Here is a 72,089-nt window from a genome sequence, read left to right on the forward strand (position 1 = left end):
AGTTTGTTTAATCCCCTATGTTTAAAGTTTTATCTGAAGTTCTAACTTTCCTTGTAGGTTGACAATGTCTCCGAAGAGGTCACGTGTCCCGAGGAGTCTACCAGCATCTCAGTCGGCTGAGAGAGAGGCTCCTGTAGCTTCAGCTTTTGGAGGTAAGTTTTTTACCGCTTTTGTCAATTCAGAAATTAATATTTTGAATATGTATCCTTGTTTGTCCTCCTTCGCGAAGCATTTGCGAAGAGCCGGTATCCTCCTTTGTGGGTGTCGACGCTTAAAAGATATGCTTTGCTTAGTTAAAACACGTCTTAAGGCAAAAGAAGTGATTTTACGCCGTCTCTCTATCCATAGGGCAGGGTATATTGTTGCGTTGTTTAAACGATAATGTACATTGTCCCTCGAGTGCGAAACATTTGAAATTGTCTCACAAATTACAAGACAGTGACTCTATCTCATGAATTCGCGAGATGAGTTTGACTCCTTGTTTTACCTTAAAAATATTCTTTTAACTGCGTTTAATAAATACGCTCTTATTCGTCGCAGTCGATTTCCCACCAACGGTGTTCTCACCCCGTGCGGTGAGTGGTCGAAGTGGCATTTCCTATGCCTCTTTTGATGAGACGTCCATTGTTGACGAGGCTCCTCAATTTAATATAAGTGGGCCCATAGAAATTTTGGGGCTTGTTAAGGAAGGGGATCGTTGCACAATGCGACGTTTAATAACTAATGCACCTCTCATGAAAGATCCAACTACAACTAGCCTTTGAGGAAGCCGGATTTCATGTTTGGTGACTTAGTCGAGGATCCAAGTATTCTTGATTGCGGCCAGAAAGAATGGCTAAATGAATACAATGAAGTTTCTCCCTCCAATTCCTCATCACTACGCTTTAACACACCTGATCGAATATCTTAGAGGTGGCGCGGGAGATGGCCTAGCGTCTGACTGAAGACTAGGAGCGACTCCGGGCTCGAGTGAGAGGAATTATGTTCGCAGGCTTCATTCCGGTGTGCTGGGACAGGTTGAAGTCCCACAGAATGAGCTGCCGTCCAGGGCTAATACTATAAGGAATCGCCTTGCGAGGCTAGGATGGGAATTACCCATCAAAGGCTTCAGATGGTATGGTTGGGTTCATTCCTCAGCCGACAAGTAGTGGACGAGGATGACAAGCTATGTCCTTAATCGATGGGGCACAAAATTGGTCAAGAGGGGATTATACAACGCTATCCGGGCCAGCATGTATGATCTCTCCATGAGTGCAAGTCACTTCTTCGCACTGTTGGAAATTTATAACCCGGATACCAACACATTCTTGACCCGGAATAGAGAGTTGGGGCTAGCTTTGCATGAGATGATGAAGGTCTCGGGGCTGCCGATGGGTGATCTTCCCCACTAACCGCCAATTAAGCCGGATGAGCTCTGCCAAATACGACACATTATGGAAGCTGACGTGTCACTATCAAATGGCTATGACGGGCATAGATATTAAAGCCAAAAAGAAGTCTCCCCAGCTCAGCTTGAAGTAATTTGCAGATTACTTATTCAAGCATCTTGAAGACCATTCGGGCGAAGACATCTGTGAGCTAACTCCTCTAACCCCTTTTGAGATCAACAAGTTGATAGAGAAGATCGATGCTCAGTCTTATACCACTCACACGGCTGAGGGAAAATTTCAATAAGGAACCAAGTTCGAGACATTCTTATGGCATGCGCAAAGGCAGATCCAGCCGACGACTCTCCTATCGGGCTACTTAGTCATTTGGCTTAAGAAGTGTGTGGTGCCACACCAACCATCTGATGCACTACCAATCGAAGTCCTTTTCCCGGTCATCGAGCTTGCAATTGGCCACATGCTCTCTCTTCTCCTGGCCATGGTTGCTGATATCCACAGTGGACTTCGACACTTGGTCATGGAATTTACACAAGAGGGAAGCAAGCCTTCAAGTGAGATCCCTACCGCCAAGATCATGTTTCCTTATACATACCTAATGGCTTGGTTAGATCTCTATTGTCCCGACCTAATGATGGAACCTATCATTGCGGACCTGATCGTCCCCTTGCTGCAAACATTAGAAGATTGTAAGTGGGAGTCTCGTCAGTGGCACGAGGTGAAGAGACAATTTTAGGTTCACAAATGTTAGGAATTCTTCAAGTGCTTCCCTGAATTCTCTGGCCGTTACGACGAGTTGTTGGTCGACGATGAAGAGCCAAGGACGAGTCGAACTGTTCTCGATGTGGACTACTTCCGTTGGTTAGTGAACATCCGACTCGGTTACCTTCTCTTCCATGTGAAGAAAAACTAAAAGATTGAGACTTTTACCTTCCTTGTTGGTTCGCCCGACAGTTTGGTTATGACCAACTGTATATTGGGAATCCGAACAAGAATCTGAAGGTTCATGGAGGTCTCATTGATGGAGCTCGCTCATGGTTCCGGAGTATAGCGGGCTACACTGGTGCTAGATTTAGCCTTCCTACTGTAGAAACTCGATGACAAATGACCTTCCTCTATTGTAAGTGGATCATTACTGCCATCGTATCCACAAGAAAGAAGGATATCATGGAGTTGGAGGCAGAAGTGGCAGCCAAATAGGCTACTGATATGGTTCGGGAGGCTGTGCACTCTAGGAGAGGGAAGGAGCGTGCTGGACCCTCCGGCAAAGGCAAACAGGTTATTAAGGAAGAAGAGGAAATTCTTTCATCGAATGAGGATGAGACTTTGAAGGAGGGTGCAGTCGGAGGTGAAGGCACATTTACCGAGATCCTTCATCTTTTTGTCCTCGTTAAGATAGGTTTGGAGGATGAAGTCCTCTGTGATCGGATCTCGGCAGTTCATCGCCTTGTTCCGGAAGCGCTTGACGAATTCATCGACCGTCTCATTGTCTTTTTGCTTCTCATCGAAGAGTGTCCTGATTAACACCTCAGCATCATCATCAAAGAAGTGAGCGAGGAACAGGTTCTCCAGGTCGTCCTAGCTATTGATGCTTTCAGACTTGAGATGACGGTACCAATCGAAGGTGGGCTCGCGAAGGGTGCCAACAAATGACCGAACCATCAAGGCTTCATTTTTAGAGATCATACCTAAGTGGGACTTAAAGTAGATCAAATGCTGAGTGGGCGAACCCTTCCCGTCGAACGGCGTGAAGTTGATAAGGTTGAACTTCGCCGGATACGGGGTCGAATCCTACTCTCTCGGGTAAGGACACAGAATCCCGATCTTTTTTACCTCTCGATCAGACATCAGAGCGTCGACTTTTCTCTCGAGGTCCTTCATCTTTTCGTCCTCGTATGTATCATGCTTCGAACGATTTGTGAGAGGAACAACGAGGCCACCCCAATGTTGTTATCATTAGCAGGACCACCCCCGATGTTATTGTCTTCAGTGGGGCCACCCCTAGTGTTCTGGTCAACAGGAGGGTTCTCAGAATTAAGACATTCATCCACATCTGAATCGCTACTTGCTTGGTCAGCAAGGTTGTGACGGCTGGATTCACCGAACTGATTGGACAGAGCCCGAATTTGTTGGTCATGCTCTTCCCTCATCCGTAGCATAGCCATTTCCATTTCAATCTTGAATGCCTCTTTCTTCTTGGTTAGAGCATCCTCGAGAATTCAGGCAATTTGCTCGGTGTTGATCATGAATGCCTCGTGGGATTGTCCTGGTCTAGACATCGCTTTGTCAGAAGCGACTGCAGAGTTGGCATCTGATGCTTCATCATCCGAGGATAATCCCCTTTGCATTCTCTGATAATCTCTTTGTCTAATGGTTCCCGATCGCAACCAGGTTAGACGATGCGATATAAGCGGGTCAGAGCTAGAAGGTCGAATCGACTTTCCCATATCAGCCACATTAACTGTGACTGCGGATTGTTTGGGTCCGACCGCTTCTAGCTGGAGTTAAGACATCAGTTAGGCTATTCCCGAGTTAACTTTTCTTCCTGGAGAAAAGTCGGGGCTAGAATCACTTGAAACAATCGGGGACTTTTCCTTATTGACCATACCGATGGTAACTTCCGAGAATTCATCATCTCGAATAGCCGATCGTTTCTTACGAGAGCGCTTTTGTTTGGACTTAGTCGTTCTGTTAGAGATCCTCTCGAATACCGAGATCCTCTGCGGAGCGATCTTAGGGCAGCTACACGCTGATAATACTACACTAATAAGTTCGACACACGGGCAGTGAGATTTTATTTCTCGGGTATTTCTCTTCTGAGACTTGTTCGTACCCCCAGCCCGATAGTAAAACTCGTCGGTCAGATGATCGGAGCAACCTATCGTGTGTTGGCATGACTCCCCTGGTATAACGTTGTCATCGTCAGATGAATACATTTCTTTCAAGGGATTTGCTGTCTTGTTGGTGTTCTCAAGAGTCATGCGTTTAGAGTCACGCATTTGTAAGCGTGAACTCTTAACGGGCTTTTGGACTTTAATTCGCCATCCGAGGTGGTCAATTACGGGAGTTTTCCGTGTGCGACCCCTAGCTTGAGTAATTGCTCGGGATTCAGTTACCCGACCCAAGTGTTCTTTGATCGGGGCTTTGCCTCAACCCACGTACGAAGGACCAAGATGATCCGTGATCTTCATCTTAAATCGGGGCAAATCCACGCTGTCGCGGTGCTCCACCAGAGGTGTGGAACTCGAAGGGATCGACGAAACAGGTGCAAAACGTCTTCTGTCTTGACCCTAGCGTCGGTCAGATTTGAGTGACCCGCGGGTTAGAGGGTCGGATCCGGGTAACCCATGGTAGGAGGGTTAAATGCTGGTGACCGCTTAGGAGACATATTATAAAGGTGGAGGTCGGATCGGGGTGACCGTGGCTTGGCGGGTCGGATTTGGGTGACCCGCAAGCAGGAGGGTTGGATCTGAGTGACCCGCATTTTTCGATCTTTTTGGCCGCCGTTTCGGACTTTGGCCTCCAAGTTTGATGCAGCCTTGATTGTTTCTTGGCTATGTCCTTCTGCATATTTTATGTCTTTTGCACAAGAATTGGCACGTATGTAAGTGCGCGGCGCTTTTGAATTCGCTCCTCACGTGTTGAACGGATCCTTTTGACTTGGATCCATTCACTTGTTGATGATTTGGAGGAGGGGGCGTTTGCTCACTGTTAGGTCGATTGATGCTCCTTGAATTTCAGATCCGCCTCGTAACGGATCCCGTCTATCTGCTCCAAAGCCTTAGCAAGCTGACGCGTGAGGCGTTGACGTTGCCTTTGACGTGCCCTCTTCGATAGGATTGGCACTCCTTTAGTACTCAAATCCTTGATTGAGGAGGAATTTAGATCTGAAGATCTGACCTCTTTGGAAGCCAGAGGGGCGTTGCAAAGCGAGATGGCAGCAACATCGGGGGCCTTGACCTTCCAGCACTTATGAGGGGCGGAGGATCTGGAGGAGGAGGACGATAGATACTCCTCGAACTTCAGTTGATCGAACTCATATTCGACCACTTCTTCAATCGGGATGCAGATCCGAGGTTGTGACACGATAGCTTCGACAATGAAGCTGTTGGCTCCCACTGTGGTCGCCAGCTTGTTTGCATCGAAAGTTGATTTATTCATTGCGGTATTCATTACAACTTCAGTCGTTACAATGAAAACGAAAAAAGATAGTCTTTTTATAAGACTCTTACACAATGAAAACAAAAATTACAACTCTCATCAAAACAAACGCAGGGAGATCATTTATCGGTCTTCTGCTTGTGCGGGATCTTTGCCTGTGCCGGGGATTTTGATATCCGTGGACCGCCTTAGATCTAAATCTGGTTGATGGAAAATTAGGCAGAGCTTCGCCTTCACCGAGGGAGTATTTGATTGAAGTGCTGAAATCGACCAAGCGAAATCAATAGCACATCTCGAGATTAAGACAAAGCCTAATCTTAGGAACGGACGTACGGGCTTAAGATCCTTTGAATAGCTCCTTCTTTATCCTGGAGTTCACCGGGATCTCGCTAACCCTCGCTGAAATTCATGACTCTTAGCTCTGAAGTTCGACAGCACCTCCACCACTTGATAATAAATCGCCCCCGATGAAAGGAGGCCCTTGGCTTATATTTATAGGGCTCCGGATGCGGGTATGTGGATGAGAATGAGTGATTTGACCTTATCTTCAGTCAATAATGACCTAACCATGTTTGTAGATGATATCTAGGCAGTTAAGAACCCTTAGAACAGATAAATCCCGAGAAAACCGCTTAAAACCATTAAAAACGTGCTTGGGGATCAAAACAGGGAGCACGGGGGTAGGGTGGGTGGGGGGGTGCGGGGGAGGGGTGGGGCGGTAGGCATGATCCGACCTGTGCTTGCGCGGTCGGACGCATTTGAACCCGCGCATGTGGGCGGGTCGGACGCATTGACCCCGGCGCATGTGCGGGTGCGGATGGATCGCGATCGCGCAGCGGGTGCGGGCGGATTGATCTGACCCGCGTGTGCGTGGGTGCGGAATTTGTCGCGACCCACCGAGTCCATGGGATTTTGATCCTTTGGTGTTTTTCTGAATCACTCCGGGACTTGTATTGGCGGGGCATTTTTGTTATTCCATTGACGTTGATACGCTTCGCGCGTGTTGACAAACGTGCACGAGTTGCGATTGATGTGTGAGAGCTGGTTGACGCATCCGTGTGTTGGCGTCGACGCCGCGTGAGATGATCGAGGCGAGCGCGTGTTGATTGGCTCGCGCGTGTTGAACCGATGGTGGGACACGCGAGCTGATTGGCATGTGCGAACTGATTGATGCGCGCATGTTGATTAACACGCGCGAATTGATTGACGAGCGTGCGGGCTTACTCGGTTCGCCGTTTCTCTTCATGCGCTTGTCGGCGTTAGATAATTCTCTTAGACTCGCATAGCGACGTTCTTCGTCTTCTCTCTGTCTCGAGCTGTGTGCGGACACCTACAGGCATTTTTAGATGCCTACATGGACTAACCCAAATCGCTGGCAATTCCTCCAAGCTATCGACCGAAGAATGGTTTCTTGTTAAAAGGACCCATTCAACAAGAAAGGAGCACATCCAAAAGTACCGTGCATGTGCCGTTCATGCTCGTGCTCTTGGGAAAAAGGCACAAGAGATGAAGAAGAAAGAGATGGCCAAAGAACCACAAAAATCTCGCAAGATCTGGGTGCTAAAGTCTAAGACTGCGCCAAAATAAGGTGTAAAGTCAGTAGGGGACATCTCTTGTGGCCAAGACAGCCTAAGCTGTCTTGCAAACCGTGACAACCTAAGGTGTCTCGGCCAAAGCGAAGACACCTCCTCCTGTTTCGCCCAAAGAGATACCCCCACGGCAACTTTTTCACCTTTGTCAATGTTCGTTCCTGGTCCATCTGCTATCGTACCACCAGTGAACCCTCAGGGTTGCCTTGACCTTTCAAAATTTAAGATCATGATGGCAGATCACCTTAGTCCTCTACATGAAGATCGAGGCAAAGTTCCGATGAAAGAACGCTTGGGCCCGCTGAATAAAATCCAAGCAGCTCTTTAGGCTAGGGGTCGTACATGTTCTCCCGTCAAGCTAACTGCTGCTCAAAGGTGTCCGGTCACTGCCAAACAAACTGGGACACCTCAATGTACCTGTTCGTGCGACATGCACAAAAGGGGAAAGAAGACCTCCCCTTCCGGGAGAATTCTTGTCACCTTTCACCTGGGGGTTCGTGTTGAAAACCAAGAGCCTGTTAAGATTTCACACTTGCAAGGGTGGTTCAAAACATCTGACTCCTGAGAATACCAAAAAGTCTTTACATCCCATGAAGAAGATGTGTCCATCAAAAGACAATATTATATGTAGGACGTCACACTAACAAACGATAGGGTGCTCCGGTCATCATGCTTATGAGTTGTACTATCAGGCTAGGGGTGTGAACAAATCTCGAAAGAGGAATATTTGAGAAATAAGCCCCCATTGTTCATGTGAGAGGCTGATCAGGGTAGTATTATTAGAATGTTGCTGCTCCAGGACCACTCCCCAAAGGGTCTCGGTATTTCAAAGACTTTCTAATGAAACGTCAAAGCCCAAGACAAGATGCTCCGGCCATCCAAGATAATGAATTCCTAGAATTTACCATCAACATGGCTAATAAAGGAAAGTCAAAACGGCATTCGAATGATTCTGATCCTGACTTTAGCCCAGGAGGAAGAGTCAATCCAAGAATATCCCAGCAAATATTTCGACTTCAATTAGGAGCCATCAGATGCAGGGACTATTAGAGAATGCACGAAGGTCTATCTTTGGATGACCAGTTTGGCTCAAATGCCTCAAGAAACTCTGGCTAAGCAACGAGATGAAATCAGAGCTGAAATGAGGATGGAGATGGAGTTGACCATGCAACAGATGAGAGAATTGCATGCTCAACAACCGCAGCTACAACTTGAGCCAAGTTAACGGGCTGAGTCCAGTCATCGCAATACCACACTGATTTAGGTCGATACTAAAGACAGCGATGCAGATGTGGATGGACATATTTTTGCTGACATTCCTCCTAACAACAATAACGTTGGGGTTGGTCTGATTGACTCTTCTCAATATCGCCCGAAGAATGATATAGGCGAGGATAAGAAGATGAAAGACCTCGAGAGCAAAGTCAATGCTTTGATGCCTGCTCAGGAAATAAAGAAGACTAGCATTCCATACCCATTCCCGAGAGAGTGAGAGTCAATTCCATACTCGGCGAAGTTCAATCTAATTAACTTCACGCCGTTTAACAGGAGAGGATTACCAACTCAGCACTTAATCTATTTCAAGTCCTATTTGGGGATGATCTCTGGACATGAACCCTTGATGGTCCGGTCATTCGTAGGCACCCTTCATGGGGCCATCTTCGATTGGTACCGATGTCTCAAGGCAGGGAGCATCAACAGCTAGGATGACATGAAAATTTTGTTTCTCGGCAACTTCTTCAATGATGACACTGAAGTGTTAATCGAGACTCTTCTGAATGAGAAGCAGAAGAATAAAGAGTCAGTCGATAACTTCGTTAAGCGCTTTCGAAACAAGGCAATGAACTACTGAGACCCGGTCACATAGGAATTCATCCTCCAAACTTACCATAACAATCTCTCCCTGGATGTATTAGAAGCCATGGGGGTCATGCCATCTAAAACATGGAAAGAATTAAAGATGCATGGAGAACATGCCGAACTCTTTCTCAAAAGGAAGAAGGTTGAGAGAGGCCAACCGACGACGAATCCTCCGAAACAAAATTTCGTTCCTAGTGGTAGAGGGAAGACACCGGTAACTACGGTAGATACAAATCAAACGTCACAGTGACAACCACAACAGCAATCGCCGAAATTGTCATTATTTTAATGGCAGCATCAAACACAACAACCTCAAAGGCAGCAAAGGACTTTAGAACCGAGATTTTTGAAGGAGTACTCCTTCAAGTAAGATGAAGTACTGGCTATCTTCAAGTACCTCTTAGACAACAATAAGATCAAGCTACCACCGATCACAGATCAAGAGGAACCTAAAAGGACCACAGATCTGAAATACTATGCGTATCACAGAAGGGTCCATCATTCCTCCAAGGCATGTTATGTCCTTAAAGACAAAATCCAAGCCTTGATAGATCTTGGCGTCATAACTGAAAAACCAAAAGAAAAAAAGTGGGTGCAAACGCAGTGTCCATTAGTTTCAACTTAGTCCCTCTATCGTGGTTCCAACCAGAGCCCGTGTCGAAGGTGGAGATGAAAATTGTCAATGATGACCCGCACGGGCAACGACAGAAGGGGCTTGTGCCACATACATCCTCTAATAGTGAAATTCTTTGAGTCCATCCGGATTTGCTCAAAGATGAACATTGGGTGGCGTCCTCTTCCAAGAAGAAGTCCAAAGGCAAGGGCAAGTCTTATTGTCCTACTATGACAATTCCAAAAAAATATGACGAGGGTATTCCAACCCTCTCACTTTCTGAAGATGAACATGAATTCTTGACCTTCACCACTAGGAGTGGGAATGAATACCGGTACAAATATCCGAAAGTTACGACTTGAATGCCAAAACTCTGGCTAAGCTGGGGGTGTTTTCAACTCCTCCCAAGCCTTCTGAGAAGCCCAAACAACAGCCAACTATCAAACAGAAAGAAGCTGAGGCGAAACAAAAATAACCTTAACACAAAAAAGTTTAAATTCTGAAGTAGTCTCGTTTCAATCGATCGATTGAGAGAGATAAACCGAAAAGGTCGAACACTCCATACCGCTTCGATGTTATGGCTCAACTAGCAAACATCCCAGTGAGAATCACTCTATATGAGTTGCTACGTCTTTCCAAAGACACCAGGGAGGCTTTGCAAGAAGCTTTGGCTGATTCTGATATTTTCCTTACTAAGATTAAGCAAGCCCCTGAAGAGCCGAAACCATCAGTTCAACACTGCAATCTGGCGGCCAGACAATTCCATTGCATCACTTTTATAAAGGAGGACATGCAAGTGAGGAACTTGAAGCATAACATGCCTCTGTATTTCACCGGATACATCGTCTCAAGCATTGTCAATCGGATCCAAGTCATTCTAGGTTCCGTAATCAGCATCATGCCACTCCAATTGATATATCATCTTGTAATTCCTACCAGCAAGCTGGCTTCCACAGGCTTTGTTATCTATGGATTCAACACCAATGGATCCAGGCCACTAGGTAAAATCCGAGTGAAGTGTCGGCTTGGAGATTTGATGTCTGAAGTCATGTGTTACGTGATTGATGTAGAGACCTCCTATAACTTACTATTGGATCGACCCTAGATCCATAGTAATGTTATAGTACCTTCTATACTCCACCAGTGTCTGAAATATGTGGACATGAATAATAAGGTCAAGATGGTGGTCACGGATAAGCAATCATTTAATGGGTTGGAATATTATTTTACTAACTTCCTTCTATATGGTGCTAAATCCGATACTGAACTATTAGCACATAGCACTAACAGCAGAGAAGAAGCTAATATCGAAGCCGGGCTCGATTACGACAAAGGTCTTGTATTAAATGATATTGAACCCTTGGTAATTGATCTTGACGGTGGTGAATCGTTGGACGGAAGTTATAACTGGCAACTTGTTGATTATGCAATAAATAACGATTTAAAGTACTCGTATTGTCTTGATAGTGTAATACAGGAGCTGTATAGTAACCTTGACATACATATACCGCTTCGATCATCTTTCATGACAAAGAAGCGTGTCCAAGACTCCTTTGGAACAAATCTCGTCCTCCCTACCAAGGCAGGGGGTGGAAAAGAGACATTCTTCAGTAATGGAGAGTTGTTTCCACCATCAAATCCCTTCTTGAAGAATGACAGCGATGATGAAAAACCTGGTCGCCATCTATTCAGATATAGTCCACAAGCACGGGATTACATGAAGAAATGGGGATACAACTTCATGCTCGAGGAAGGTCTCTGCTTTGGTCAAGTTCCTCGAGTTCCACCCTGGTCTGCCTATGTACCAAAAGGGAAGCTTGACAAATATTACGGACATAGAAGAGGTCTTGGCTATACTTCTTCATCCTCTGACGAATGTTGTTGGTAGGTTACTAATCAATTGGCCAATCCGAACAAGGATGGACATTCATCAGATTCTTCAGAATGAGATTCTGATGTTATCCTTGGAGAGATGTTTAAAGGCTTAATGTCAAACATGGCTACTATCGATCCTGCCACAACAGAAGAAGACGATCAATTGCCAACATAGGAAGATCCTTGGATCCATCACTTGAACATCCAGTATGGTGATAGATTTGAGTAAGGAGAATCTTTGACTGAAGACATGGTGGTTCAAATCAACATGGGCAATGATGCGAATCTAAAGCCCATATTCATCAGTGATAGCCTCCTACTAGAAGAGAAGGAGGAGTTGATCGCCCTAATAAGGTAGTACATCGACGTCTTTGCATGGAACTACAAAGATATGCCAGGACTCGACCCGAATGTGGCAATGCACCACCTCAACATCAAATCAGATGTCAAACCTATCAAGTAGCAATAAATACAGTTTTGCCCAAAGATTATGGAGGCGATCGAAGTTGAAGTCAAAAAGCTAATCGGCTTAGGCTTTATCAGGGAGGAGCAACATCCGGATTGTGTGGCGAATATTGTTCTGGTCCTTAAAAAAAATGGAAAAATCAGAATATGTATCGACTTTAGAGATCTGAATACCGCTTACTCGAAAGACGACTTCCCTCTTCCCATTACGAACGTATCATTAACAGCACGTATGAGTTTAAGAGAATGTTCTTCATGTATGGATTCTTAGGGTACAACCAAATCAAGATGTATCCAGACGACGAGAAGCACAGACGACGAGAAGCACACCTCATTTATGATGCCACTCGATATCTTCTGCTATACAGTCATGCCATTCGGCCTGAAGAACGTGGGTGCTACATACCAACGAGCCATGACGGAGATTTTTCATAAGCATCTTCAAAAAACCGTCAAGTGCTACATTGATGACTTGGTCGTGAAAATCCACAGTAAGAATGACCACATTAAATATTTGAAAATGATATTCGATCTCATGCGGAATCACCAATTGAAGATGAACCCTACCAAGTCTTTCCTGGGAATGTCCAGTGGTAAGTTCCTCAGATTCATCATCACCATAAAGAGTATCCATATTGATCCCGACAAAGTGAAAGCGATCCATGAATTACAACCTCCAAGAAATGTCAAAGAACTCAGAGGGTTGGAAGGACGGTTGGCCTATATTTGCCGGTTCATCTTAAATCTCTCCGGAAAGTGTCAACCATTTTCTAAGATCACCAAGAAAGGTGTGTCATTCATTTGGGATGACGCCTGCCAGAAAGTATTCGAGGATATCAAGGCATATTTGTCGAATCCTCCTGTTCTCATCGCATTAAAGTCAGGAAAACCATTCCTGATCTATGTCAAGGCGACGAACCATCCGTTGAGTGCTCTGCTTGCTGCACAAGATGATGACAACGGTCATGAGTAGGCAATATATTACTTGAGCCGAACATTGGTAGGCATTGAATCTCAATATCCAATGATTGAGAAGGAGTATATGGCCCTGGTGTTCGTAATTCAAAAGATACAATACTATTTGGTTGGACAGATGATCTATGTCATCTCCAACGTCAACCCTACTCGAGTGTTCATGACGCAATCGGCTTCCATGAACTGGTGGCTAGCGAGATGGGCGTTACTTCTGTAATAATACAACCTCCACTTCAAACAACATAAGTCAATAAAAGGACATACAATCTACAATCTTCTAGTGATTAATTCTACAAGGGATGAAGCCGAGTTATACGAAGATTTGCCGAATGAAACTCATGAAGTCAACACGACCTCTTATCAGCAGGTGTGGCAATTGTACTTTGATGTCACTTCCCAAGCAACAAACATGGCAAGCGCTCTCGGATGTTCAAAAATCTCTTCGGGAGTTAGAGTTTTCCTAGTTTCCCCGGAGAAGCATGTGATACCTCGAGCCTATTCCCTTATTGAGCCATGCTCCAACAACGTGGCTGAATATAATGTGCTACTCGTTGGACTTATTTTTACCAAAGAGCTGGGAGTGGAGTATTTTGAAGCTTTTGGTGATTCTCAGCTGATAGTTAACCATGTTCGAGGAGAGTACGAAGTTAGAAACCAAGACCTAGTCGTGTACCAGAAGGCGGCTATCAGGATAGCAGACTTATTTGAAGAATTCTTCATCGAGTACATCCCACACCTCCAAAATGCTTATGCAAATGTACTGGCAGACCTAGCAGTCTCTTTGGCTTAGCCTCTCGAGATAGAACAGTTAGCAGTCTCTTTGGCTTAGCCTCTCGAGATAGAACAGTTGGTCATGGTAAGAACTCACCAACTCTTCATACATGACTGCGCCTTGGACATCAAAGAGGTGCATGCAACTAGAATCGAACTCAAACCTCGAGATTGGTAATTCTCTATCATTGATTATGTTTTGCACGACATCCTACCTGAAAATATAAAAGAAAGAGATTCTATCCGACGAAGAGTGCAAAGATTCTGTTATAACACGATGACCCAAACACTTTATCGTCGTGCATATGACGGTTTGTTACTCCGATGTCTCTCAACCAAAGAGGCAGAAGAGGCCATCAAAGAAGCACATGACGCAACTTGTGGTGTGATCGCCTCAGAAGAATGAGCTATTATTGGCCGACTATGGTCAGGGATGCAGTCGCGTATGCTCGACGGTGCCACACATGTCAGATACATGATAATTACATCCATCAACCTCTAGAGCACTTGCACCCTTCGGTCACATCATGGCCATTCGAGACCTGGGGAATGGACGTTATTCGTCCTATTTTCCCTCCGTCAGCCAAAGGTGACCACTTTATTTTAGCAATCACTGATTACTTCTCCATGTGGGCTGAAGCAATTTCACATAAAGAATTAAAGACAAGCAATATCGGTAAATTTATTAAACACCATATTATCTACCGATATGGTGTTTCAAGATGAATCTTGCATGACAACGGCCCTCAGTTTGTCAGCAACGTGTTCATCAAATTTTGTAGAAAGTTCAGAATTCAAGACGTCTCATCAATAGCCTACAATCCCACTACCATTGGTTTAGCTAAAATTTTTAACAAGACCATCATAAAAATTTTGTCAAAGCTCGCAAGAACCAATAAGCGAGATTTGGATGATAAACTAGGTGAAGCTCTCTAGGCTTACTGTACCACAGTTCGCACGCCTACCGGACCACAGTCTGCACGCCTACCGGAACAACTCTATACTCCTTAGTGTATGGGTGCGAGGATGTCCTTCCTCTAGAGATTCAAATTCCATCGCTCTGTATTGCTCTCGCGACAGGGATGACGACAAAATAACAATATCAGAAACGTCTCGAAGAACTTGAAATGTTAGATGAGAAATGCTTGGAAACTCAGCAGTAAATCAAGCTATACCAAGCTAGAATTTCCAGAGCCTTTGATAAAAAGGTCCGACAGTGGGTCTTCAAGGAAGGAGACTTGGTTCTTACCATTCGACGACCAATGATACTCAATTTCAAGAAGAAAGGTAAATTTTAGCCCAAATGGGAAGGACCATTCGTTGTAGAAACAGTCTACTCAAACGGTGCATATCGCTTAATCACCCAAGACAGTGACAAGATCATGATACCAATCAATGAGAAGTTCTTGAAGAAGTATTACCCTTAATACATTTAGGATAACCTATTTGAGATGCACAACTCGAATTATTGTACATATTATACATATTCATGTACATGATGGCAATGTATTTCAACGGGAAGTTCCTGGAGAATGCTACACATGGTGTTTTTAGGGATAACCCTAAATCAACGGATTATTCAAGATGAAAACCATTGTGACTCTTGTAGCACTCTTCTGATGAGACGATAGTTAATCAATCATCTCTCACAAAACCCCCATTGGATGATTGTTGAGTGTTCGATAATCCACAGTCATCTACCACTAAAATCCCTCACTGATCAAATCAATTGACGATGGATCCACAAAATGAAGTTCATTGATCATAAAAGAAGCGAGAGGTAAGAAAATACCTTCTTTCCTTCTTTTATGATTAAACTCGCACATCCTCTCATTGTGTTCACAAATTTGACACTCCTATTATTAAAATCCTTACATAGTATTTGAAGTTTCACTTTGCTGATCTGTGGTTATTGTTAAACCTCCTTCATGTTAAAGTTTTTGCAAGAAAATACCGTTGAAAACTTGACATCAAAACTCCCACCATGTCCTTGTTGACAAACTAATTGGTTCAAATCAACAATCTCCCACTGTTATTTGTACTATTCCACCCCCACTTGGTCTAACCTTCCAACAGTTAGGGCCAAAGCCAAAATCCTCTCTCGATTCCTTCCCTAAATAAGATGTTCACTTTCAAATTGGGTAATCAAACCTTCTGATAGTTTAGGGTTATCTCGATCTCTTCTGAGCCAACGCCATGTGGCGTTGCTCAAGCATGATTCTTGGAGTAAAGATCTCACTCTTAGTTTTCCCTTTCCAGATTCTCAAAGTTGAGACCCCACTCTGAGTTTCTTTTAAAGTGAAAGATAAGAAAATACCTTCCTTCCCTTCAGTACTAAAGTGGAAGATAAGAAAATACCTTCTTTCCTTTAGCGCCACCCTTTCCTGGAGCGAGAGATAAGAAAATATATTCTCTCCCTTCAGCACCAAAGTGGAAGATAAAAAATACCTTCTTTCCCTTTGGTACAACTTTTAAAGTGGCAGATAAGAAAATACCTTCCTCTCTTCAGTCCCAAAGTCCATGCATGAAACTTTATCTCGATCTCTTATTAGAGATAAGTCTGCATCTAACACATGCTACCAGATGGTACGTTCTAGTAAAAAGAATGACAAAGCCTACGTATTCGATATCATAGCCAGTGATTATTTTTTAAATTAATAATCTCTAAATCTATACCTTTTATGCATGTGGGGATTTATCTCGATCCCTTATTAGAGATAAGTATACATCTAACACATGCCGCCGGGTGGTACGTTCTCGTAAAAAAATGACAAAACCTATGTATTCGATATCGTAGCCAGTGATTATTATTAAATTAATAATCTCTGAATCCATGTTTTTTATACATGGGGGACTTTATCTCGATCCCTTATTAGAGATAAGTCTATCTCTAACACATGTAACCTACATATTTAATATTGTAGCATTAACTCTAAGAGAGTTCATTCTTTTAGAACAACGTCACATGTGGAACGTACCTAGACAATCTACATGTTAGCCCGACTCAAATGGTAGTCGATAAAGACCCATCAAATCAATTGATGGCTGAGAGTTTGCTAAAAATCCTATGAGCATTGTGATTATTTATTCCAAACGGAATGAGAAATCTTAATAATGAGATTGCACTAATCAGAAAACTTTATTTTTAGTAATGAAGTTAAAAACAAAAAGGAGATACTTGCTATCAATGTACATGGAGCTTGTGGCTACAAATTTGTTGTTCTAACTTAGAAAGTTCCTCTACATAGGCATGCTCGAGTTCGGTCTACAAATCAGCTTTGAGGGAGTCTTCGGTGTTGGCCAATACCTTTGCTGCCTCTTTCTCCTTCTCGGCTAGCTTTTCTCTCTCAAGCTCTAATTTCTCAAACACCTGAACTCTAGCACGATCCGCACCAACCATCACCATTTCTAAGATGAACTGAGTATCCTCGGCTTGACTCGAGAGATATATGCAAATTGCGATGGACTGTTAGCTTGTTGGCAAAAACCAATTCTGTTTGTCTCACGTGACGCCGTTTTGTTTGAAGCTCAAGTCCAGCGGATGCTTGAGTGTTACGTCATGCCTTCAACCGGAATTCCATTTGAGCAGTCACATATGAAGAAGCACCTACAGCCTGAAGCTCCCTCAACTTTCGAATCTCATGCTCTAAAATAGCCAAATCCGCTGTGATGGAATCAGCCAAGTCTGGATATCCTTTTTCTCTAATCCTCGTCACTTGATGATCAAGAGATCGCCTGAATTGGTCAAAGGAAAACCATTTATGAAGGATTTTGTCGACTATTGTGCTCACAAAAGAAGCAAAATTGCGAAGTTCCATGCAAACTATGGCTCTATCCAGGTTGTCATCCGACATTAATGCTTTGATAGAGTTGTATAGAGCATGACGAAGGCTCTGTAGGGAAAGAAGAGGAAATAATATTCCAAAGAGCACAAGTCAGTATTCCAAAATCTTAAAATAATGGATAGAACTTACCGATGCCAACAGAGGATCCTTCGGCTTGGTGTTCTACACTTGGCCCCACTGACCCAGCCTCATGAGTTGCTTGAATTAGTACAGATAAAACAATCACGGATGTACCAGCCTCACCAGTTGGTCTCGCGACCAGAGCAACAGGATTAGCCTCAATTCTGGTCGTGGCTTCCGTGACCATCGGATCTGAAAGGATGCCAACTTCAGGCTAAGAGGTGGTTGGTTGAGCTTCAATAATGACTCTCTCCAAACCTAAAATACCTAGGTGATTGGGCTAGTCCAAATCCCCTGAAATTGTTGCCGCATCAGCTTAGTGGTTGGTCCTACAATCAAAACTCCCCTATGGTTAATTGAGAGTTAATAAATGAATAACGACAATATCAGGGTAAAATTCGTACCTGCAGATGAACTAACCTCAATGGTCGGTCTTGCGGCTTCACGGTGAGCTTACTCCTATAGCATATCGGCAAACAATGTATGGCCAGCTTCAGAGAAACCCATCATTTGATCGAGGGCATGTTCGTCGAACTCCCTGATATTGACATCATGAAAAGCTTCTTCCTCAACTAATCCATCCATCTTGACATCTACAAAGAGAAGTTATCTTTAAGCACAAGAAGGGGAAGCCAGAATTCACGATAAGTGGAAATTAAATTTACCTACGACGGCTGTAGCAGGTTTCGCGGCCTCGACACTTGGGCCCGCCTCCTTCAGTTTCTCTAAAAGAGCATGAAGCGCATAAATGATTAAAGGAGGCATAGATTCTGAATCATTCAATTCTCTCAACTACCACCTAAACGAGGAATTATCTGTGTTAGGTATACCTGGGCTAAGAGTTCTTACGGTTGTTTTAGTAGCCGGGTCGGTTTGAACCCCGGTATCCACACCAGCTTCAATGCTCAGAGGCTTTTCACTAATAACTTCACTCATTTGTTGAGTGAAGCTTGATCATTCAGAGTGACTGAAGCTGGGAGAAGCAGGCTCATATGGAACCTCACCCTCTTCAAGACCCCCTGTAAACTAACAACGAAGGATATATTTTTAGCTAATCCGAAGAAGAGGTATAAAAAGTGACGTGAGAGCAAGGTATTACCTTCCTCCTTAGCAGGAATATCGCTGGATGGCTCCTCTTCGGAAATGGGAAGCGGGGTGTGAGGCCTACTCACGAGCTTCTTTCTCCTCTTCAATGCACCATGTTCTTCATAAGAGTTGGCACGTTACTGTCGGAACTTGGTGCGCTGTTCGACCCTGGAAGATTCTTCAGAAGGGTGCGATCTATTCTAATGCACCAGACCACTTTTGACAGTTTCTTCTTCTTCTTCCCCAACCCCACCTGGAAGATCCACGATCATCTTGTTGGGATGAGTAAATAGTACCCTCTGCCTCGGCATCTTTGGATCCATCAGAGACTTAGACTGATCAGACTGACGAGTGGGACAAGCAATTGGCAAAATCACACCCCCTTTAGAAAAGAAAGAGGCTGGCAGACCCATTGTGACTTCCTCCTCATCACCCCTAGCCTCCGTGCCTTTACCTCTGGCCATGTCTTCTTTGGAGGTCTCATCTTCATCAGTTGGAAGAATTTCCTCCTCCTCAACAAATTGTTTGCCTTTGCCAGAAGGACCAACCGGCTCCTTCCCCCTCCTTGATAGTACAACCTCTCGAACTATGTCAGCAGCCTGTTTGGCTGCCACTTTCGGTTCCAATCCGAGATGTCCTTTTTCTTTGTGGAGGCATTGGTAGCTATGACCCACTTTCAACAGAGGAAGGTTATTTGTCTAGCGAGTTTCTGTAGCAGGAAGGCTAAATATAGCACCGATGTAGCCTGCCATACTCTAGAACCACGCACAAGCCCCGTCAATAAGGCCTTCATGAACCTTCAACTGCTTGTTCAGGTTTCCGATATATAGTTGGTCGTAACCAAACTGATGGGCGAATCGGCAAGGAAGGTAAGTTACGATCCTGCAGCTGTTCCTAACACGTAAGAGAAGGTAGCTGGGTCTGATGTCCACCAACCAACGGAATCAGCCCACATCGAGAATAGTTCGACTCATCCCCAGCTTTTCATCATCAACTAACAACTCGTCATAGCGGCCGGAGAATTCAGGGAAGCACTTGAAGAATTCCCAGCAATTGTGAACCTAGAATTGTCGCTTCACCTCGTACCATTGGCGAGCCTCCCACTTGTAATCTTCTAATGTTTGCAGCAAGGGGACGTTCGGGTCCGCAACGACAGGTGTTGTCATTAGGTCGAAGCAGTGGAGAACCAACCAAGCCATTAGGTATGTATATGACAACTCGATCTTGATGGTAGGGATCTTGCTTGAAGACTTACTTCCTTCTTGCGTAAATCCACTGTCCAAGTGTCAAAGGCCACTATGAATGTCAGCAACCATGGCCGGGAGCAGAGAGAGCCTGTGTCCAATTGAGAGCTCAATGGATGGGAATAAGACTTCGATCGGTATTGCATCAGATGGCTAGCATGACACCACACACCTCTTCAACCAGATAGCTAAGTAGCCCGCCAGGAGAGTCGTCGGCTAGATCTGCCTTTGCGCATGCCATAAGAAGGTCTCAAACTTAGTTCCTCGTGGAAATTTACCCTCAGCCGTGTGAGTGGTATAAGATTGAGCATCGATCTTCTCTATCAACCTGTTGATCAAAGAAGGGGTTAGAAGAGTTAGCTCACAGACGTCGTCGCCTGAATGGTCTTCAAGATGCTTGAATAAGTAATCTACAAATTGCTTCAAGCGGATCTTGGGAGACTTCTTTTTGGCTTTAATATATGTACCCACCATAACCATTTGATAGTGACACGTCAGCTCCCATAACGTGCCGTATTTTGTAGAGCTCATCCGGCTTAGTTAGCGGTTGGTCAGGAAGTATTTCTGGTATGGTATATCTCCTATTGGCAACCCAAACACCTTCATCATTTCATGCAGAGCCAGCCCCAACTCTTCATTCTTAGTCAGGAAAGTGTTAGTATCCGGGTTATAAATTTCCAGCAGTGCGAAGAAGTGGCTCGTGCTCATAGAGAGACCATGCATGCTGGCGCGAATGGCATGGTATAACCCCCTCTCAATCCATTCCATGCCCCATCGGCTGAGGACATAGCTTGTCATCCTCGTCCACTACTTGTCGGCTAAGGAGTGAACCCAACCATAGCATTTAAAACCCTTGACAGGTAATTCCCATCCTAGCCTCGCGGGGTGATTCCTCACAGTCTGGTCAGCAGCTCGTTCTACGAGATTTCATCTTGTCCTAATACGCCAAGCTGAAGCCCACAAACATAATTCCTTTCACTAGAGCCTAAGATCTTGCTTTGGGTGATGAGCCCATAATGCACTCGTTCCTGGTCTTTAGTCAAACTCCAGGCCATGTTCCGCGCTACCGCCAAGTTGCTCAGGTGTGTTAAAACAATGTTATGGGGCATTAGAGGAAGGAACCTGCGACCTCCGTTATATTCATTTAGCTATTGTTCCGGGTCATAATCAAGAATACTTGGATCCTCGACTGAGTTGCCAAACAAGAAATCTGGCTTCCTCAAAGGCTCAGTTGTAATTGGATCTTTCGTGAGAGGCGCATCAGTTATTAAACGTCGCATTATGTGATGGTCCCCTTCCTTAACAAGCCCAGAATTTCTGCGGACCCACTTCTATTGAATTGACTAGCCTCATCAACAATGGACGTCTCGTCAAAAGAGGCATAGGAGATGCTACTTTGACCACTCACCGCACGGGGTGGGAACTCCGTCGGCGGGAAATCGACTGCAGCAAATAAGACCGTATTTATTAAACATAGTTAAAACAATATTCTAAGGAAAAACAAGGAGTTGAAATCATTTCACGAATCCGTGAGATAGAGTCACTGCCTTGTGACTTACGAGACAATTTCAACTGTTTTGCACGTGACAGACAACGTACATTGTCACGTAAATAATATGTTAATATACTCTGCTCTACGAATAGCGGGACAGCGTAAAAATTGTCTCTTTTCCCTTGAGACGTATTTTGACAAAAACAAAACACATCTTTTAAGCGTCGATCCTCACAAAGGAGGATACCGACTCATCCTAAATGCCTCCTGAAGGAGGACAAACGAGGATATTATTCAAAAAATCAAGTTTTGGGATTGACGAAAGCAGTAAAGACTTACCTCCAAATGATGAAGCTAGAGGCTCCCCTCGCTCGGCTGGCTGAGAGGTTGATCTACTCCTTGGAATCCTCGACCAATGGGAGACATCGTCAATCCGACAAAAGAGGGTTAGGGTTTCATGAGGAAATCTCTAAAAAAGATCAAAATAACCTCTAATTCAAGCCACAAACTCGATTCTCACCAAGAATCAACACAGAACAATCTCGAGTAAGGACGAATCAAAAGCCTCGAAAAGCGAGAACAATGGTCGAAATCCTACAAGAATTAGGGTTTCATGAATAAAGTTAGATAAAACCCATGAAACAAATTCTTAATTCAAAGCTTTGGACGTGGTTTTACCTGAGATCAAAGAAAGAAGAGGTCTTGGTGAAGAAGAACTGAAGCAAAAAAGTTGAATTCTCGAGAAGAACACCGAAACCCTAGTTCTCTTGAACCCAAATCGACGAACTGGAAGAGATTAAGGTGAAAACACCCTAATGCCACTAGGAAAGAACCCTAGAGGGGGGTGAATAGGGTTTATACTAATCTAATCCGATTTTATGCTAATTAAAACTAATTAACAAATATATCCTAGCAAATGAGATATGAACAATATATGTGCAAGGATATACAAGTAACACAAGGGTAAACAATCTAAACTAGATAGTGAGCAATATAAACAACAAGCAATATACAAAGCGATATAAGATATGAACATAAAACTAAGTGCGCCAATGCAATCATAAACAAACGATATGTTCACGGAGTTCAGTCCCCACGACCTACGTCTCCGCTCCTCACCTCGAGAAGATCTCTACTATCACAACACACCCGGTTTGGAAGCCGAAACTTCTCTACACACTTGGTTTTCTAGTTCACCAAAAACTTAACAATCTCACACTCTTACAATCATACTTTACACCCTTTAAGTATTGGTCTCTAACCCGTGTCTCCCTCAAGTATTAGGAATTACAACCTACTTCTAGGTATTACCACCTACCCCACTCCTCTTGGGATGACCCCGTCTCTCACCACACGCTTCTCTCGATGTATAAGTGTATTACAAAGTGATCTCACAATTAGGCTCGAATACAATTGTTTGTTCTCTAATACAAGATTAGAACTAAGTGTAAGCTCACTCTCCAAGTCACACAATCTCACAACCCAATTATACAATGTATGAAAATACAATAAGCTCAATGGTTGTGTGTGTAAGTAAAGAGATAAAACAAATATAAACTCAATGTAAATCTAGCTTATGAAATTATGCTCAAACATATAAAATAGCTAGGATTGAGTTTAAGAAAAACTTCTCTATAGATAACAAGAGAGAGGGAGAAGAGTTGAATGCTCAAACACCAATGTATAATCTCCTCTAGCTCTTGTAAAAATTTCTTCACAAACTAAACTCTTAAACACACTTTAAAACAAACTAAACTCTTGTAAACTAATTTTTAAAACTTCTTGATTAATCTCAGAAGTATGAGGGCATAGGGTATATATAGGCTCATGAAACAACCCTAAAAACCAAGAGAAAACATCACAAAAAGATAAAATAATGGAAACTAAAATTTTGGAAAACTAGCCGTTCTGATGCCGTTAGTTGACTAATACTGTTCATCAGTCGACTGATGAGCTGATCGTTACAGACCAGCAACACGCCATCAATTGATGGATAAACTCGTTAGTCGACCAATGACCTCATCAGTCGACTGAATAAGAAATAGAAACTTTTTAACATTCCAGGCGATTTCTATATACACACACACACACACACACACACACACACACACACACACACACACACACACACACACACATATATATATGACCATATAAATAACAACCAAATACGTGTGTGTGTATGAGCTTAAAGTATCTACACATATGTATAAACCTAAAACTAAATTACCCAAGCGTGATAGATCTTCATTGTAGCTCAACTTGGTACACTATGCGGATGAAGCTTGAACTTGGATCTTCAACATGAATTGCATTACTTCACTTCACTATTCCGCCAACCTCCATTGGATATGGTCATGAATGCTCGATTCCATCCATCCTCCAACACATTGTTTGTCTAAAATAAATAGAAAAATACAAACACTAGACAAACAATATTAGTTATAAATTATTGTAAAAATATCATCAAAACAAAAAGACCAACATGAGGGAGAGAGGGGAATCAGAACTCTTTTATAGAGTTTTCTAAGAGGTTTTCAAACTTGATGACACGGGTAAAAGTGTCGAACAAAAGCCCAAAATCCTAAACTTAAGAAGTCCGAGACCGCCTCAATGACAGCTTAGCTAGACAAGTAAAGCCGTCTCACACGGCGAGACAGCTTACGCTATCTCACATATGTACGAGACACCCGGGCCTGTTTCATGTATTTTCACAACGTTTTCGATGCATTTCGGGTACGTATCTACACTCTGATGAGTATACGAGTATAAACTGCTTCTCCTTAAACCTTTGATAGGTATATGAGGTTAAACTGATCCTCAAACTCTAATGAGTATATTAGTATAAACTATTTCTCCCCATTCTAACACCTTTAGAGCTTAAACTATGTAGACTCTAGTTACGTACGAGTATAAACTGTGTTTACACTGGATCGGAAGTTAACGCCTGACAAACGATTCAACAATTTTGCTAAAAGTTAGACTCAGATTATTAGTTTTGGGAAAGACTCTATCGCTTAGATGCTTCCCTCGATGCTTGTGTTGAACTTGCAGGCGAGGTTGGCGATCTTGACGAACTTACAGGCAAGCTTGATAATTCAAATGAGCTTGGGCGAGCTTGCAGGCGAGGTTGGCGAGCTTGACGAGCTTGCAGGTGAGCTTGATAATTTAGGCGTGCTTGGAACGTGCGGGCGAACCTTATTGGCGAAGCTATCAGGTGAGCTTAGATTAATGTAGGTGAGCTTGGAACATGCAGGCGAGCTTGGAACATGCAGGCGAACCTCGTAGGTGAAACTATCAGGCGAGCTAAAATCAATTCGGGCAAGCTTCAAGCATTCAAGCGAGCTTGACTCATGCAGGAAAGCTTGGCTCATGCAAGCGAGCTTCGTAAGTTAAGCGTTCAGGCAAGCTTAACATCGTTCAGGCGAAGCTCAATGTTTAGGTGAACTTGGCCTTGTCTGCAGAGCCAGGCGAACAAGCTGACTGAACCTTATTCATGTGAACTTGAACACATAGGCGAAGTCCAATCTTGCAGGTAAACTTCGTTATCAGGCAAACGTGGCTTGGCTTGCATAGTCAAGTATTCATGCAAGCTCCAAGCTTCAGGCGGAGTTCAACGTCCAGGCGAAGTTCATACCTTTACAGGCGAACTTTATCTTTCAGGGAGTCCAATCGCAACTAAGGTGCAAACTCCTGACAAAGATGATCAGTTCGACGTCAACTCAACGACACGAGCTAGTTCCAACATCAACAAATCAGATTCAGTTCCATATTTCGATGATGGTTAAGCGATAAATGCAGCACCATAAGTATTTTAGAATACTTGACAAAATACTGAGTAAACTGAAAGCTGAAAAAGTCAAAGAATTAAAGCCATTCACAGGTCCTTTCCATGCAATCTCCTTGATAAAATACTGAAGGGATTGAAAGCAGAGCCTATCTTATCCAATGTATTTCAGACTTCTCGATAAAATACTGAGGAGGCTAAAAACTTTGAAGGGGGGTATCTGTAGGTGTCAAAAATTACCTATAGGTTCCTAAACATAGCTCGAGACAAATAGAAGACGAGGAACGTCATCATTCAAGTTAGAGAGGATCATTCGATACAAAGAAGAAGCAAATAAGTGCGTGAAATGATGAAATGAGAAACGACAAAGCTGTCTTACAACCAGTGAGATACTCTAAGCTGTTCTGGGTACCGAGACACATAACTGTGTTTCGGGTGCCGAGACACTTAATGTGTCTCAGGTGCCGAGACACCTCAATGTGTCTCGCACACGGTGAAGCCCCGTGATGTGTTTTTCGATGATTTCCTTAGGTTTCATGCGGTCCACGTGGCTCCATAACTACCTGGGAACATCCTTAAACGTGGGGAGGCCGTTATAAACTAAAAATTCACCCGATCGATGGTCGATTATGAATTCTTATCTTCAAACACGGCTTTCGAGGCCTATAATTATCCCCCTCATGCACTTGTGAAGGGTACTTGCAAAGTACTAACGTACGTGCGAGCAGGACTCACGAATTTCAAAGAGAGAGACGAGAGTTTGGCCAACTTCTGAGCAAAAGAGAGAGTTCTTCATCATTTTTTTGAGAGATCCCAAGGCCTTCAGTCATTTCCTTGCGTTCAAACCTTGGTTTAATCTCGAGAAGAGTGTTTATCTTACCTCGCTAAGATATTCACTTCTGTCCTTATTTCTAAAATGAAACCTAGACACAAAGCCTTCTTCACGATCAACCCGGATCGTTGAATCGGTCATTCACGGATCAAAGCATCCCGAGCATAGGCAAAGATCCCACACAAGCAACAACTAATAAATAATTTATGCATGTGTTTTTAGGGAATTTCATCTTTGTTTTCTTTGTAAAGAGAAGTCTTATAAAAAGGCTCACTCTCCCGTTTCCATTGTAAACGATAAACGTTGTAAATGGAAGCTGCAGTGAAATTGATTCCCGATGCAAACAGCATTGTCGAAGTACAATTGCCACACTTGATGATGAGAGATCGTGTTGACTTTGTGAGTTTCATCTAGCAAATCTTCGTATAACTCGGCTTCATCCCTTAAATGATTAACTGCTAGAAGATCATAGATAGCCTATCCTTTTACCGACTTCTGTTGTTTGAAGTAGAGGTCGTATTTTGACAGAAGTAACACCCATCTGGCTAACTGTCGGTTTGTGAAAGTGGATTGCATCATGAATACTCGGATTAGGTTGACATTGGAAATGACATGTATCGTATGTCCAACCAAGTAGTGTCACATCTTCTAGATTGCAAATACCAAGGCGAGATACTCCTTCTCAATCATTAGATATCGAGATTTGGCACCTACTAAAGTTCTGCTCAAATAGTATACCGCCTACTCATGATCGTTGTCATCGTATTGTGCGAGCAAAGCACTCATCGCCTTGACGTAGATCAGGAATGGTTTCCCTGACTTCAATGTGATAAGAACAGAAGGTTTTAACAAATATGTCTTGATATCCTCGAATGCTTTCTGGCAGCCGTCGTCATAAATGAATGACACGCCTTTCTTGGTGAGCTTAGAAAATGGTTGACACTTTTCAGAGAGATTCGAGATGAACAGGTGGATGTAGGCTAGCCGTCCTTGTAACCTTCTGAGTTCTATGAGATTTCTTGGAGGTTGTAATTCATGAATCACCTTCACCTTATCGGGATCAATATTGATACACTTTGTGGTGACGACGAATTTGAGGAACTTACCACTGGACATTTCCCGGAAAGACTTGGTAAGATTCATCTTCAATTGGTGATTCCGCATAAGATTGAACATTGTTTTCAAATCTTTAATGTGGTCATTCTTGTTGTGGCTTTTCACCACCAAGTCATCAACATAGCACTCAACGGTTTTCCGGAGATGCTTATGGAAAATCTTCGTCATGACTCGTTGGTATGTCGCACCTACATTCTTCTGGCCGAAGGGCATGACTATGTAACAGAAGATACCAAGTGGCATTCTGAACGAGGTGTGCTTTTCATCATCTAGATGCATCTTGATTTTGTTGTATCCTGAGAATCCGTCCATGAAAGACATCCCCTCAAATTCGCACATGTTGTCGATAATAACATCTGTAATAGGAAGAGGGAAGTCATCTTTTAGGCAGACGGTGTTCAGATCTCTAAAGTTGATACAGATTCTGATTATTTTGTTCTTTTTAAGGACCGAGACAATGTTCGCCACCTAATCCGGGTGTTGCTCCTCTCTGATGAAGCCTAAGTCAATCAATTTTTTGACTTCGGCCTCAATCACCTCCATAATTTGTGGACGGAACCGTCTTTGTTGTTGCTTGACAGGTTTGACCTTCGGTTTGATGTTGAGGTGGTGCATAGCCACATTTGGGTCGAGTCCCAGCATATCTTCATAATTTCACGTAAAGACGTCGATATATTCCCTAATGAGGGTGATCAACTCCTCCTTCTCTTCTGGTGGAAGACTATCACTGATGAATATAAGTTTTTGGTTCGTATCATCACCCATATTGATTTGAACCACCTTGTCTTCAGTCAGAGGTTTTCTTTGCTCGAATCAATCACAATACTGGATGTTCAAGTGATGGATCCAAGGATCTTCCCATATTTGCAATTGACCATCTTCTTCTATTGTGGCAGGGTCGATAGTAGCCATGTTTGACATTAAGCCTTTGAACATCTCCCCAAGGCTAACATCAGAATCCCATTCTGAAAAATCTGACAAATGTCCATCCCTATTCAGATTAGCCAATTGGTTATTAACCTGCCAACAACATTCGTTAGAGGATGAAGAAGTATAGCCTATACCTCTTCTATGTCCGTAATAATTGTCAGGCTTCCTTTTTGCTACATAGGCAGGCCGGGGTGGAACTCAAGGACCTCGACCAAAGCAAAGATCTTCCTTGAGTGCAAAATTGTATACCCATTTCTTCATGTAATCCCGTGCTTGTGGACTATATCTGAATAGACGGCGAGCAAGTTTTTCATCATCGCTGTCATTCTTCAAGAAGGGATTTGATTGTGGACACAACTCTCCTTTACCAAAGACTCTCTCTTTTCCACCCCCTACCTTGGCAAAAAGGACAATAGTTATTTCGAAGGAGTCTTGGACACGCTTCTTTGTCATGCAAGATGATCCAAGTGGCATATGTACATCAGGGTTACTATACAATCCCTGCATTATGTCATTTATTGCATAATCGGTAAGTTGCCAGTTACAACTTCTGTCTGACGATTCACAACCATCAAGGTCGATTACGAAGGGTTCAATGTCATTTAATACATGACCTTCATTGTAATCGAGCTCGGCTTCGGTATCAGCTTCTTCTTCGCTGTTCGTGCCCTGGGTCGATGGTTCAATATCGGATTCAACACCATATAAAAGGGAGTCGGTAAAATAATTTTCCAACCCTATAAATGGTTGCTTATCCGTGATCACCGTCTTGACCTCATTATTCGTGTCCACATACTTTATACACTGATGGAGGGTGGAAAAAACTATAATGTTATCATGGATCCAAGGTCGACCCAATAGTAAGTTATAGGAAGTCTCTTCGTCAATCACATAGCATGTGACCTCAGATTTTAAATCTCCAAGCTTGTACTTCACTCAGATTTTACCTAGTGGTCTAGACCCATTGGTGTTTAATCCGTAGATAACAGTTCATGTGGAAGCTAATTTGCTGGTGGGAATTCCAAGATTATAAATCAATCGGAGTGGCATGATGCTAACTGCAGAACCCGGATCCACCAGGATTCGGTTGACAACAGTTGAGCTGATGAACCCGGTGAAGTACTAGGGTCGGTCATGCTTTGAGTTCCTAACTTGCATGCCATCCCTGGTGAAGTTGATGCAAGGGAACTGTCTGGCTGGCAAATTGGAGTATTGAACTGATGGCTCCGACTCTTCAGAGGCTTGCTTGATCTGAGTAAGAAACACCTCAGAATCAGCTAACGCTTCTTGCAAAGTCTCTCTGGTGTCTTTGGAAAGATGTAGCAACTCATAAAGAGTAATCATTGTGGGAATGTTGGCAAGTTGAGCCATAATATCGAAGCGGTACAGAGTGCTCAAAATTTTTAGTTTTTCTCTCCCAATCGGTTGATTGACGCGAGACTGCTTTAGAATTTGAGCCTCCTTGTGTTGGGGATCCTTTTGTTTTACCTCAGCTTCCTTCTGTTTAGTAGTTGGTTGCTATTGGGGCTTGTCAGTTAGTTTAGGGGGAGCTGAAACCACCCCTAGCTCAACCAAAGTTTTGGCATTCTGGTCAATTGCCTCAAGACTCCATGCTCGTCTTCAGAAAGTGAGAGGGTTGGATACCTTCGTTGTCTTTCTCCAGGATTGCTGAGGTAGGACAACAAGACTTGGACTTACTCTTAGACTTCTTCTTGGAAGAGGATGCTACCCATTGTTCATCTTCGAGCAAATATGGATGGACCCAAATAATTTCATCATTAGAGGCTATGTGTGGCACAATCCCCTTCTGGCGTTACCCATGCAGGTCATCATTAACCGTCTTCATCTCACCTTCGACACAAGCTCTTGCTGGAACAACGATAGAGGGACAGAGCCAAAACTGATGCATACTATGTTCGTACCCACCTTTTTTTCCTTCGGTTTTGCAGTTATGATGCCGATGTCGATTAAGGCTTGGATTTTGTCTTTAAGGACATAACATGCCTTGGTGGATGATGGGCCCTTCTGTGATACGCACAATATTTTAGATTTCTGGCCCTTTTAGCTTCCTCTTGATTTGTGATTGGTGGTAGCTTCATTTTATTGTTGTCCAGGAGGTGCTTGAAAATGACAAGAACTTCATCTTCCTTGAAGGAGTATTCCTTTGGGAGTCTTGGTTCTGAAGTTCTTTGCTGCCTTTGAGGTTGCTGCGCTTGATGCTGCCATTGAAAGGATGATTGTTGTGACGATTGCTATTGCAGTTGTTGTTGGGAGGTCGGATTTGCATCTACTATAGTTACTGGCACCTTCCCTCTATCACGAGGAACAAAATTTGTTTTGGAGCGTTTGTAGTTGGCTAGCCCTTCTCAAGCTTCTTTCTCTTGAGGAAGCGTTCAGCCTGTTCTCCGCGTACTTTTAATTCCTTCCAAGTATTGGATGGCACCACTACCATAGCTTCCAGTACATCCAAAGAAAGATTGTTGTAACAAGTATAGAGTATAAACTCCTCGGTAACTGGGTCTCGATAATTCATTGCCTTGTTTAAGAAGCGCTTAACGAAATTGTCGACTGACTCTCTACTCTTCTACTTTTCATCCAGAAGAGTTTCGATTGACACTTCAGTGTCATCATAAGAAAATGCCTAGAAACTAGCTTTTCATGTCATCCCAACTGTTAATGCTCCCTGGCTTGAGACATCGATACTAATTGAAGGCGGCCCCATGAAGGGTGCCCACGAATAACCGGACCATCAAAGGTTCATGTCCAAAGATCATACCCAAGTAAGACTTAAAGTATATTAAGTGCTGAGTAGGTAAGCATCTCCCATCAAATGGCATAAAGTTAATTATATTAAACTTTGTCGGGTACGGAATTGACTCCCACTCTCTCGGGTATGGGCATTGAATGCCGGTCTTCTTTACTTCTTGAGCAGACATCAAAGCATTAACTTTGCTCTCGAGATCTTTCTTCTTCTTATCCTCACCTATGTCCTTCTTCGAACGATGTTGAGAAGAGTCAATTGGACCACCCACATCGTTATTGTTGTTGGGAGGAAGGTTAGCAAAAATATGTTCACCCATGTCTGCATCGCTGTCTTCAGTATTCGCCTGAATCAGTGTGGTATTTTGACGACTAGATGACTTGGCTCAGGTTGTAGCTATGGTTGTTGAGCATGCAATTCTCTCATCTGCTGCATGGTTAATTCCATCTCCATCCTTATTTCAGCTCTGATTTCATCTTGTTGCTTAGCCAGAGCTTCTTGAGGCATTTGAGCCAACTGGTCAGGCATGATGGTCAGGTGTGATTATGAATGCCTCCCTAGCTTGCCCTATGCTAGACATTATATCATCGAAGGTGATTGCAGAGCAAGCATCCGAAGGTCCGTCATCCGAAGATAGGCCTTCGTGCATTCTCTGATAGTCCCTACATCTGGTGGCTCCTAATTAGAGTCAAGATTTTTGCTGGGATATTCTTGGATTGACTCTTCCTCCTGGGCTAAAGTCAGGATCAGAATCATTCAAATGCCATTTTTACTTTTCTTTATTAGCCATGTTGATGGTAACTTCTAGGAATTCATTATCTTGGATGGCTGATCTTCTCTTGTGGAAACATCTTGGCTTAGGCATTGACATTTCACTAGAAAGTCTTTGAAATACTGAGACCCTTTGGGGAGTGGTCCAGGAGCAGCTACATTCTAATAATATTGCCCTGATGAGCCTCTCACATAAACAATAAGGGCTCATTTCTTGAATATTACTCTTTCGAGATTTGTTCACACCCCTATCCTGATAGTACAACTCATCGACATGATGACCGGAGCACCCTATCATTTGTTGGTATGACCTCCTAGGTATAACGTTGTCTTTTGACGGACACGTATTCTTCTGGGGATGTAAATACTTGTTGGCATTCTCAAGGGTCAGACATTTATAACTACCCCCTTGTAAGTGTGGAATCTTAACGGGCCTGGGTTTCAACACGAATCCCTAGGCGAGAGGTGATAGGAATTCTCCCAGAAAGGGAGGCCTCCTTGCCCCTTTTGTGCATGTTGCATGAACAAGTACATTGAGGTGTCCCGGTTTGTTTAGAGATGGGGGGATACCTTTGAGAAGCATTTGGCTTGATTGGAGGATGTGTACGACCCCCTGGCTGAGGAACTTTTTGGGTTTCGTTCATCGGACCCAAGCGTTCTTTTATCGGAGCTTTACCTCGATCTTCGTGCAAAGGACGAAGGTGATCCACCATCATGATTTTGAACTTTGAAAGGTTAGGATTGACCTAAGGCTTCACGTGTGGCGTGGTGGAAGCAACCGTGGAAGATGGACCTAGAGCAGACGTCGACGGAGGTGAAAAACAGTCATGGAGGTGGCTCCTTGGGCGAGACAGCTAGGAGTGTCTCGGCCAAGTACGAGATAGGATAAGTTGTCTCGACCCGCAAGACAGTTTGGGGTGTCTCGGCTATAGGAGACACCCCCTGCTATTTTCGCACTTAGTTTTTGCGTAGTTTTGGCTTTTAGTACCCAAACCTTGTAGGATTTTGGGGGTTTTTTGGCCACCTCTTCCTTCTTAATTTCTTGTGCATTTTGTACAAGAGCACATGAGTGTATGACATGTGCGTGACTCTTCCGAATGCGTTCCTTGAGAGTTGATCAAGTCCTTTTGACATAGACTCATTCATCAGTCGACTGTTTGGAGGAAATATCAGTATCTTGTTGTTGAGGCAGCTGGATCACTCGACGATTCCTTGACTCTAGATCCGCATAGTAGCGAATTACATCAACCTACTCCGAGGCCTTAGCGAACTGACGAGCGAGACGTTGACATTGCCTCTGACGAGCCCTCTTCGTTAGAGTTGGCGAACTTTGATTCAACAACTTCTTAACTGGAGAGGAGTTGTCACAACCAGAGCTTCCGACCTTGTTGGTAGCTGAGGTAGCATTGCGAGGGGAAGCCTCAACAACAATTGAGTGAGAGTCGTCACCCGAAGCCTTCGTTAGAATTGAAGATAGAAACACCTTCTTTGAAGTTTAAATCTTGGTACACTTGCGGGGCGAGGAAAATCTTGAGGAGGAGGATGAGAGGTACTCCTTGAACTTTGCTTGGTCGAACTCATACTCGACCATCGAGTCAACCGGGATCTTAATCAGTTGTGACACTCCGATCTTGACGTCGAGACCGTTGGCTCTCACTACGGTCGCCAGCGTATGTTTGCGTCGAGAATGAGTTTCATTGCAGCTTCCATTATAACGTTTATGGTTTGTAACAGAAACAAAAGAGTGAGCCTTTATATAAGACTTCTCCTTACAAAGAAAACAATAGAAAAATTCCATAGAAACACATGCAGAAAATATTTATTAGTCGCTGCTTGCGTGGGATCTTTGCATGTGTCGGGGACGCTTTAGCCCGTGGACTATCGATTCAACGATCCAGATTGATTGTGAAGAAGGCTTAGTGTTCTTGTATCATTTTAGAAACAAGAACAGAAGTGGATATCTCAACAACGTAAGATAAACACTCTTCTTGAGATCAAAGCGATGTTTGAACTCAATGAAATGACTGAAGGCCTTTGGATCTCTCGAATATGATGAAGAAACTCTCTCTTTTGCTCAGAATTTCACAAAGATCTCTGTCTCTCCCTTTGAAATTCGTGAGTTCTTGCTCTCAAATCTACCAAAACGTTAGTCCGTTTGCACGTACGTCAGTGCCCTTTACAAGTGCATGAGGAGGGATATTTATAGGCCTCGGAAGCCGTGTTTGAAGATAAGAATTCATAACCGACCATCAACCTCGTGGATTTTTAGTTTATAAAGGCCTCCCCACATTTATGGATACTCCCAAGCAGTTACGGAGCTACGTAGACCATACAAAAATCAAGAAATCTATCAGAAAACACATTGTGTCTCATTACTGCGTGCGAGACACATTGAGGTGTCTTTGATTCTGAGACACCTTGATATGTCTTGGAATTCGAGATAGCTTAGGGTGTCTCACTAGGTGTGAGACAGCTTCGTCGCTTGCCGTTTCTTCGTTTCGTGTGTTCATTTGCTTCTTTTAGGCATCAAATGATCTTCCCTGACTTAGATAATGACGTTCTTCGTCTTTTCTTCGTCTTGAGCTGTGTTCGGGACCTATAGGAAATTTTTGATGCCCACAAGTATATCATGCCAGAACGAAGCACATCGACGTGTGTTACCACTTCATACGCTCACTGATAGAGGACGAGAAGATACTGTTAGAGAAAATTTTAGGGAGCCAAAATCCTACAGATATGTTAACAAAGGCAGTGACCATTGAGAAACTGGAGTTGTGCGCAACTTCAGTTGGCCTTCATACGTAGGAAATGAGGGTAGAGCTACACTAGGACGACAGGTGGGATCACCAAGAATGTTATTGATTGAAAAAAAATTCGGGTAGGAGAAGGTGCTTGCTAAGATGGCTGAAGTTCAAGAGAGCTGGTTGATGAAGGTTTGGTCTCCAAGTGGGAGATTGTTTGATTTGGGGGTGTAGACCCAAACCTGGGAATAAAATCAGCACGCAGCAAAAACCCCCTGATCGGTCGACCGATATTGTGCATGAAGCAAACTGAAAATAATTTGCTCTTGTCAGTCGACCGATGCAAGTGTATCGGTCGATCGTAAGCGGGTCAAGTGGTTCGCTGGTCCGGTTGGGAGTTAGGGCTTGTATAAATATAAGGGGTGTCTGGCTATTGTTTAAGTGTCCTTGTAAGAGTATTTTGAACACTTTGAGAGAAAGAGAGAGATCTCAGAGTGAGAGATAGCCATTTTGCAAGCTTGTAATCTTCATCAATAATCAAAAAAATTCTGGTGTGGCTCCCGAGGACGTAGACACATTTGCCGAACCTCATTAAATTTGGTGTTCTCTTCTTTATTTGTTCTTTCCTACATCTTTTGTTTTGCTGTGAGTTCTTACTTGCTATTTGTTCATCATAAGATCCGGAGGGCACGTTGCGTGGAGGTTCTTTGACAGGTTGCCGATAGATTAACCCCAACAGAGCGCATTTTTATGTTGATTGATTCATAGATCAAACTTCCAAGTTTTATTTGCTTATTTTTACTATGAAACATTAATTGATCATTGATTAGACAGATTGGTGCAAATGGAAAGACAATTATTTTTATATTCTGTTTGTTCGAACACATAGCGGCGGAGCCAGAAATTTGCTTGGGGTGGTCTAAAAATTTAATAGTTGAACACGAGAACATGAAATTTTTTGCATGATTGATTACTATCTAAACATCGTTACATAACTAGAATTTCAAAATGAAATTTAAAGTAGAATATACTTTTACAAATAACATTCTTCCTATTTTTATTTCTTCCAGTTGCTTCATGATATTCTTCTCCGTAATTCTACAAAATATGTCTGTTTCAATATAACTTATCAAACAGTAATTCATGTATTCATCTCCTGTTTTAGTTTTAAAACATATGTCTTTTTAAGAGACTTTTAGCAAAGAATGGAAAAAGAATAAGAAAATGTATGCAATAAAATTGCTTTTAAGGATATCAACCAAATAAATGAAATAAGGATTGCCAGCTCACTAGTAGAAAAGCGACCAAATTAGACGGAACAACCTAGACGGAAATTTTTTTCATCTAGGTTGGTTCAAACTAGACGGAAAATTTCTGTCTAGTTTGTTTCGTCTAATTTGGGGCATTCTAGACGGAATTTTCCGTCTAAAATGCTAAACTAGATGAAAGTTTTTATTTTTAAAAATAAAAAAGCAATCTAGACGGAAATTCCGTCTAGGTTGCAACCTAGACGAAAATTCCATCTAGACTGCATTAAAAACAAAAAAATAAAATAAAATTCAACCTAGACGGACGTTCAGTCTAGGTTGATATTAAAGGAAAAAAAAACAAAAAACCCTAATCCCTAAAACCCTCCCCGCTGCACGCACTCCCTCCCTTCTAATTTCCCGGAATTCCCCCTCGCGAAAAAAATCCCCACTCCTCTCCTCTCTGCGTGCCAACCCGCCCGAACTCTGCTTTCTCTCTCCTCTTGCGGTAGCCCCACGTCTAATCACTCTACCTCTCTGCTCTCATCCACTGCCAGTCCGCCCCCACCCTATCTCCTGCTCTCCCCTCTAGCAGCTCTGACCTCTCTCGAGTTCGTCGCCCCACCCTCCGCTAACTCTCGTCGGCCTCTTCTCCTCTCTTGTTCGTCGCCACACCCTCTCTGCTCCGTTGCGCCCCCCTGCTCTCCCCTCGCAACGCCAGCCCCTCACAACCATCTTTCTCCAAGGAGCGCACGGCATGCCCATTATTTTTCAATCTCGCTTAATAGTATGATTTTTACAAAAAAAATAGAATTTTTAAATATTATATTATTTATTGTTGAATTTAGTTTAAAAATCCTAATTTATGATCAACAATTAAACGAAATCGATTCTTGTAACCACAATTGAAAAAATTTCAGTTATGTATAAACCCTAATTCAACTACATTTTAGCTCATTTGAACAACACAAGTAATCGTAAATATAATTATTGCAATTGTGAGCCATTAACCCTAATTGAACACCCGATTCATGATAATCCATCACACTAAGTTTCGTTTGTTCTATAAGTAGGTATGCTTATTTAAGTTTGTGATGTGAAAATATATAAAATAAATTTTTTTTTTAATATAGAGTGATATATAACACATTATAATTTTTAATAATGTTTTATAATCCAATTTAGGTGAATAAAAAATAACGTTATCCCTATACTTCTGTCTAATAATTACATCTAATTCTTTGGACTTATAATATAAGATAGACGATTCGTATTTTTGTAGGAGACAAAGTTTTCTCCTGGAAATAATTGTTTATTTTATATTATACGAATAAAGAATTGGTCCTAAATTTCATAATTATTGGATCTGTCCTTCTCGGACGGGTTAGGAATATAGTAGTGTATACATCCAACTTTGTATACTTTGTATATTTTCATTCTTGAAAGTTTGGGCAGCACGTATTCGTTATTCTCCCTGTACAATAAGCGTATGTTGTTCTACATTTTATGCTATTGTTGATACGCATAATAACATCCGCACAGTGTACAGGGAGAATAACAGGTAGGTGCTGCCAAAATTTTTAAGAAATAAAAATATACAAAGTATACGAAGTTTGATGTAAGCACTACTACATTCTTAATGGATAGAAGCCTTCCTATGATAGCCGTTAGATTTGTGTAATTAGTTTCTACATATGTTTCTGATATATTTTATGTAGAAAAATATTTATATTGTTAAATGATATATGAACGTATGTTTGATGTGTATTGTATGTATAAGAGTCATGAATGTACTAGTAGTTGTGAGATTAATCGTATTTAATAATTATATATAATTTATAGATGAGGATAATTCCTGACAAATCATGGATAGAAAAATTATGTATAATTTCATGACATGCGATACAAGGAGGGATGTGATTCCTTCATACGTAATGCTAAAATGAATCTGAGAAATTTAAGAAGCGGTGCTATGTATTGTCCTTGTTGTAGGTGTAGGAATATGAAACTGCTGAATAGAAGTGATACACAGATATACCTAATGAAATCAGGTTATGATGAAAAATATAAATATTAGCCATATTATGGAGAATGTATCACTAAAGATGAGGATCCAAATGTGTGTGTTGGTATGTTCGGTGGCCTACGGATAGATGATACAAAAACAATATTGAATAATATTTTTCATCGACCTACATAATATGATGTCGATGATAATGTCGAGGATGATATCGGAGATAAAAGTGAAGATGATATCAAAGTTGAAGCTGAAGAGGTAGGAGATGTCGAAAGTACCAAAAATACTGATGATATGCATTCCTCTGTAGAAATAAAGTGTATAATGGAGCTACTAGAAGATGGTGAAAAGGACTTATATAAGGGATATACCGAGTACTCCAGATTTTTATTTATGCTAAAACTCCTACATATTAAGACATTTAGCGGTATGTTAGATAATTATTTTGAAATGCTTCTTGATTTTCTTCAGATGGTAATTCTTCAAGTAGAGAATAGCATACTCCAAACAACTTATCAAGCTGAGAAGATTGTCTCCACTCTGGGTCTTGATAATAATATTAATGCATGTCCGAATGATTGTATTTTATTCCATAAATCCAATAAAAACCTTTAAGAGTGTTCGACATGTGGAGTTTCTAGGTGGAAGCAACACACAAGTTCTTCAACAAGGATTACAACGGAGATAGGGGTAACACAGAAGAAAATTCCAGCGAAGGTTCTTCGACATTTTCCATTGGCTCCTAGATTGCGATGATTGTACATGAATAAAGACACGACAAAGAACATGAGGTGGCACAAGGAAGATCGAGTACATGATGGTAAATTGAGACATCCTGCTGATGCTTTAGCTTGGAAGCATGTTGATAAAGTTTATCCTCGTTTTGCCGAAGATTGCAAAAATGTAAGACTAGGTCTCTCTAGCGACAGATTCAATCCATTTTGGGGTAATGAGCTTTGGCTGGTCTACATGGATAGTTGTATTAATGCCATATAATTTACCTCCGTTGCTTTGTATGAAATAGTCGTTTATGATACTTTCATTACAGATACCCGGTAAGCACGCACCGGGTAATGATATTGATGTCTACTTAGAGCCTCTAATTGATGAGCTGAAACAATTATGGTCTGAGGGTACTTTAGCATATGATACCCATCTTAAGGAGTCGTTTAGACTACGTGCTAGTCTATTATAGACGATTAATAATTTTCTAGCTTATACTAATCTGTCTGATTGGTCTACGAAGGGCAAGTGTGCTTGTCTTGTATGTGGTCTGAAATTTGAAGCTCTTCAATTACCACATAGCCGCAAAGTTATTATTGGTTTAATCACAGGTGGTTGCCCTTGAGTCATAAGAATAGAAAATTACCAGCTATGTTTGATGGCACAATTGAGAAGAGAATGAAGCCGCGTCAGCTGATAGGAGTTGAGATTGTAAAATTACTTGAGGGGTTTCCAAAAGTTAGGTTTGAAAAAAATTGTTATTTTAAATTCAACCCACTCGGAGTAAGAGATTCCTTAAAGTAAAAAAGTCATTAAAGTGAAATCGAAAGGTCCAAAAAATGTAAGTTGAGAAAAAAACTAAAAAAATTACCTAGATGATGTACTAAATTTAGTACCTTCTTTCAGCTACCATACTGGCAAAATCTTAAAATCCAACACAACTTAGATTTCATGCATATTGAGAAAAATATATGTGATAATATAGTGTCAATTCTCCTACAAGATGCAAATAAGTTGAAGGATGTCCTACGGGCGTGCCAAGACCTGACTGCTTTGAATATTCGGAATGATTTGCAAGCTCAAGATGTTGGACTTAAAAAATTAAAGTTACCTCCGTCTCGTGTTACAATGTCAAATAAGCAGATGCATTAATTTTGTGAAATTCTCAAATCGGTAAAATCACCAGATGGTTACTCTGCTAACATATCAAATAATGTCCAGGTGCAAGAGAGAAAACTCTTAGGTCTGAAGACCCATGATTATCTTGTTCTTCTTCATCAATTGCTACCAGTTGTAATCCGTAACAAAATGGAAAAAGAAGCATCGAAGATTATTATTGAGTATTGTGGATTCTTTAGAAAATTATGCTCTAAAGTCATAGATGTAGATGAATTTAAAAAACTTGAAGCCAAGGTCTGAGTTACTCTATGCAATATGGAAGTAATATTCCCTCCTTTATTTTTTAAAATTATTGTCCATCTTACCCAACTTCGTGCAAGAGAGGCTAGAATCGCCGGTCCTGTTACTTATCGTTAAATGTATTCGATTGAAAGGTTAGAGTTTTTATTACATTCATTAATTATACATGCATTTCTAATATTATCCTGCTAATAATTACCTCTTTTTATAATTTTAAGATACTTGGGCTCCATGAAAAACAAAGTTCGCAATCGAGCTCGTCCCGAGGGCTTGATAGCTGAAGGATATGTCGCTAACGAATACTTTGTGTCTGCATCACGTTACATGCGGAAGACGAAGACCACATCTCAAGCACCTGATAAGGAGAAGAAGCGTGAAAAATATACAAGATCTCTCTTAGATCAAATCCATGCATATGTGTTGGAAAACCTTGATATGTTCGAAGACTATCGAAGGTAACAAATAAAATCAGTAATAGTGTTGGAAAACCTTGATATGTTCGAAGACTATCGAAGGTAACAAATAAAATCAGTAATATAGATGAGAAATATTCATTTTACATATAGTTAACAAATAAAATCAGTAATATAGATGAGAAATATTCATTTTACATATAGTTTATCAATACAAACTTATTTATTGTTTATATAAGCGATATTTAGAGAAGCTTAGGAATGACATACCTATAGGAATACAACACATAATATTTAGAAAAGACATAAGAAAGAATTTTCAGATTGGTTCAAAATTGATGTAAGCGTTTTACAATTAAATATTGAACATTCATAATATAACATCACTTCTTTATGACCCTACATATTGTTTGGCTTAGGTTGAAAAATCACTTCTTGATGGCACTACATTACCAGATGAAATTATTATTCATGCACAATGCCCTTATCATGAAATGAGATGTTATAATGAGCATTTGGTGAATAGATATAAATTTTGAATGCTAGAGACTGATGATAGGAGGGTAACCCAGAATAGTAGGGTCATGGGTTTGTTTGCTCAAGAATATTTTTCAAGTATAAGAGATCAGAACCCAATTTTAGCTGACATACTATATTATGGCCAATTAGAAGATATTGTTAAGGTAATTTACGGGTTTGGTAAACCAAAACAATATAGTTACACGATGTTCAAGGTTCGGTGGTGTCCTGCAAAAAAGCAAAATGATCATTATGGATTTACACTTGTTAATCTCCATCGAGAAGTATATACGGATGAAAAATTCATTTTCGCAGAACAAGCTGATTAGTGCTTCTTTGTGAAAGATCTGAATGTCATGTCTGATTAGGTGCTTTTGTACAAGGAGCCAAGATCTGTTGTTCTTCCTAATAATGATAAAAAATATTAAAGAAAGTAAAGATAATTATAGTAAACCAATTGGGTCATCTGATGACATTTGGTAAGAATTCTCTTACACACAAAATATGGCGCTTGATGTAGGTATGAACTATGTTAAATTGCACTACCGATTGTCAAAATTTCTTAATAAAATCAATAATGCATTTCATAATAATATATCTCATGAGCATGTATATATTTTTTTCTTAACTATGTTAAAAATTGAATTTGCAGATGAGGAGTGTGAGGAGGCTCTTTAGTGGGAACCATGATCGATCACGGAGTATCATCCTTGGTACTAGTACTGAGGATACACCACCATCTCCGGATGTTGGTATAAATTATTTAGTATTTTAATATCTTTTGTAAATTTTTAGTTATCTATCTCATAGTGTTCATTTGTTGCAGATGCAGGTTATTCATCACCTGGCCCCTCTAATACAACACCAAAACCATCCCCCGATATTGGTATTCAGTATTTAATATTTAATTATGGTCAATTTAAAATTTATATAAATCATTCTCTTTTCTTGTGTAGGTGCTACTTGGACACCATCATTTCCTTCATATACACTCCAGTTTGACTTGCGTCCGAAGATGCAAGACTATCACAGTTTACCCTTCCCTATGGACTCTCATAAGTCTAGGACTAAATCAATGAGGTATCACCCACGTGCTGTGAGAAAATTGGAGGAGATGATGCCTATGTTGGAGACTAGGAAAGCTATTTCACTCGCAGCAAAAGAAAGGGAGATAGCGAATGGTAAATTTTGTAAATACTTTTATTTTTCACATTTATATATTATATGATATATTATCATATTGTTATTATTATAGGTGCTAAGCCAGATCACATAGAGGGACGACATGGCGAAGGTAAGCCTGAGTCTAAACAACCGCCAAGAGGCATGAGGGCCATTATTCGGTAGAATAATGATGCATTGCCTGTTGGTGCTTAGTAGTCCAGATTGAATTCGTATATCTGGGTTCTCGTACGTAGAGTGAACATTATCAATCCTTATTTTCATTTTCGAGAACTACCATGGACCATCTACGAGGATATGTGACATGAGCTTATGGTAACTTTATATTACTTTACCTTTTCATTTACTAATAATTAGTAATTGGTATTAAATTATCCTAACTGAATGTGTATGCAAATCTATAGGAAAGCTTCTGCCTTGAGGACTTTGAGGGGGCTTGACATTATGTTTTTAATGTCAAGGTTGAAGCAGTCCTCAAACAATGGAGGCATGAGATTAAGCACGAAACCTATGACAGGTATTCGGAGGACATGCAGAGGTTTTTAAACCTCGACGATAGAGTTGACGAGCTTCATTTCATGGCTCTCCTCATGTATTAGGACAGCGTTGCCAGCCAGGTTAGTTTCATGAAAACTACACTAAAACCTTAAGATATTCTTTCATTGCATATATACTAAAATATATATATTTAAAGAAAAAATCAACGAAAGGATCAGAGAATAGAAGGAAGAAGATGCATGACCACCACTTGGGCGCACACTCTTATGCCAACCTAGAGGATGGTTATTGTCGGGATATGGTATATGTCATTTAAAGCTTTAAATGATCTTAATACTTAGCATGACTATGAAATCTCATAAATTTATAATATGATAAGGAAAATAAAGAATGCCGATACACTTGAAGGCAAAGGCGGTATATGGTACTTTCTATGATCGATATAGGGTTGAGGACAAGAATCAGGATAATATCAAGGTAAATCTCGAGTTGGTGGTGAGACTTATATATAACTTAATTAGTATTATTTATTCAATTTCATTGTTAATATTATGAGAAAACGAGAACACGAATAATATGGTCTTTTAAGAGGAATATATGACATGTGAATAATCTAACACATTGACCTCGTAGTAAACAAATTTGCAAGTAAGTCAATTTGGTATTTACCTTGAATAATTGTTATAATGAAGTTGCAACCAATTTGATATTTGTAAAATTATATTTGTGCTTTAGGAGGGTTTTGAAACTACAACCAAGGAGGCTGCAATAGTGTACATGTCGCAGGAGGAAGAATAGGGTGAGCCGAACCCTCACATGCTTTCTGTAGAGGATAACATCACTCTTACTCAGAACCTGATGGGACATAATAGGTAAGGATGGTAAAAAATTAAATCAATTTCAATATTATGTTCCTATTTATATTTGTTTAACATTATTGAATTCAAGAGAAAAATCTAAAATTTATTTCTCCCTAATAATAGGAGAGGAAAATATCATCTGCATGGTGTTGGAGCTTCACCAAGGATAAGCATAAGATCATCCACAACATCCTCTACGCCATCTACAACAGTGAGAGCAGCCTCAAATAGTTTTCAGGCTATGCCATTTGTCCTACGTATCTTTGCGTATTTGCTTCACAATATTGACCCAGAGCTGCATATTTAGGTGACTAATGAGATGAGCAACATAGCAAGGAGGGCCAACTCGATGGACAATGTCATGGCTTACGTTGTAGAATATTTAGGCGGTGTGATTCCTATAGCGTGTATGGTGTTATCATACAGCTCATAAGCTCGGGTGTCTATACTTCCAACGCTGGACAGAGCAGCGCTCAGGTATCTTATTTTTCCTTATATTTATAAAATTATTTTTGTTTAATATGTTATTAAACACCACATAATTATTATTCAATTGAACCTTCAGACTTGAGATATCGGAGGGAGCAGCACCCGTCCTCGTACAAGGAATAAAGATGCTGTCGATAGGGGTGTCTATCCGGGCCGGGCAAAACCGAAGCCCGGACCCGGGCCTAGGTGACCCGGGCCGGGTCTGGGTCCGGGCCCGGGCCTGAGCGGGCCAGGCTCCGGGCCGGCCCGGTTTTTTCCCATTTTTTAATTTTTTTTTAATTTTTAAAAAAATAAAAAATTATAAATTATACATAAAAATTACAGAAAATGACATAAATTTTTTTAGTAACTTAAAATGACATAAATTACAAATATAAAAATTAAAAAAATAAAAAATGTTAAAAATAATTTCTTTATTAATAATCAATAATCATTTATAATTATAATTTTATTTCAAAATTCGTCGCATCATAATAGATGAGTAAATCCCAACTAGGTTAGCACCTACTCACCTATATTGCTATCATTTACAACTTTTTTCGAAATAATTCATTACAAATTTAAAGCTAAGAAATAAAAATTACAATTTGATGAATATTATCTAATATTTATATCTATCTACTAGTCCTAACTCTTCAAATTTATCTTCAATTATAACAATCCGATCGATGCCTTGTGTTCGCTTCTCGTACCTCCACCAACCTTGTAAGCACATCACCGCTTCTACAGTATACGGATCTAAGCATGTCCTGTGGTCGTCGATCAAACGTCTTGCTGTGCTGAAGGCGGATTTCGAATCTACCGTCGAAACCTACACTGATAGTAAGTCACGAACCATGATGGAAAGTATAGGATATGAAATTGATCCATATACTCTCCACCATTGCAAAATATCTAAAGCATTTCCTTGACATTTAACTAAGGAAGCAGAAAAATTTTCATCTAATTCAGAAACCTCTAATCCTGAACCAATTCCAGATCCACCAGTTAGTTCAGCTACCATTGCATACCTATCAAAACTTATACTTTTACCTCGACCCGTGCTCGAAGCCGAAGGCGCTGAAGATGTAGACTGTTGTGCAGCTACACCATGTCTAGCTGCATACTCATCATATAATGTTTAAAAATAATTTCTAATAGATAAATAATGAGAAGTAGCAGTAAGGATGAAACCATCATCTAAGTCTATAATTTGTCCACCATACAATGACTGTAACAAACTTCGAAGACTAATATCCTTCAAACATGGATCAATAAGAACCCCCAAACCAAAAATATGAGGAATAGGCCTAAAATATTTATTAAATTTGCTCTCCATTTGAAAAATTATATTTTCAAAAATATCATCCATACGATATTTGGCAAAATTTGTTTGAATATTTAAAATTTGTAAAGCAGCTAAAGTAATAGTTGGATAATAATAACCAGATAATAACATAATAGCATCATAAAAAACTTGTAACATCTCATTTAATTTACATATAGTTGTCCATTCATCTTCACTTATTCCATAAGTGCTACTAGAGCTAGAACTAGAAGCATAAAAATTTATAGAATCATTTATAATTTTTTATATTCTATTGCTACACTTAACATTGCATATGTGGAATTCCACCTATGGTCAACATATTTTGGAATTAGTCTAGACTTATAATTTTTTTCTTTTACAACATTGTTTCCATCTTTTAATTCTCATTTCAAAAGCATTATGCATATTAGCAACTGTTCTAACCTTTTCTATCATGGGTTTAATTTCAAAAAATGCAATTTGAATAATTAAATTTAAAATATAGCAGAAACATCTAACATAAAAAAGGTCACCATGACATAGAAATGACAGAGTTGTTTTAATAAAATCAACATCTACATTGCTATTACTTGCATTATCTAGTGAAAGAGAAAATATTCTTTGTTCAATTTCTAGTTTTATAAGTTCTTTAATTATTAAATTTACAATATTAATACCAGTGTGTGACTCTACAATTGCAATAAAAGAAATAACTTTTTTAAACATTTGCTAATTTTCATCAATCTAGTGTGCTGTGATACATAAATAACCAGTTTGTACTCTAGATGTCCAAATATCATAAGTTAAAGAAAATTTACAGTTTAAATTTTTAAAATAAGAAATTATTTTTTCTTGTTTCTCCTGATAATATTTTAAAATATCACGTTGACAGGTTTGACGAGAAAATTTTGTAAATGCAGGATAAAAACCATCTCTAAGCAAATCTTCAAATTCATCATCTTCTACTAATTTAAAAGGCAGGTTTTTAAGAACAATAAACCTGATTACGCATTTCCTAGCTCGGACAGCGTCATAATTCCAACTACCGAGGGTACCAGAAGAGGAGGATTGGGAAATCATAGACTGTCGGATATCACCTTAAAGATTCTGGCCTTTGTTGTGTTTTTCTATATGGCGTTTGAGATGGTTGGTGCCGCTCTTATGATGAGCTTGGAAAACCTGGCTGCACAACGCATATTTTGCCTTCTGGGAGATGATCCTATCGTGTTCATCCTTGGTGATGTCTATCTTCTCAAAAAAATTCCACACATCAGATCTCGGCCTTTTAGGAGCTCTTGGTGCAGTAGATTCATTGCCACCAGATTCAAGATTAACACTGGTAGGAGGAGGAGTAGTTGTTGTAGGAGGACTCATTTCTGGATCGGTAGGAGATAGTTGTTGCTCTTCATAATCAGATCCAGAAGCCATTTGATAGAAGTATTAGAAAATATAAGAGATTATAAGAGAGTATAATATTGTATAAGAGAGTATTAGAGAGAAGTAGAAGAGTTTAGGTGTGAGGAGAAGATGTGAAAACCCCATTTATTTATAGAGGCAGCCCCCTAGGCAAATGACCAAAAAACCCTCATATTCTAGTCGTTTTTTGATCGTTTTAAGAGGCAAATCAGTCAAATGGCCAAATATGGCCGTTTGGACGGTCCGGACGAAGGCGTGCCGGCCGAAACGCTGGCCTGGCCAAAAACGGTCAACATGCGGTGGGCCGGGCTGGCCCAGCCCGGGCCCGCATTTTTCGGACGCAAGTGATCACAAATTGGTGCGTTGGCTGCCGGGGTCGGGCAGGGCGGCCGAATTTCCGGCCTAACATCACAATTAATGACCGGTGCCCGGCCCTCGGCCATTTTCGACCAATTGATCACAAATTGTGACCGTGGCGCGGTCGGGCAGGGATGGCCGCGACTAATTTCCGGCCAACCAGTCCAATTATGACCGGCCCGCCCGGGCCCGCCCGCCCGGTTTTTCATGAACTGTCACATAACGGGGACCGTTGTGTGCCGTGGGACCGGCCCGGAGCCGGCAAACTCGTGTTCCGGACGCGCATGTTCCGGCCCCGGCCTGGTTCAGACCGGGCGACTTTGCGTAGACCGGGTCCGGGCCGGGCTCCGGGCCGGGCTCCGGGCCGGGCCCGGACCGTGGGCTTTTTGGACACCCCTAGCTGTCGTTGACGACGATATGAAAAGTTTTTTATTTTTTAATGCAATAAATAGTTTTTTATTTGTTATAGCACCCTACTTTTATTTATGCCGTGGTCGTGTACTCTATCTTATTCATGTGTATTGCTAGTGTATATGTTGTTGGATGTATTTATTGGATGGGATTGTTGGAACTGTATTTTGGATTGGATGGTTGGATCTGATTATATTTGGTTATGGATGGACTTGTTATGAATTTTGATTATATTTGGCTGGATGTAAACAAATGTGTATAATATAATTGTAATTAAATGTACAGGGAATTGATAATTTTAAATAATTTTTTTGCTAAAAAATAGCAACCTGGACGAAATAACCGTCTAGGCTGATCCAACCTAGACGGAATTCCATCTAGATTGCCATTATTGCAACCTAGACGGAATTCCGTCTAGGAAAACAACCAAGACGAAATTTCATCTAGGTTGCCATTATTGCAACCTAGACGAAATTCCGTCTAGGTTGCTTTCCTAGACGGAATTCCGTCTAGGTTGCTTTCCTAGACGGAATTCCATCTAGGTTGGTAACCTAAACAAATTTCTGTCTAGGTTGGCACACTAGACGGTATTCCGTCTAGGTTGCAGCCTAGATGGTATTCACATCCCGTCTAGGTTGCTTTCCCTCTAGTTTGGTCAATCTAGATGCAATTCCATCTACTTTGCCTCAACCTAGACGAAACCAAACTAGACGGTTCAAACTAGACGGAACTCCATCTAGGTTGCTTAACCTAGACAGTAAATGAAGCAACCTAGATGAAAATTTCCGTCTAGTTTGGTTGTTTTTCAACTTGTGGCTTTTTGCAACTCCTATGTGAAATAAAGATTATGTCTCATACACCGACGAAGGAATGAATCAAAAGAAAAAAAAGCACATTGCAGATAACTCTCCTCGCATATACTTCATTATAGATAACTCTCCTAGTATATACTATCAGTAACATTTATCTCTTCTAGCAAATTATTAGCATTTATTAACTCTGAATTTAGAAAGAGGGGACTGTTGGTGATTATTATTCTCAAAATAGTAAATCATGGGGGTGAATTTTTTTCCTGAGAAAGATGACAAAAGTTTGGAAAACAAGTGAAAAGTGATAATTGATTCTGAAAGTATATACGAGCACAATTATTAGCAATTTATTGGAACACCAATGATGATTATTAGGATAAATAGAAAATATATGATTCCTTCGATAAGTAGAAATGTATGATTATATTGGGTCTTAACCAGTAATAAATAACTCACTGAGCTCAATATCAATCTAGTGAGCCATACAAATTGTAGCAGCCCCAACGGTTGTAACCGTTAGGGCTGAGCATGTCCCCAACAGTTACAACCGTTGGGGCTGCTAAAATGCCCGTTGGGGCAAGTCTCGTTGGGGCTGATTTTGCCCCAACGGTTGAAAAACTTGCCCCAACGGTTGTAACTGTTGGGGCAAGTAATTTTCATTTTTTAGTTTTAAAAAATAAAATAAAAATGCCCCAACGGTTACAACCGTTGGGGCCTTTATCAACCCCAACGGTTGTAACCGTTGGGGCCTGTATCAGCCCCAACGGTTACAACCGTTGGGGCAAGTATATAATTTGTAAAAAAAATAGAACCAATAACTAGCTAGCTTTGAGAGACCAAATTCAGCAAGCTAGCTAGCTTTGAGATACCAAATTCAGCAAGCTCAGTTCAAGACAAAAGTTCTGTTCACAATAAGAATCAGCAAAGAGATTTTCATGTCCAATGGTACGCTCGACAGAATAAGCCCACTATCGGGCAGAGATTCAATTGGCATCACTTGTCTACAACACATACAATATCACAATTGGCATCACTTGTCTACAACACATACAAAATCACAATTGGCATCACTTGTCTACAACACATCACTTGTCAATGAAACTCCAAATAAGAAGGATCACAAAAATTACAAACATTCAGAGACAAACATTCAAGGAGTTTACATTGACAGAATACTCAAATGAAGTTGCAAAATTACAATATCCTTGTAATCTGATCTTGCATCATTGCAGATAGGTTCAGCATATGATTCACTCGCCAACAGTCTAGAAAATCGACAAAAAGTTCGTCATAAACTGAAAAAATATCATCTCAAGAATAAAACTTCATCACAAGAAAATAACTTAACTATTGGAGAATCACATTTTCAAGAAATCTACACATTCTTTCATCCTGACCATGATTCATTACAATCATGGACTCTTCTAGAACACTGCCAAAGAATACGAGCAAATTAGATTCAAGAACTTAGGGTCGATATGAAAACAGCGATGTGTAAAGAACTATTACATAGATAATAAGAAAACTAGAAGAAATTAGATAAGCACTTACTCTTGCCATGTTGAAAGAAGGATATCTTGAAAAAGCTTTTGAAAGAACATCATCATTAAACCTCATTGCCAAGATCTCCACAAAATATGCAGAAATCATCTACAAAAAAGAAAAAAAAAGCTTAATTAACCTTTGTGTATTCCAGCAAATTAATATTGTGTATCCTCATTAATATGTAAAGAAAAAGCAAAAACACATAGACACATTTAGGAGAAGATTTGATTGTATGAAAAAACAGAACTAATGAAATATTGGAGTTCCTCTGGAGAAATACAAAAGCCTGGCTTCTTAAATATACATGTAAACTCATATCCCTGTGCTTTACATGCGTAGACATCAAGAGATGTCATGTAGCCAAAACACAAGCAGAACCAAAACGCCAAATAGATTGACTATCACATTTAAAAATAAGTGAGAAGTATGCGGCTCAAATTTTGCCTCTCCTAATATATGCATAGACTTCTCAGCTTTACCACTGTATCTTCTCTATGTACAAACATAGAAAAAACAGAAGGTTCCAGATAAACTTGGAAGAGACTGTTTCACATTAGTTTAACAGAATAGGTCCAAGAAAAACAAGGACCAAAAAATTAACACCTCAAGCACATAGAGAAATTAGAATAGGGGGCAGTGATGTCGTAGGAAGCCATTAAGAAAAAGAAAAGCAATCATGATCAACCTTAAATTATAATTTCCAATATAAGTAACCTAAAAGTTCAGTGAGAAAGAGCGTTCAAATTTGTGAGATGCAATCATGGCAATTTAAGGTTCATCCTTAGAAGAACATAGCCTGAAATCAGCAACACAAGGCTAAAAACATTATTTATGGAAGGGAAGCACGCAATGAGCAGTGCCCAGCAGCGAAAATAATTGCACTTAAAATTGTTGATATATATCGGTGATGAGAACTACAAATATTTATTTTCGTAGATTCAATTTAACAGGAAACAATAGGACCTAAATGCTTACGACGTTCTTTTAATAAACAGAAAAGGAAATGATGTATGAAAATACTAAGAACAAATAAGTGATGGAGAGTAAGGAATTCATACTCTCTCTTTTCATTTTCGTACCCTAAAATTGGACGGAAAAGTTTCAATAATTTCGAAACATAGCAATCAATAGGCAATGCAAAACTTTAGCTTGATTTTATTACAATCAATCCGCCATTACGCCAGACCCAAGATAAATGTAGAATTCAATCACTTTCGCATTTTTGATTTAGTCCTAGCAAGAAAGAGTTTGGGTGCGAAAAGACATGGATTACGAACAGAGGAGATGAAGTGAATGGCAAACCTTGGTGAGATTGAAACAGTGAGGCATCGAGCCGAGGGTACTCTAAGGAGAAGCCAGAGAGATCGCTTGGTGAGGTCGCCCATGGGAGATCCGCAATAAGAAAGTGCGTGAAATCAGGTTAACATAGATGTCTTTCATGCGATGTCACTCTGCCTTTAGCATTGTGGTGAATGCCTTGAGATATAGTCAGCCTTCTAAGGTAAACAAACATCCTTCGCAACACGAATGTGAGTACCGAGCGGAACCTTAATACAAATTGAGGCAAATAAACCACGATAGATGTAAAAGTCCAAGCACTAAGTTCAGAAGATTATAATCTCGACTACAACTGCAACCTATATAACATATCGCTGAAATATGGGCTAGAAAAGACTTTTAGAATCAAGGAATGAGAAAGCCGCAGATGAAATGTTTATGACGATTCACAAGAGAAACAGGATGGGAGTACCAGAATGTTATTGAAAGTATCTGCATGCAGATGAGAAAAGGGCAATCCGTGCGAGCAGCCTGGGCGGGGGGCGGAGCGATCTTTAGGCGGCGGAAAAGAGGGGAAAGAGCTTTCGTGCTGAGCAGTCACGGCGGTGAAGGGATAGGGTTTTTGCGGGGGGGAGAGCGGGAGAGGCGGCGATGGCGGCGATCTCCGACCAGCGTGAGGAGGCGCGATCTCCGAGTGCGCTGCGTGGATCTCTGAGCCGGGGAGGCCAATTTGGCATGACTCTGGAGTGGTGGGGATGCTTTTTACGAGAGGGAGAACACGAAGAAGGGGTAACCTCACAGGGAGGTTTTGAGGGAGAGAGCGGTGGTGCCGGCGGCGATCCTTCGAGCGGGCGGTAACCCGAGATATCTGAGCGCGGCATATGGTTTTTTGGTCTTTTTCTTTGCTTTCTCTCTCCTTTGGGGTTTCATATATATACCCCCTTACCTCAGTTTTTATAAGCAAGCTAAGAGAATGGTTTAAAAGATTTTAACAAGAGTTTAAGCTTGTTTTAAGCTTGTTTAAGGGTTTGGTTTAAAGCTGTTTTGGTTTTCACAAGTGGATGAGATTATCTTCTTGTTTGGGCTTCAATCTCCATCTCTCCATCTTGTCTTTTATTGAGAAGTTTTCTAAACTCTACTCTAACTTTTATTTATAATTATTTGTTGATTATCATTTCTATTAAAGCTAGTTTTATATTGAGTTTAGATTTGATTTTATCTCATTGTTACACACACCCACTTAAGCTTATTGTATTTGCATTCATAATATAGTTGGGTTGTGAGAGTTGTAACATTGAGTGTAAGCTTTCATTGTGTTCTCATCCATAGTTGAGAACAATCAATTATTATATTGAGCCCTATTGTGAGATTCACTTTATAATACACTTGTACACCGAGTGAGGAGTGTGTGGTGAGAGTCGGGGATCGTCCCAAGAGGAGTGACGTCGGTTGACGAGCCTAGGGAGAGGTTATAACCAAGCACTTTAGGGATACACGGCTAGGTCCAACACTTAGTGGGTGTAGAGTGGGATTACAATAGTATGTTGTTGTAAAGTATTCGGTTAGCTATAAAACCGAGTGTGAGGTGTAAACGTTATTCGGGTGAACGTAGAATACCCGGTTGTGATAGTGGATTTCTCCCCGGGAGTGGGGAGCGGAGACGTAGGACGGAAGGTCCGAACTCCGTGATCATATCTTGTGTTTGAGTGTGCTTTGGCGTTTATTTATACTTGTGTTTATATTTCTTATCGCCATTGTCATTAGCTCATTATTTATATGATCCACTACCTAGTTCATATTGTTTACCCCTTGTGTTAGTTTTTATATCCTTGCATATATATATTTCATCATATAGGATATATCTCATTGTTCATATTGTTTATCCTAGCTTATATAGTTGTTATATTTCATACTTGCTAGGACAACTTGTTAATAAGTTTTTAATTGGCATTTAATCGGATTAGATTAGCATAAGACCCTAATCACCCCCCCCCCTCTAGGGTCTAACAACTAGTTCAAAGCAGATTATAGTTAAGGACACAAGAGATCACTACTAGAAATATGACTATTAACAACAAAAGTATAGCGACGGAAATATCCGTTGCTATAAGTTGACTTATAGTGATGGATATTTCCGTCGCTATAATTTTGTCGGCAAAATAGTTTATACCGACGGGCAAGAACTTATTGGTGACGAAAAATTCCCGTTGTCGTTAATTTCCCGACAGAATGAATCCGTAGGTAAAAATCCGACGTTAAAACCACTTTTAGCGATAGAATTTTTAAGTTATGGTGACGAAATTTTCATCGCTAAAAAATAAAAAAAATAAAAAAAAATTGGCACGGGCTTGCCCAAAAAATTTGGGTAGCCCGCGCCCGAAACTAAAAGCTATGGCCGTAGACTCTGCCGCGGCGCCAAAGTTCGCTCAAAAGCCGAAACCCAGGCAATTTGAACCACGCCCCCAGCGGCAATATGATTTCAAAGAAGACCAGGTGGTAGCTACCTTCGACACTCTACTCAAGAGTGGGCGGATTAAGTTACCGGAAGCCACCAAGCCTGAAGAGGCAGACAAAACCGGTGACCCAGGTTACTGTGCATATCACAGATTCCTTGGGCATCACACAACCAAGTGCTACGTCCTCAAGGACAAACTCCAGGCCCTCTACGACGCGGGGGTCTTGAAGAAAGAGAAGGTCCAAAAGCAGGTGACGGCGAACATGGTCACTTTGAGCTTTGGGACGGGTCTCCCGGAGGTTCAAGCTCTGGCGGGGATAATTCCTATCCCCAAGGCGGTTTTGAAGATCACTAACGACGATCCTCACAACCAGCGGGAGAAGGGTTTGGTTCCACAAACTCTGCCATCAGGGCAAGTGATGTGGGTCCATCCGGACCTCCTCGACGACGAGCAGTGGACCGCACAGCCTTCCAAGGAGGCTAAGAGGAAATATTGCAACGTTGTCACCGCCATCCTGGATACAGACGACGCGGCGATGACTGCCTTAACCGACTCTGAAGAAGACACCAACGTCTTCGCCACGAGAGCCGGAAAGGAGTTTGCGAAAGAATATCCCGCGAGGGCGGAAAACCCAGCAGGACTTCCCGCGAGGCCGGCTGCAGCAGTCCCTCCCAATCCAGATGGACCAAGTTCAAGCCGCCAGCCTTACCGGTTCAACGTGCTCGCGCAATTGAAAAGCATACCCGCGCGAATCACCATGTACGACCTCCTCCGGTTATCTAGGCCTACCCGGGAGGCCCTACAAGAGGCGCTGGCCGACGCAGAGGCGTTCTCGACCCATTTCTCAAAAGAAACGGGGATCGAACAGGGTTGTACGACTTGCTGCCAAGTTTCAGAGAGACAGATCCCCTGCATCACTTTCACCCCCGAGGACATGCTCATCAAGAACACGTCCCATGACCGGCCACTGTACTTCACGGGATACGTCGGCTCGGCGAAAGTGGATCGGATCCAGGTTGACCCGGGGTCTGCACTGAGCATCGTGCCCCTGAAGCTAATCAAACACTTGGGGATACCGTCGAAGCGCCTAGCCTCGACCTCGACTACCATCTTCGGCTTCAACGCCACAGGGACTCGGCCACTCGGCAAAATCCGCCTGAAATGTCGGATAGGCGACATGAAGACGGAGGTGACGTGCTACGTTATCGATGCTGAACCCTCCTACAACATACTCCTGGGGCGTCCGTGGATTCATGGCAACCGGATCGTTCCGTCCACACTACACCAGTGTTTGAAGTACGTGGACGACTACGAGCGAGTAAGAACGGTAGTGGCCGACAAACATCCCTTTAAAGGCGTCGAGAACCACTTCGCGGATTCTCTGCTGTACCAGGACCCCGAACAGCCACCAGTGGAAGAACTGGAGAGTGGTAATGAGGCGGACAGCGAGCCTGAATACGGTGACAGCTTAATTCTGAACGACTTTGAGTCAATTGTAATTGGTTACGAGAGTCACCATGTAACTAACGCCGTTCAGGCAGAGAAGCTTATCATGAATGAGAAATCCGACCTTGCTTATTTGTTGTCTTGCTCCTCGTCCGAAGACGACGCACCTAATAACTCATGGTCGACACTCTACAGTGAGTCTTCTCTACACTTGCCGGTATGTTCGTCATACGTCTTCAAGACACGGCCGATCGAGCCATCGCGAGCTGTATTCGTCGTGCCAGCACGGAAGAGGTATCGAAAAGACATCATCTTCGGTCGAATCGATCGCCCCCTACGCACGCTATGGGACGAATCTGAGGACGAAGACCCAGCGCCCCAGTTCTCGCAATACAGTCGAGTGGCGAAACGCATAATGAGCAACATGGGGTACGACCTCACTCGCTTAGAGGGCCTGAATTACGGCCGAGGACGCAAGACGGTCATCAAACCCGCCTACGTCCCCAAAGGGAAGCCCTCAAATTACTTCAACAGGACTAGGAGAGGCTTAGGCTACTCCTCCTCCTCATCGGAGTGTTGTTTTTACGTCGACGAGGATTCCGATTACGCATGTTCAGGAGATCAGTCGTCAACAACCTCGGCCTGGGACTCCGACGTCAGCGTAAGGGATCTGTTCGATGGCCTTACAGTCAACATGGCTACAGTAGACCCCGCCGGAATGGCAGAGGACGAACGACTTCCACTTTACGACGAGACATGGGATCGCCACGTTAGCGCCCAGTGGAACAGTCGCTTCGAACAGCGCGAACCACCAACTGAAGACGAAGTCCTCCAGGTGAACATGGGTACCGAGGCGAATCCCAAACCCATATTCATCAGCGGCAGTCTGCCTCCTCAAGAAAAAGAGGATCTCATCGCCCTCATACGGGAATACATTGACGTCTTCGCCTGGAATTACGAGGATATGCCTGGTCTGGATCCGCGGGTCGCCACGCATCGCCTCAACATCAACCCTGACGCCAAGCCAGTCAAACAACAGCAGAGGCGATTTCACCCCCAAGTCATGGAGGCGATCGAATCTGAAGTAAAGAAGCTGATCGAATCCGGCTTCATCAGAGAGGAGCAACACCCCGACTGGGTGGCGAATATTGTTCCAGTCTTGAAGAAGAACGGCAAGATCCGCATCTGCATCGACTTTAGGAACCTCAACGCCGCGTGCCCTAAAGACGAATTCCCTCTGCCCATCACGGATGTCATCATTGACAATACGTGCGGATTCGAGAGGATGTCCTTCATGGACGGCTTCTCGGGGTACAACCAAATCAAAATGCACCCCGAAGACGAGAAACACACTGCATTCAGAACTCCCATGGGGGTGTATTGCTATACCGTCATGCCTTTCGGGCTCAAGAACGCCGGCGCAACCTACCAACGCGCCATGAGCATGATCTTTCAAGATCATCTGCGAAAGACGGTCGAATGCTATGTGGACGACTTGGTCGTGAAGAGTCGCCACAAGGAGGATCACCTCCAAGACTTGAAGGCTATGTTCGAACTCATGAGGACTCATCAGCTCAAGATGAATCCTACCAAGTCATTCTTGGGAATGTCTAGCGGTAAATTCCTCGGTTTCGTCGTCACGACGAAAGGGATCCGAATTGATCCAGACAAGGTGCGAGCTATTCAAGAGCTCCAACCACCCCGAAATCTTAAAGAGCTGAGAGGCCTTCAAGGACGACTGGCTTATATCCGAAGATTCATCTCGAATCTCTCGGGCAAGTGCCAACCCTTCTCTAAGCTGATGAAGAAAGGTACCTCCTTCGTCTGGGATGAGCCATCAAGTGGTGAAAGAAGGTGGACATCGAGCCCTTCGTCAGCTGATTACAGATGCGCCCCTCGTGAAGGATGCTAGTTCCGTTCAGTCTCTCAGGAAGACTGATTTTTTGTTTGGTGATTCTGTCAGAGATCCCGATGCAGCGTTTATTGACGCTGAGCAGTGGCTTCATAAGGCTGGCAGTAGTTTCTTGTATTTGCCGAGGATTCCTCGACATCGTTCTTTGACTGAGCTCAGGCGTCAGGCTGTGAAGCGGGAGATGTCGTGGCGTTTGACAGAGGAGCATGAGAGCGTTCACTGCGGCTACATTACTCATCAGGTAGTTCCTGGTTCGAGCAGGAATCACATTGTTGGACTGCGTCCTAGAGTACTGGGGCTAGATGCACTGCCCCGTAACGAGTTCCTTGCGTCCGCTTCCACTTTGAGGAATCGCCTCGCTAACTTAGGACGGGAGATGCCTGCGCCGCGCCATAGATTCTATGGTTGGGTCCATTCTTTGGACAAGTTTTGGTGGGCTCGTATGACGAAGTACGTCTTGAGCCGATGGAGCGAGGAGTTGCACGCTTGCGGTCTTTATGCAGCCATTCGTGCCACCATGCATGGTTTACCCGTTAGTGCGAAGCATTTCTTTGCCTTATGCGAGCTTTATAATCCGGACTCGAACACCTTTCTGACTAGGCACGGAGAGTTGGGCTTGGCTCTCCATGAGATGCATAAGATTTCTGGTTTGCCCATGGGTCAGAAGTTATACCAGGAGTATTTTCCTTCCAACCATGAACTGAGTCAGCTGAAAGATCACATGCCCGACCGCTACGAGATCTTATGGGACCTCACTTGTCACTATCACATTGCTTTGGCGCAGTCTAAACCCCTAGCGAAGAGGACCAAATCAAATGTGAGCCTGAAGCAATTCGCATCATATTTGTTCAGGAATCTAGAGAGCCATTCTGGCAAAGCTATTTGTGAACTGGCACCGCTGACTCCTTCAGAGATTAATAAGCTGCTGAAGAAGACTGACGCCCACTCCTATACCATTAACAGTCCTGAGAGTGGCTTTCCTGCAGGGACTAAATTCAGATCGTTCTTATGTCATGCGACCGCACCGATTCGTCCAATGACTCTTCTTGCCGGTTACCTCGCTATCTGGTTAAAGAAATGCGTGGTCCCGTATCAGTCTGAGAAATGTGTGGTCCCGTATCAGTCTGGTGACGCTCTGCCACTGGAAGTGCTCTATCCTGCAGTTCAGCTTGCCTACAAGAAGGAACTTTCGCTTCTTCCGGTGATGGTTGCTAACATTCATCGAGGGCTTCGGCAGATTTCTGGTGCTTTTACACGGAGAGATGATGATAAACCGACTCAGATTCCTACCATTAAGGTGGAGCTTCCGTATGTTTATTTGATGGCTTGGTTCGTCCTTCATCGTTCTGACATGATGTCGGTACCGCATGCCATGGACCACTCTGTTCCCTTACTACAGCTGCTTGAGAATGGTGAGTGGGAAGGCCGAGGATTCTCTGATATCAGGAGGCAGTTACAGGTCCACAAGTGCTGGGCATTCTCCACTTGCTTTCCGCAGTTCTCCAGTCGGTATGGCGAGTGTTTGATTGATGAGGAGAAGCCGAGGGAGTATCGCACTTATTTAGATATCGGCTGCTTTAATTGGCTAGTGAATATCAGGCCGGGCTACTTGACTTTCCGGGTGGGGAATCAGTGTTTTATAGAGCCGTATCTTCGTGCATGGTTGTGGACCGTGACTGGTTGCACTGGAGCTAGGTTCAGTCTCCCAGGTACTGAGCGACAGTTGAACCTCACTTTCCTGAGCTGCAAGTGGTTGCTAGCAGCTAATAAGACTGTCCGTGTGAAGCCTATCGAAGAGTTGGTGGCCGAAGAAGCCTCTCAGCTTGATTCTCGTGTTATCCAGGACGGTGCTCGATCACAGAGGGCTCAGGGCAAGACCCGCCGACTTGATGCAGAAGGTCACAGGGCCTTTAGTTCTGCTGGAGAGGCCTCAGGCGGAGACCCTGAAGACTACGAGGCAGATTTGGAGCAAGGTTAGTCACCTATTTTTTCTTTTTCTCTGCATTTCCAAGTTGCTATTCCTGACCACTATTTGATATTTCAGGGACAGCGACCAATAGTGACGACGAATTCCGTCCTTTTACCCGGGCAAGACCTTCGATTGCTGTCCGTGCTGATAGGCGGAAAAGATTAGCCCACAAGCCGCATGCAAATTCACGAGCATCTGAGATGGACTTGGCTGATGAGGATCCTGTTAGTGACGGAGGTAACGTCTATTCTATAGATCATTTTCTTGATCGTTTAGAACTTCTGGCTCATGCTTTCCCATCCTATGCAGGATATCGTGAGGAAGGCGAGATGAGTCCCGATGATTGTGCATCTCCTGGTGAGCCTGACTCACCGCACCAGGTAGAAAAGCCTGCAGAGACCGCCCATGTTGGGGAGTCTGTCAATGAAGGACCCAGTTCGGTGATTCCAGGTACATCTTCAAGAGGTAACTTGTCTCTATTGGCCATAGTTTCCTTCCTCTTCCCTTATATCTTTTTATGTCAGATTTTTCGATTGATGACTTCGATGGGGAGGGCCTGCCTATGGACACTTCTATGTTCAGCTTCATGTATGACTCTCCTCAGATCGATGGCCAGCCGCCTCAGGATATGTTTCCTGAGTCTGTACTCCCTCAGACTCCCGGGAACGGTTATTTTGAAGGTGCGTGCCTCTTCTCAAGCTAACTATAGGACTAGCCAATTCCTTGACTAATGCAACTATAATATGATGTTTCTGTTTTGTGCCTAACAGGGGCTTTTGTTGAGGCTGACCCTGTTGAGCCGGCTGTACGACCAACTCCACCAGTCGATGCAGCTACAGTCCTTACATCTCCACCACCCCCAGTGACTCGAGGGGGAGGAGGTATAATTTAATTAACTGAGCAAAGCCATTCATTTCCTTATTGAGGCTTTTGACGAATTTCTCTTCTTTGTGTAGGGCTTCCTTCTCAGCTTCATGTCCTCGTTAAGGAGTTGTTATCGGGGAATGACCCTGAGAAGATCATCATCAGCGTAGAAGTCCGCTCTTATTTCTCCTCCCTGACTGCTATAATTGGCAAACTCCTCCACGACGGACTTTCTCTTCGCCAATTTAAGCCCTACCTCGATTCCAAGATAAATTTGATTAGGGACATAGGATGTCCGGATCTGGCGACGGCTATGGTTGATGACCTTGATCGCTTAGAGCGTGAGCTTCAGATGTTTCATGAGCTCCGGGATACAGGTGCCTCTTCATTCGTTGCTGCCGAGTTGGATGCTCGCTTACAGACATGGCGCAGTACTCGGATGGTTGCCGAGCTCGAGATTCAGGTGCAGCGGGGCCGAATAGATCGAGTTGAGGCTGACCTTGCCACTAGATCATCTTCACTTGAGGAGCTTGATTCTCAGATAGATCAGCTCCGACGAGAACTCCGTGAGAAGGAAGACGCAAAGATGCAAAATCAGCAAGCACATGCTGCTTTATCTGATGAGCTGAAGTCCTTGAAGCAGACACTGGCTGAGACAGAGGAGGTTGCTGTGAGGACTTTAGCCGCGAACGAAGAGTCTGTCAGAGCTGAGTTGCAGGAGGAGCTTAGACGCTCTTATGATGAGAAGCTGTCTGAATTCAGTCAGCAGGTTCTTAGCCATGGGCTTGATGTATGATTTTATTTGCTGAAAACCTTGACATTTGATTCTCTTTAGTGGACCTGATTTTTGTCTTTATCTTTATTATGATTCCTCATTCCGTTTGAAATGATTGACCATAATACTCATAGGATTTTTGGCAAACCCCCAGCCTTCAACGGGTTTGATTAGCCTTTACCGACTACCGTTTGAGTCGGGCTAGCATGCGGATTATCGGAATCCGTTCCGCATGTAACGTTGTGCTAAGGGAATGAACTCCCTTAGACTTCGTGCTATGATGTCGAATACATAGACTTCGCCATTGTTACGGGAATAGGCTACCCGGCGACACGTGTTAGGTGTTGACTTTAGGATTTTTGGCTAACCCCCAGCCTTCAACGGGTTTGATTAGCCTTTACCGACTACCGTTTGAGTCGGGCTAGCATGCGGATTGTCGGAATCCGTTCCGCATGTAACGTTGTGCTAAGGGAATGAACTCCCTTAGACTTCGTGCTACGACATTGAATACGTAGACTTCGCCGTTGTTATGGGAATAGGCTACCCTGCAACGTGTATTAGACGCTGACTTATCCCTACTTAGGCTTCGGGATAAAAGGCCCCAGAATCGAACTCTGGTGTCTTTTTCTTCGGAGAAAGACTAAACCGGCGACACGTGTTAGGTGTCGACATATCCTTTCTTAGGATTCAGGATGACATTCCCCATGCGTGTAAGGCATGGATTTTGGTGTTATTAATGACGACCTGCCACAATGTTGAATATGTGGACGGGTGTTCTTTTTAACGGTTAAGAACTAACCGGCAGCGCAGGTTAAGCGCAGACTTATCCTTGCTTAGGTTTCAGGATAAAATACCCCAGAATCAGACTCTGGTGTCTTTTTGTGCGGAAAAAGACTAAACCGGCAGCGCGTGTTAGGCGCAGACTTATCCCTGCTTAGGATTCGGGATAAACTTCCTAGGATGAATCCTAGATTGATAGATTCTTAGAAAAGGTTGGTGCGGGAAAGGAAGAATTTTATATTCTATTTCCCGGTCTTCTTTTAGGGTGAAGGCGAACCCGGAAAACAAGGAAGGAAGAATTTTATATTCTATTCCCTGATTCTGGAAAGGAAGAATTTTATATTCTATTTCCAGCGAAGAAGAAACTAGAAGTGGGGTGTCCACTCCGAGAATCTGGAAAATTTAGATAGACTTGCCTTTTTATAGGATGAGTTATCTAAACTGAAAATGGGTTCTTCGTTTATCGAAGTGGAATTTTCAACTCCGGTTATAACCATGAACAAGGTTTAACCAAAGAGAAAAAGGGAAGGAGTTCTTTCGTTTATCGAAAAGGGACTCCGAACTGAAAGTGGACCTCTTGTTCATGGAAGGAATCAAGAGGGCCAGAAAAACATTTTTGGTGGACTCACTGTCAATTGAAATTGATCAGTGAGGGATTTTGGTGGTGACAATGATTTTGGGTTATCCTCTAGAATATTAAGTGTAATATTCTTCAAGGAACTTCCCGGTAAATGGGTTATCCTGAACATACTAGGGATAGTATTTTTTCAGGAACTTCCCATTTATTGGCATTAATTGCCTGGCGCCCTCTGGAGTAATTAGGCGATATGCGCCGTTTGAGTAGACTGTGTCTATCACAAACGGCCCCTCCCATTTGGGTTCGAATTTACCTTTCTTCTTGGAAGTGAGGATTATTGGTCGGCGAGCAGCGAGGACCAGATCTCCTTCCTTGAAGCTTCTCTGTCGGACTCTTTTGTTAAAAGCCCTAGACATCCTGGCCTGATAAAACTCAATTTGTTGTTGAGCTTCCAAGCGCTTTTCATCCAGCCTCTCAAGCTCTTCGAGATGCTTCTGATGCTGTTCTTCTGTCGTCATCTCTGTTGCGAGGGCGGTCCGAAGGGATGGAATTTGAATTTCCAACGGTAGCACAGCTTCGCATCCGTACACCAGCGAATACGGGGTGGCACCTGTGGGCGTGCGTATAGTGGTGCGATAAGCCCAGAGTGCTTCACCTGTAGGTGTGCGTATGGTGGTGCGATAAGCCCAGAGTGCTTCACCGAGTTTGTCGTCCCAGTCTCGTTTATTGGTCTTCACGAGCTTTGACAGGATCTTAATGATTGTCTTGTTAAACGCCTCCGCTAATCCATTCGCGGCGGGATAATAAGGTGTTGATGAAACGTCTTCAATTTTGAACTTGTCACAAAATCTGATGAAGGCGTTGCTTATAAATTGCGGACCGTTGTCATGAATGATCCTTCTTGGCACGCCGTGTCTGTAGATGACATGATGCTTGATGAAATTGATGACGTTGTTCGTCTTTACTTTTTTAAGCGGAATTGCTTCAGCCCACTTTGAGAAGTAATCCGTGATCGCCAGAATGAATCGATCGCCTTTGACTGAAGGGGGAAAAATAGGACCAACAATGTCCATGCCCCATACTTCGAACGGCCATGACGTGATTGATGTGTGCAACTGCTCTGGCGGTTGATGCATATAATTTGCATGTATCTGGAAAGCCTGGCATTCTCGTGCGTATTCGATTGCGTCACGAACCATCGTTGGCCAGAAATATCCCATCCTCCTGATGCGATCATACAGTTTGGGACCGGGCTGATGCGCACCACATTCTCCTTCGTGCGCTTCCTTAAGAACTTCTTCTGCTTCTTTGTTTGAAAGGCATCGGAGTAATAAACCATCGTATCCCCTACGGTATAACGTATGGGTCTCGGCATTATAAAAGAATCTTGGCGCTCTTCGGCGAATTGATTCCCTTTCTTTTACGTCTTCTGGCAGAATACCATACTGGACGTAGTCAATGATGGGAAAACGCCAATCTCGGGACTCAGACCCAATTTGAGTTGAATTCACCTCCTTGGCGTTTACGTTTCCGTCATCTTTCTTCAATATCCCTACTGTATATGGGTACACAGAGTTGATGCGTCCGTACTGTGACTAACAGCTCAGTTTCGGGAGGCTGTGCCAGTGATACCGCTAGTGCCGCCAGTGCATCTGCATAAGCGTTCTGGAGACGAGGGATATATTCGATAAAGAATTCTTCAAAAGATTCTTCCATTTTGATGGCTTCCTGGTGGTACGGGATCAAGTCTTGGTTCCTGACTTCATACTCTCCGCGGACCTGGTTGACTATCAATTGAGAATCCCCAAAAACTTCGAGATATTCGACCCCCAGCTCCTTGGCGAAACTAAGTCCAATGAGAAGTGCATTGTACCCGGCCACGTTATTGGAACACGGACCAGTCAATGAATAAGCTCGGGGCATTACATGCTTTCCCGGGGAGAATGAATAAGCTCGGGGCATTACATGCTTTCCCGGGGAGATTAAGACGACTCCAACTCCAGAGGAGACGGTGGGACATCCCGGGGTTATTACCCTATTAACTGCTCTTGAAGCACCATCAAAATATAATTGCCATACTTGCTGGTGCGATGTAGTGTTAACCTCGTGGGTTTCATCCGGCAAGTCATCATATACTTCTGCCGCATCTGCGGTCGGGTTGGTCGCCAAAAGATCACAAATCGCTTGTCCCTTGACCGACTTTTGCTGTTTGAAACGCAAATCATACTGGGACAAGAGGATGGCCCATTTTGCCAACCGCCAATTCATCGAACCCGGTTGCGTCATAAATACTCGCACGGGATTAACGTTGGAGATAACGTAAATTGTTTGTCCTACTAAGTAATGCCGCATCTTTTGCACTGCAAACACCAACGCGAGACATTCTTTCTCAATCATCGGATATCGAGACTCAGCGCCCACCAAAGTCCGACTTAAATAATAAACTGCCTGTTCGTGACCATTATCATCGTCTTGTGCTAACAAAGCACTTATCGAATGGTTCATCGCTTTGATGTAAATCAAGAACGGTTTACCTGATTTTGGTACAACGAGAACAGGAGGATTTGTCAGATATGTCTTGATATCCTCGAGTGCCTTTTGGCAGTCATCGTCCCAAATAAATGACACACCCTTCTTGTTTAGCTTAGAGAAAGGTTGGCATTTCCCAGATAGATTTGAGATGAACCGCCTGATGTAAGCTAAACGCCCTTGCAATCCTCTGAGTTCTCTCAGATTCCTCGGGGGTTGCAATTCATGTATCGCCTTCACCTTATCGGGATCGATATGTATACCTTTAGTGGTGACGACGAATCCAAGGAATTTTCCCAAGAAATTTTCCGCTGGACATTCCAAGGAATGATTTAGTGGGGTTCATCTTCAATTGATGACTCCTCATGAGATCGAACATCGTCTTCAAATCCTTGATGTGATCTTCTTTGTTGCGGCTTTTCACAACCAAATCATCAACGTAGCATTCGACTGTTTTCCTGAGATGTTCTTGGAAAATCTTAGTCATCGCTCGCTGGTATGTGGCACCGGCATTCTTCAGACCGAAAGGCATCACTGTATAGCAGAAGACGCCCTTAGTCATCGCTCGCTGGTATGTGGCACCGGCATTCTTCAGACCGAAAGGCATCACCGTATAGCAGAAGACGCCGAGGGGTGTTCTAAACGCTGTATGCTTCTCGTCATCCGGGTGCATCTTGATTTGGTTATACCCCGAAAAGCCGTCCATGAAGGACATCCTCTCGAATCCACATGTATTGTCGATAATGACATCCGTGATTGGGAGAGGAAAATCGTCTTTTGGACATGCTTCATTCAGGTTCCTGAAGTCGATGCAAATCCTGATTTTGCCATTCTTCTTCATGACGGGAACGATGTTGGCTAACCAGTCTGGATGTTGTTCCTCTCGGATAAATCCTGAATCGATCAACTTCTTAACCTCTGCCTCAATGGCTTCCATAATCTGCGGACGAAACCGTCTTTGCTGTTGTTTGACAGGTTTGGCATCCGGCTTGATGTCAAGGCGGTGCATTGCCACATTAGGGTCGAGTCCTGGCATATCTTCGTAGTTCCAGGCGAAGACATCAATGTATTCTCTGATCAGGGCAATTAATTCCTCCTTCTCATCTGGAGGAAGACTACCGCTGATGAATATGGGCTTTGGATTGGCCTCATTGCCCATATTAATTTGGACTACTTCATCTTCGGTTGGTGGTTCTCTCTGTTCGAACCTATCACCGTACTGCATGTTTAGGTGATGAACCCATGGGTCTTCCCACGTTGGCATTTGATCGTCATCCTCCAACGTAGATGGATCAGCTGTAGTCATGTTTGACATTAAGGTTTTGAACATTTCTCCCAAACTTGTGTCGGAATCCTCAGCTGAAGAATCTGGCAAGTACCCATCCTTAGCTTTGTTAGCAATTTGATCGATAATTTGCCAACCACATTCGTCATCTGATGAGACATAGCCTAAGCCTCTCTTGTGACGGTAATAGTCATCGGGTTTTCCTTTTGGTACGTATGCCGCTTTGACTGGGATACGGGATCCTCGATCGAAGTATAAACCTTCTCCGAGTGTGAAATCGTATCCTTGTTTTTCCATGAGCATGCGCGCTTCCGGACTATACTTAGATAAATGCAGACCAGATTTGTCTTCATCCTCGTCTTCTCTTAGGAAATGATCTGGCAACGGAAGATTTTCTCCTTTACCATAAATCACTTCCTTTTGTCCCCCTACCTTGGCAGGAATAATTCGGGTTGTTCCGAAAGAATGCTGGAGACTTCTCTTCGTTACATAGGATGATCGGAGCGGCATACATAAATCTGGGTTATCATATAATCCCTTTATCGCATCATTAAGAGACAAGGAGTACTCTAAATCATGATTTATTTCAATATCAGCAAGTTGCCAGTTACAACCGCCATCTGACGATTGTTCATCGTCAAGATTGATTACAAAGGGTACAATGTCATTTAAAACAAAACCGCCATTGTAATCGAATCCGGCCTCGGAATCAGCTTCTTCTCCGCTGTCCGTGCCTTGGATCGATGGTTCCGTGTCAGATTCGTTACCATAAAGGAGAGAATCAGTGAAGTAATTCTCATACCCTTTGAATGGTTGCTTATCTGCGACCACCGTCCTGACCCTTCCATCAGTGTCGACATATTTCAGACACTGATGTAAGGTGGAGGGAACTATAACATTACTATGGATCCAAGGCCGACCCAATAGTAAATTATAGGATGTCTCAGCATCTATCACGTAACACGTGACCTCCGTCTTCAGATCGCCCATTTGGCATTTTATTCGGATCTTCCCCAAAGGCCTTGACCCGCTGGTATTGAATCCGTAAATGACTGTGCCTGTAGACGCCAATTTGCTGACTGGAATGCCAAGGCTATGCATTAGGCGAAGCGGCATAATGCTCACAGCGGAACCCGGATCTACTTGGATTCGGTTGACCTCGCTGGAGCCAATGTACCCGACAAAATACAAGGGCCGATCATGGTTTGAATTCTTCTTCTGCATGTCTTCTTTGGTGAAGGTGATGCAGGGAATGTTCTTAGCTGCCACATTGCACTGTTGAGCTAACAGTTCTAGTTCCTCAGGCGCCGGTTTGATCCGAGTGAGGAATGCTTCTGAATCGGCCAAGGCCTCTTGCAATGCTTCTCTAGTTTCTTTAGACAGCCGCAGCAACTCATATAGCGTTATCCGCGCTGGAATATTAGCTAGCTGAGCCATGATGTCAAAGGCGCGTGGAGTTTTCGAACTCTCCGGTTTATCCTTTCCAATCGGACGACTGAAACGAGACTGCTTCGGATTTTGCACCGACTGTCGTAGAGCTTCTTTACCCGGTGTGGGACTTGTAATCACCCCCATCTCTGTGAGAGTTTTGGCTGGTCCCCGTTTGTTCACCCCCTTCTCACTAGGTGGCGGATAATTGTAGTGATACTCATTTCCGCTCCGGGTCGCAAAAACTTATTGTTCTTCTTCAGAGAGCGGGAAAGTGGGGATTCTTTCGTCATCTTCCCCTGGGATAGCAGAGACTCCATAACAAGACTTCCCTTTCCCTTTGGACTTCTCCTTGGATGACAATCCGGCCCATTGTTCATCTTCAATCAGGTCGGGGTGCACCCAGAGGATCTCACCGTTTGGGGCTGTGTATGGGACAAGTCCTTTTTGGCGTTGTCCGTGCGGGTCGTCATTCACCGTCTTCATCCCGACTTTGGTGACGCGTTTTGGCTCGAACCAAGTTGTAGGCACCGACCCGAAACTGATTGACACTGCGTTTGCCCCCACATTCTTGGCTGGTTTCGGGGTTATGACCCCTACGTCGATTAACGCCTGGATCTTGTCCTTGAGGTGGTAGCATGATCTTGTAGGGTGGTGGACCGCTCTGTGGTACGCGCAGTACTTTGGATCCGTCACCTTGCTGGCTCCCTCTTGATCCACGATCGCCGGCAGCTGGATTTTGTTGTTCTCTAACAAGTATTTGAAGATGCCGGGAACTTCATCATCCTTGAAGGAGTAGATTTTGGGGAACCTCGGCTCCGAGGACTTTTGTTTCTGAGGCCGTTGTTTCCAATGCGGCTGGGATTGTTGTGGCGCTCGTTGCTGCTGTTGTTGCTGAGGTTGCAATTGAAAAGTTTGGTTAGCATCAACGGCATTAGCATGAGCTTTACCTTTTCCTTTTTGGTTGAAGTTCTGTTTCGGAGTATTTGTTGCCGGTTGGCTTCTCTCCGCCTTCTTTCTCCTGAGGAATCGCTCAGCTTGCTCTCCTCGAACTTTCAGATCCTTCCATGTCTTGGATGGTGCTGTGCCCATTGCTTCCAACACGTCCAGCGAAAGGTTGTTGTGGCAGGTCTGGAGGACGAATTCCTCGGTGATCGGGATCGGCAATTCATCGCCTTGTTCCGGAACCTTTTGACGAAGGTGTCGACTAACTCTCCGTCTTTCTGCTTCTCATCGAGCAACGAAAGGTTGTTGTGGCAGGTCTGGAGGATGAATTCCTCGGTGATCGGGTCCCGACAATTCATTGCCTTGTTCCGGAACCTTTTGACGAATGTGTCGACTAACTCCCCATCTTTCTGCTTCTCGTCGAGCAACGATCCGATAGGGATCTCGGTGTCGTCGTCGAAGAAATTTGTAAGGAACTTAGTCTCCATGTCGTCCCAGCTGTTTATGCTTCCTGGCTTGAGGCGGCGATACCAATCGAAGGCGGCTCCGCGAAGAATGCCAACGAATGACCGCACCATCAGAGGCTCATTACCAGAGATGACTCCCAAGTGCGATTTGAAGTAAATCAAATGCTGAGTGGGTGAACCCATCCCATTAAACGGCGTGAAGTTAATTAGACTGAACTTCGCCGGATATGGGATTGATTCCCACTCTCTTGGGTATGGACAAGGAATGCCCGTCTTTTTCGTCTCTTGAGCGGAAATCAATGTATTGATTTTGCTCTCGAGGTTTTTAATTTTTAGGCTTTCACCTGTGTCTTCACTAGTGTTCTCGTTACCACCCTCTGCATTGATGGGAGGGTTATTGGTATTACGAGCTTCATTTGTGTCTTCGTCTTCCTGATGGACTTGGTTGCGACGGCTCGGCTCGCCTTGCTGGTTCGTCAATGCTTGAATTTGTTGGTCATGCATTTCTCTCATGTTCTGCATGGTCATCTGCATCTCGAACCTGAAAGTTTCCTGCTGCTTAGCCAAAGCGTCTTCAATCATCTTGGCAATTTGCTCCGCACCTATCATAAGCGCCTCACGGGGTTATCCCTCGCTGGATACCGTATTATCTGATGCAACCGCGGAGCCAGCATCAGATTCTTCATCTTCTGAAGGGAGTCTTGTCCGAACCCTACCATAGGTTGCTCGCTCGATGGTTCCGGACTGCAGACGGGTTCTAGGCCGGGAGGCTCTCAGAATCGACTCGAAATCATCTCGTGCCGATGTCCCCTTGCTCGTCATGTTGGTGGTGACCCTCGGAAATTCTCCGTCTTCAATCACCCTTCTTCTTCGTTGGAAGCGCCTAGGCCTTGGTTTTGGCGTTTCCGCATTAAGTCTTTCAAAAACTGAAACTCTTTCGGGGACCGCCTTAATGCAATCGCATTCAGACAATACCGCCCGAATGAGTTTGGAACAGGGACATTGAATTTCCTGTTCTCGGGGACTCCTCTTCCTGGTTCTATTCGTACCCCCAGCACGATAGTACAACTCGTCATTTTGACAGTCAGAGTAACCTATCATGTGCGGGCACGCCTTCTCAGGTACAACACAATCATTATCAGATGATAATGTTTCCATCTGAGGTTGCATGGCGGTCGACCGTGGCGGTCGACCGCAAACTGACACAGTCTGAAAACCTGTTTTTGGGCTGATTTTGAAAATACTTTAAAAATAGCAAATCAATTCCAAAAATAATAAAACTTTGGGAAAAGTTTCTAAATGATAAAATGAACATGTTAGAAAAGGAATTTTTGGAAAAATAATTTTTGTTTGCAAAAACACACTGTTTTTGAAAAGTGTTCGTAAAACCTGTATTTTATGAATATGAAAATTTTGATATGACTTATAACCATGCAAATATATATCATGCATATATTATATGTATATAATAAAGTATGAATGAGCTGTAAACATGAAATAAAAGATATTGTAACAACGTTTGATGAAAAATCATTTATATGATAGAAAACGTCAAAAATCGTGTTAAGTGTACATATATTGAGCTTAAATATAAACATACAATATATGTAAGTAAACTACTCTTATACCTAGGTAACTCCACACATATGAACTTGAATCTTTAACGCTTGATTGTCGTGTGTTGAAATACCTGTAAAGAGAAACATAAAAACAAAACTAGAGAATATATTAGTGATAAATTGTTTGACAAATTATTATCAAAACTATAGGGTCAACAATCTCCTCCTTTTTGATGATGGCAAACAATTTATTTATTGATATGAAATATATACTGATAAACCACATACAGTATGAATTAAACATATAGACCATATATATTATGAATCAAACATCTAAAACACATTAGATTTTTTACTCCTTTGACAACATCAAAAAGGAAAAAAAATAAATATATATTGAATAGGAGCAATGCTCCCCCTGCATACAAGCACAGATAATAAAAAATACAGCTAAAGCTCCCCCTGTCAATTTGCATAGATGATAAATAAAGATCATATTCAGAGGCCGATGGGACTTCACCCGACGCAACTTCGGCGTCGATCGGGGTGAGGTTGTCATTGGTGGCTTCAACTTCTTCGCACCAATGGACTTTTCTCCTAGAGGAGAACTTCTGGAATTTCTTAGACTTACGGGGGGAGGTTGATCCAGATGAGGACACGTACTCCTCGTACTTCTGCTGGTCGAACTCATACTCGACCTCCTCCACGACCGGGATCGAGATCCGCGGCTGCGACGCTCCGATCTCGGCAGCGAGATCGGTGGCTCCCACTGTGGTCGCCAGATTGTTCGCTGGAAAATTCGTTGCTTTCTTCATTGATGTCATTGCTATCTTGAATAACAATTTTTCTGTTACAGAAGATCCGGTTTTTTTTAGATCCGGTTACAATGAGAAAATCAAAAATAAAGAAAATTAAAAATTACAACTTTTTCTCTTTCGTCGAACAAATCGCGAGCTCCTGTTATTCGGTCACTTGCTTGGGTGGGTTGTTTGCCTGCGCCGGGGTTGTTTGCCGTGGACCACCGTGCGATCTAGATCCGAACAGATCTACGCAGTATAACGGGTATTATTTCACTAAGGAAATAATAGCCGGAGGGATTATTTCACCAAGGAAACAATCGCTCGAATCTCGGGATCAAAGACCAAGCTTTGATCCGGAGTGTAACAACGTAGATCTGAGATCTCGACCCCCTCGAACTCCTGCCTTTTTGTGATGCGGGTGCTCGCCGAGAATCAGATCCGAACGTCCAAGTCTTCAAGCCTTCAAAAAATCCGAGATGAGGGGCTCGGCCACCGAGCCACCCTAGGGTGGCTCGGCCTTGGCCGAGCCACCCCAAGGTGGCTCGGCTTTGGCCGAGCCACCCCAAGGTGGCTCCTCGGCCACCGAGCCACCCCAGGGTGGCTCGGCCTTGGCCGAGCCACTCCGGGCTTTGCGTCCGTCGTTCGGTTGTTTCGGTCCTTGTATCCACTTCGTCCGTGATTCGGTTATGCGGTTGATTGGTCTGAAATCGATTCGTTGACTTGATTCCTGATTTGGCAATGAATCCGACTCTGAGTTTGATTCCAAAACTAATCATGACTCGATCGCGATTCATCCGAATTCGCCTGTGGCGTTGCTCTGGACCCCGATTTGTTCTGAATCCTGATTTGGAAGTCTGGACCCCGATTAGGCAGTAAATCGGCTTTGGTGTCTGAGTTCGAGTCCGTTATATGGTTGGATGACTCGTTGACTCCCTGGACCGTTGGCTTGATTCCGCACGCGAGTGGATTCATTCCGTCGTTCACGTGCGGTTCGTCAGCTTCGTAGCCTTGTTAATCCGCTTCATTGCGTGTCACTTGGCTTCGGTGTTGTGGACTGACGTTCGTGCTTAGATACGTCGCCTGATGGTTCATTAGTTCATGTTGAACCGTGTCAAGGGACCTATAAGCAATTTTATATGCCTACAGATACCCCCTCCAAAGTTTTCCAGTCTCGTTCTCTGACTGAGAGAGAGGCAGAGAGAAAGAGTGATGTAGGGGGCGAGAGGATTTTTTTAATTTTATTATTTATTAATTTCATTTTTTAATTATAAAATAGTTTAATTATTGTAAAATAAAAAAATGACAAAACCTAACCCCTAATAGGATATTGTAAAAAAAAAATTTCCATCTTGCTAAAATTGTAGCATAATAAAATAAAATATAGTTAGGGTTAGGGTTAGGTGAGGG

Source organism: Asparagus officinalis, chromosome 6, assembly GCF_001876935.1.
Source record: "Asparagus officinalis chromosome 6, Aspof.V1, whole genome shotgun sequence".
Classification (NCBI taxonomy): Eukaryota; Viridiplantae; Streptophyta; class Magnoliopsida; order Asparagales; family Asparagaceae; genus Asparagus; species Asparagus officinalis.